Source organism: Somniosus microcephalus, chromosome 23 (genome assembly GCF_052327205.1).
Source record: "Somniosus microcephalus isolate GS21.2 chromosome 23, FLI_Smic_1.0, whole genome shotgun sequence".
In the NCBI taxonomy this organism is placed as follows: Eukaryota; Metazoa; Chordata; class Chondrichthyes; order Squaliformes; family Somniosidae; genus Somniosus; species Somniosus microcephalus.
Genome location: NC_141009.1, coordinates 65,481,077 through 65,552,401, shown reverse-complemented (window position 1 = coordinate 65,552,401; position 71,325 = coordinate 65,481,077). Strand labels below are relative to the sequence as shown.

The 71,325-nt window shown below is 53.0% G+C and overlaps 1 protein-coding gene across 1 annotated transcript; it reads right to left on the bottom strand.

Annotated features, from left to right (window-relative positions):
* Nucleotides 1-32,177: 32,177 nt before the first annotated feature.
* On the bottom strand, nucleotides 32,178-69,850 carry LOC147101925 (zona pellucida sperm-binding protein 4-like). The gene is made up of 16 exons (XM_085965154.1): nucleotides 69,628-69,850; nucleotides 68,914-69,092; nucleotides 68,635-68,732; nucleotides 68,426-68,559; nucleotides 68,131-68,341; nucleotides 66,955-67,102; nucleotides 66,733-66,805; nucleotides 65,983-66,096; nucleotides 36,192-36,370; nucleotides 35,912-36,009; nucleotides 35,703-35,836; nucleotides 35,431-35,620; nucleotides 35,043-35,190; nucleotides 34,811-34,883; nucleotides 34,114-34,191; nucleotides 32,178-32,248 (listed from the first exon to the last, which is right to left on the bottom strand). The coding sequence occupies exons 1-16, from the start codon at nucleotides 69,848-69,850 to the stop codon at nucleotides 32,178-32,180; spliced, it is 2,151 nt and encodes a 716-aa protein (XP_085821280.1).
* Between the last annotated feature and the right edge of the window lie 1,475 nt (nucleotides 69,851-71,325).

Below are 71,325 nucleotides of genomic sequence, written 5' to 3'. Positions count from 1 at the left end.
GCCCCGCTCTCCACTCACTGCCTCCCCAGCCCTGCTCTCCACTCACTGCCTCCCCAGCCCCGCTCTCCACTCACTGCCTCCCCAGTCCCGCTCTCCACTCACTGCCTCCCCAGCCGTGCTCTCCACTCATTGCCTCCCCAGCCCCGCTCTCCATTCACTGCCTCGCCAGCCCCGCTCTCCACTCACTGCCTCCCCAGCCCCGCTCTCCACTCACCGCCTCCCCAGCCCCGCTCTCCACTCACTGCCTCCCCAGCCCCGCTCTGCACTCACTGCCTCCCCAGCCCCGCTCCCCACTCACTGCCTCCCCAGCCCCGCTCTCCACTCACTGCCTCCCCAGCCCCGCTCTCCACTCACCGCCTCCCCAGCCCTGCTCTCCACTCACTGCCTCCCCAGCCCCGCTCTCCACTCACCGCCTCCCCAGCCCTGCTCTCCACTCACTGCCTCCCCAGCCCCGCTCTCCACTCACTGCCTCCCCAGCCCTGCTCTCCACTCACCGCCTCCCCAGCCCCGCTCTCCACTCACTGCCGCCCCAGCCCCGCTCTCCACTCACTGCCTCCCCAGCCCCGCTCTCCACTCACTGCCTCCCCAGCCCTGCTCTCCACTCACTGCCTCCCCAGCCCCGCTCTCCACTCACTGCCTCCCCAGCCCCGCTCTCCATTCACTGCCTCCCCAGCCCCGCTCTCCAATCATTGCCTCCCCAGCCTAGCTCTCCACTCACTGCCTCCCCAGCCCTGCTCTCCACTCACTGCCTCCCCAGCCCCGCTCTCCACTCACTGCCTCCCCAGCCCCGCTCTCCAATCACTGCCTCCCCAGCCCCGCTCCCCACTCACTGCCTCCCCAGCCCCGCTCCCCACTCACTGCCTCCCCAGCCCAGCTCTCCACTCACTGCCTCCCCAGCCCCGCTCTCCACTCACTGCCTCCCCAGGCCCGCTCTCCACTCACTGCCTCCCCAGCCCCGCTCTCCACTCACTGCCTCCCCAGCCCCGCTCTCCACTCACTGCCTCCCCAGCCCCGCTCTCCACTCACTGCCTCCCCAGCCCCGCTCCCCACTCACTGCCTCCCCAGCCCCGCTCTCCACTCACCGCCTCCCCAGCCCCGCTCCCCACTCACTGCCTCCCCAGCCCCGCTCTCCACTCACCGCCTCCCCAGCCCCACTCTCCACTCACTGCCTCCCCAGCCCCGCTCTCCACTCACCGCCTCCCCAGCCCCACTCTCCACTCACTGCCTCCCCAGCCCAGCTCTCCACTCACTGCCTCCCCAGCCCCGCTCTCCACTCACTGCCTCCCCAGCCCCGCTCTCCGCTCACTGCCTCCCCAGCCCCGCTCCCCACTCACTGCCTCCCCAGCCCTGGTCTCCACTCACTGCCTCCCCAGCCCCGCTCTCCGCTCACTGCCTCCCCAGCCCCGCTCCCCACTCACTGCGTCCCCAGCCCTGGTCTCCACTCACTGCCTCCCCAGCCCCGCTCTCCACTCACTGCCACCCCAGCCCCGCTCTCCACTCACCGCCTCCCCAGCCCCGCTCTCCACTCACCGCCTCCCCAGCCCCGCTCTCCACTCACTGCCTCCCCAGCCCCGCTCCCCACTCAATGCCTCCTCAGCCCCGCTCACCACTCACTGCCTCCCCAGCCCCGCTCTCCACTCACTGCCTCCCCAGCCCCGCTCTCCACTCACCGCCTCCCCAGCCCCGCTCTCCACTCACTGCCTCCCCAGCCCCGCTCTCCGCTCACTGCCTCCCCAGCCCCGCTCTCCACTCACTGCCTCCCCAGCCCCGCTCTCCACTCACTGCCTCCCCAGCACCGCTCTCCACTCACTGCCTCCCGAGCCCTGCTCTCCACTCACTGCCTCCCCAGCCCTGCTCTCCACTCACTGCCTCCCCAGCCCCGCTCTCCACTCACTGCCTCCCCAGCCCCGCTCTCCAATCACTGCCTCCCCAGCCCCGCTCTCCACTCACTGCCTCCCCAGCCCCGCTCCCCACTCACTGCCTCCCCAGCCCCGCTCTCCACTCACTGCCTCCCCAACCCCGCTCTCCACTCACTGCCTCCCCAGCCCCGCTCTCCACTCACTGCCTCCCCAGCCCCGCTCTCCACTCACTGCCTCCCCAACCCCGCTCTCCACTCACTGCCTCCCCAGCCCCGCTCTCCACTCACTGCCTCCCCAGCCCCGCTCTCCACTCACTGCCTCCCCAACCCCGCTCTCCACTCACTGCCTCCCCAGCCCCGCTCTCCACTCACTGCCTCCCCAGCCCTGCTCCCCACTCACTGCCTCCCCAGCCCCGCTATCCACTCACTGCCTCCCCAGCCCTGCTCTCCACTCACTGCCTCCCCAGCCCCGCTCTCCACTCACTGCCTCCCCAGCCCTGCTCTCCACTCACTGCCTCCCCAGCCCCGCTCTCCACTCACTGCCTCCCCAGCCCTGCTCTCCACTCACTGCCTCCCCAGCCCCGCTCTCCACTCACTGCCTCCCCAGCCCTGCTCTCCACTCACTGCCTCCCCAGCCCTGCTCTCCACTCAATGCCTCCCCAGCCCCGCTCTCCACTCACTGCCTCCCCAGCCCTGCTCTCCACTCACTGCCTCCCCAGCCCTGCTCTCCACTCACTGCCTCCCCAGCCCTGCTCTCCACTCACTGCCTCCCCAGCCCCGCTCTCCACTCACTGCCTCCCCAGCCCCGCTCTCCACTCACTGCCTCCCCAGCCCCGCTCTCCACTCACTGCCTCCCCAGCCCCGCTCTCCACTCACTGCCTCCCCAGCCCCGCTCTCCACTCACTGCCTCCCCAGCCACGCTCTCCACTCACTGCCTCCCCAGCCCCGCTCTCCACTCATTGCCTCCCCAGCCCCGCTCTCCACTCACTGCCTCCCCAGCCCCGCTCTCCACTCACTGCCTCCCCAGCCCCGCTCTCCACTCACTGCCTCCCCAGCCCCGCTCCCCACTCACCGCCTCCCCAGCCCCACTCTCCACTCACTGCCTCCCCAGCCCCGCTCTCCACTCACTGCCTCCCCAGCCCTGCTCCCCACTCATTGCCTCCCCAGCCCCGCTCTCCACTCACTGCCTCCCCAGCCCTGCTCCCCACTCACTGCCTCCCCAGCCCTGCTCTCCACTCAATGCCTCCCCAGCCCCGCTCTCCACTAACCGCCTCCCCAGCCCCGCTCTCCATTCACTGCCTCCCCAGCCCCGCTCCCCACTCACTGCCTCCCCAGCCCCGCTCCCCACTCACAGCCTCCCCAGCCCCGCTCTCCACTCACTGCCTCCCCAGCCCCGCTCTCCACTCACTGCCTCCCCAGCCCCGCTCTCCACTCACTGCCTCCCCAGCCCCGCTCTCCACTCACTGCCTCCCCAGCCCCGCTCTCCACTCACCGCCTCCCCAGCCCCGCTCTCCACTCACCGCCTCCCCAGCCCCGCTCTCCACTCACTGCCTCCCCAGCCCCGCTCCCCACTCACAGCCTCCCCAGCCCCGCTCTCCACTCACCGCCTCCCCAGCCCCGCTCTCCACTCACTGCCTCCCCAGCCCCGCTTGCCACTCACTGCCTCCCCAGCCCCGCTCTCCACTCACTGCCTCCCCAGCCCCGCTCTCCACTCACGGCCTCCCCAGCCCCGCTCTCCACTCACTGCCTCCCCAGCCCAGCTCTCCACTCACTGCCTCCCCAGCCCCGCTCTCCACTCACTGCCTCCCCAGCCCCGCTCTCCGCTCACTGCCTCCCCAGCCCCGCTCCCCACTCACTGCCTCCCCAGCCCTGGTCTCCACTCACTGCCTCCCCAGCCCCGCTCTCCGCTCACTGCCTCCCCAGCCCCGCTCCCCACTCACTGCCTCCCCAGCCCTGGTCTCCACTCACTGCCTCCCCAGCCCCGCTCTCCACTCACTGCCTCCCCAGCCCCGCTCTCCACTCACCGCCTCCCCAGCCCCGCTCTCCACTCACCGCCTCCCCAGCCCCGCTCTCCACTCACTGCCTCCCCAGCCCCGCTCCCCACTCAATGCCTCCCCAGCCCCGCTCTCCACTCACTGCCTCCCCAGCCCCGCTCTCCACTCACCGCCTCCCCAGCCCCGCTCTCCACTCACTGCCTCCCCAGCCCCGCTCTCCGCTCACTGCCTCCCCAGCCCCGCTCTCCACTCACTGCCTCCCCAGCCCCGCTCTCCACTCACTGCCTCCCCAGCACCGCTCTCCACTCACTGCCTCCCGAGCCCTGCTCTCCACTCACTGCCTCCCCAGCCCTGCTCTCCACTCACTGCCTCCCCAGCCCCGCTCTCCACTCACTGCCTCCCCAGCCCCGCTCTCCAATCACTGCCTCCCCAGCCCCGCTCTCCACTCACTGCCTCCCCAGCCCCGCTCGCCACTCACTGCCTCCCCAGCCCCGCTCTCCACTCACTGCCTCCCCAACCCCGCTCTCCACTCACTGCCTCCCCAGCCCCGCTCTCCACTCACTGCCTCCCCAGCCCCGCTCTCCACTCACTGCCTCCCCAACCCCGCTCTCCACTCACTGCCTCCCCAGCCCCGCTCTCCACTCACTGCCTCCCCAGCCCCGCTCTCCACTCACTGCCTCCCCAACCCCGCTCTCCACTCACTGCCTCCCCAGCCCCGCTCTCCACTCACTGCCTCCCCAGCCCTGCTCCCCACTCACTGCCTCCCCAGCCCCGCTATCCACTCACTGCCTCCCCAGCCCTGCTCTCCACTCACTGCCTCCCCAGCCCCGCTCTCCACTCACTGCCTCCCCAGCCCTGCTCTCCACTCACTGCCTCCCCAGCCCCGCTCTCCACTCACTGCCTCCCCAGCCCTGCTCTCCACTCACTGCCTCCCCAGCCCCGCTCTCCACTCACTGCCTCCCCAGCCCTGCTCTCCACTCACTGCCTCCCCAGCCCTGCTCTCCACTCACTGCCTCCCCAGCCCCGCTCTCCACTCACTGCCTCCCCAGCCCTGCTCTCCACTCACTGCCTCCCCAGCCCTGCTCTCCACTCACTGCCTCCCCAGCCCCGCTCTCCACTCACTGCCTCCCCAGCCCCGCTCTCCACTCACTGCCTCCCCAGCCCCGCTCTCCACTCACTGCCTCCCCAGCCCCGCTCTCCACTCACTGCCTCCCCAGCCCCGCTCTCCACTCACTGCCTCCCCAGCCCCGCTCTCCACTCACTGCCTCCCCAGCCACGCTCTCCACTCACTGCCTCCCCAGCCCCGCTCTCCACTCATTGCCTCCCCAGCCCCGCTCTCCACTCACTGCCTCCCCAGCCCCGCTCTCCACTCACTGCCTCCCCAGCCCCGCTCTCCACTCACCGCCTCCCCAGCCCCGCTCCCCACTCACCGCCTCCCCAGCCCCGCTCTCCACTCACTGCCTCCCCAGCCCCGCTCTCCACTCACTGCCTCCCCAACCCTGCTCCCCACTCATTGCCTCCCCAGCCCCGCTCTCCACTCACTGCCTCCCCGGCCCTGCTCCCCACTCACTGCCTCCCCAGCCCTGCTCTCCACTCACTGCCTCCCCAGCCCCGCTCTCCACTAACCGCCTCCCCAGCCCCGCTCTCCATTCACTGCCTCCCCAGCCCCGCTCCCCACTCACTGCCTCCCCAGCCCCGCTCCCCACTCACAGCCTCCCCAGCCCCGCTCTCCACTCACTGCCTCCCCAGCCCCGCTCTCCACTCACTGCCTCCCCAGCCCCGCTCTCCACTCACTGCCTCCCCAGCCCCGCTCTCCACTCACTGCCTCCCCAGCCCCGCTCTCCACCTACCGCCTCCCCAGCCCCGCTCTCCACTCACCGCCTCCCCAGCCCCGCTCTCCACTCACTGCCTCCCCAGCCCCGCTCCCCACTCACAGCCTCCCCAGCCCCGCTCTCCACTCACCGCCTCCCCAGCCCCGCTCTCCACTCACTGCCTCCCCAGCCCCGCTCCCCACTCACTGCCTCCCCAGCCCCGCTCTCCACTCACTGCCTCCCCAGCCCCGCTCTCCACTCACGGGCTCCCCAGCCCCGCTCTCCACTCACTGCCTCCCCAGCCCTGCTCCCCACTCACTGCCTCCCCAGCCCCGCTCCCCACTCACTGCCTCCCCAGCCCAGCTCTCCACTCACTGCCTCCCCAGCCCCGCTCTCCACTCACTGCCTCCCCAGGCCCGCTCTCCACTCACTGCCTCCCCAGCCCCGCTCTCCACTCACTGCCTCCCCAGCCCCGCTCTCCACTCACTGCCTCCCCAGCCCCGCTCTCCACTCACTGCCTCCCCAGCCCCGCTCCCCACTCACTGCCTCCCCAGCCCCGCTCTCCACTCACCACCTCCACAGCCCCGCTCCCCACTCACTGCCTCCCCAGCCCCGCTCTCCACTCACCGCCTCCCCAGCCCCACTCTCCACTCACTGCCTCCCCAGCCCCGCTCTCCACTCACCGCCTCCCCAGCCCCACTCTCCACTCACTGCCTCCCCAGCCCAGCTCTCCACTCACTGCCTCCCCAGCCCCGCTCTCCACTCACTGCCTCCCCAGCCCCGCTCTCCGCTCACTGCCTCCCCAGCCCCGCTCCCCACTCACTGCCTCCCCAGCCCTGGTCTCCACTCACTGCCTCCCCAGCCCCGCTCTCCGCTCACTGCCTCCCCAGCCCCGCTCCCCTCTCACTGCCTCCCCAGCCCTGGTCTCCACTCACTGCCTCCCCAGCCCCGCTCTCCACTCACTGCCTCCCCAGCCCCGCTCTCCACTCACCGCCTCCCCAGCCCCGCTCTCCACTCACCGCCTCCCCAGCCCCGCTCTCCACTCACTGCCTCCCCAGCCCCGCTCCCCACTCAATTACTCCTCAGCCCCGCTCACCACTCACTGCCTCCCCAGCCCCGCTCTCCACTCACTGCCTCCCCAGCCCCGCTCTCCACTCACCGCCTCCCCAGCCCCGCTCTCCACTCACTGCCTCCCCAGCCCCGCTCTCCGCTCACTGCCTCCCCAGCCCCGCTCTCCACTCACTGCCTCCCCAGCCCCGCTCTCCACTCACTGCCTCCCCAGCACCGCTCTCCACTCACTGCCTCCCGAGCCCTGCTCTCCACTCACTGCCTCCCCAGCCCTGCTCTCCACTCACTGCCTCCCCAGCCCCGCTCTCCACTCACTGCCTCCCCAGCCCCGCTCTCCAATCACTGCCTCCCCAGCCCCGCTCTCCACTCACTGCCTCCCCAGCCCCGCTCCCCACTCACTGCCTCCCCAGCCCCGCTCTCCACTCACTGCCTCCCCAACCCCGCTCTCCACTCACTGCCTCCCCAGCCCCGCTCTCCACTCACTTCCTCCCCAGCCCCGCTCTCCACTCACTGCCTCCCCAACCCCGCTCTCCACTCACTGCCTCCCCAGCCCCGCTCTCCACTCACTGCCTCCCCAGCCCCGCTCTCCACTCACTGCCTCCCCAACCCCGCTCTCCACTCACTGCCTCCCCAGCCCCGCTCTCCACTCACTGCCTCCCCAGCCCTGCTCCCCACTCACTGCCTCCCCAGCCCCGCTATCCACTCACTGCCTCCCCAGCCCTGCTCTCCACTCACTGCCTCCCCAGCCCCGCTCTCCACTCACTGCCTCCCCAGCCCTGCTCTCCACTCACTGCCTCCCCAGCCCCGCTCTCCACTCACTGCCTCCCCAGCCCTGCTCTCCACTCACTGCCTCCCCAGCCCCGCTCTCCACTCACTGCCTCCCCAGCCCTGCTCTCCACTCACTGCCTCCCCAGCCCTGCTCTCCACTCACTGCCTCCCCAGCCCCGCTCTCCACTCACTGCCTCCCCAGCCCTGCTCTCCACTCACTGCCTCCCCAGCCCTGCTCTCCACTCACTGCCTCCCCAGCCCTGCTCTCCACTCACTGCCTCCCCAGCCCCGCTCTCCACTCACTGCCTCCCCAGCCCCGCTCTCCACTCACTGCCTCCCCAGCCCCGCTCTCCACTCACTGCCTCCCCAGCCCCGCTCTCCACTCACTGCCTCCCCAGCCCCGCTCTCCACTCACTGCCTCCCCAGCCACGCTCTCCACTCACTGCCTCCCCAGCCCCGCTCTCCACTCATTGGCTCCCCAGCCCCGCTCTCCACTCACTGCCTCCCCAGCCCCGCTCTCCACTCACTGCCTCCCCAGCCCCGCTCTCCACTCACTGCCTCCCCAGCCCCGCTCCCCACTCACCGCCTCCCCAGCCCCACTCTCCACTCACTGCCTCCGCAGCCCCGCTCTCCACTCACTGCCTCCCCAGCCCTGCTCCCCACTCATTGCCTCCCCAGCCCCGCTCTCCACTCACTGCCTCCCCAGCCCTGCTCCCCACTCACTGCCTCCCCAGCCCTGCTCTCCACTCACTGCCTCCCCAGCCCCGCTCTCCACTAACCGCCTCCCCAGCCCCGCTCTCCATTCACTGCCTCCCCAGCCCCGCTCCCCACTCACTGCCTCCCCAGCCCCGCTCCCCACTCACAGCCTCCCCAGCCCCGCTCTCCACTCACTGCCTCCCCAGCCCCGCTCTCCACTCACTGCCTCCCCAGCCCCGCTCTCCACTCACTGCCTCCCCAGCCCCGCTCTCCACTCACTGCCTCCCCAGCCCCGCTCTCCACTCACCGCCTCCCCAGCCCCGCTCTCCACACACTGCCTCCCCAGCCCCGCTCTCCACTCACTGCCTCCCCAGCCCCGCTCCCCACTCACAGCCTCCCCAGCCCCGCTCTCCACTCACCGCCTCCCCAGCCCCGCTCTCCACTCACTGCCTCCCCAGCCCCGCTCCCCACTCACTGCCTCCCCAGCCCCGCTCTCCACTCACTGCCTCCCCAGCCCCGCTCTCCACTCACGGCCTCCCCAGCCCCGCTCTCCACTCACTGCCTCCCCAGCCCAGCTCTCCACTCACTGCCTCCCCAGCCCCGCTCTCCACTCACTGCCTCCCCAGCCCCGCTCTCCGCTCACTGCCTCCCCAGCCCCGCTCCCCACTCACTGCCTCCCCAGCCCTGGTCTCCACTCACTGCCTCCCTAGCCCCGCTCTCCGCTCACTGCCTCCCCAGCCCCGCTCCCCACTCACTGCCTCCCCAGCCCTGGTCTCCACTCACTGCCTCCCCAGCCCCGCTCTCCACTCACTGCCTCCCCAGCCCCGCTCTCCACTCACCGCCTCCCCAGCCCCGCTCTCCACTCACCGCCTCCCCAGCCCCGCTCTCCACTCACTGCCTCCCCAGCCCCGCTCCCCACTCAATGCCTCCTCAGCCCCGCTCACCACTCACTGCCTCCCCAGCCCCGCTCTCCACTCACTGCCTCCCCAGCCCCGCACTCCACTCACCGCCTCCCCAGCCCCGCTCTCCACTCACTGCCTCCCCAGCCCCGCTCTCCGCTCACTGCCTCCCCAGCCCCGCTCTCCACTCACTGCCTCCCCAGCCCCGCTCTCCACTCACTGCCTCCCCAGCACCGCTCTCCACTCACTGCCTCCCGAGCCCTGCTCTCCACTCACTGCCTCCCCAGCCCTGCTCTCCACTCACTGCCTCCCCAGCCCCGCTCTCCACTCACTGCCTCCCCAGCCCCGCTCTCCAATCACTGCCTCCCCAGCCCCGCTCTCCACTCACTGCCTCCCCAGCCCCGCTCCCCACTCACTGCCTCCCCAGCCCCGCTCTCCACTCACTGCCTCCCCAACCCCGCTCTCCACTCACTGCCTCCCCAGCCCCGCTCTCCACTCACTGCCTCCCCAGCCCCACTCTCCACTCACTGCCTCCCCAACCCCGCTCTCCACTCACTGCCTCCCCAGCCCCGCTCTCCACTCACTGCCTCCCCAGCCCCGCTCTCCACTCACTGCCTCCCCAACCCCGCTCTCCACTCACTGCCTCCCCAGCCCCGCTCTCCACTCACTGCCTCCCCAGCCCTGCTCCCCACTCACTGCCTCCCCAGCCCCGCTATCCACTCACTGCCTCCCCAGCCCTGCTCTCCACTCACTGCCTCCCCAGCCCCGCTCTCCACTCACTGCCTCCCCAGCCCTGCTCTCCACTCACTGCCTCCCCAGCCCCGCTCTCCACTCACTGCCTCCCCAGCCCTGCTCTCCACTCACTGCCTCCCCTGCCCCGCTCTCCACTCACTGCCTCCCCAGCCCTGCTCTCCACTCACTGCCTCCCCAGCCCTGCTCTCCACTCACTGCCTCCCCAGCCCCGCTCTCCACTCACTGCCTCCCCAGCCCTGCTCTCCACTCACTGCCTCCCCAGCGCTGCTCTCCACTCACTGCCTCCCCAGCCCTGCTCTCCACTCACTGCCTCCCCAGCCCCGCTCTCCACTCACTGCCTCCCCAGCCCCGCTCTCCACTCACTGCCTCCCCAGCCCCGCTCTCCACTCACTGCCTCCCCAGCCCCGCTCTCCACTCACTGCCTCCCCAGCCCCGCTCTCCACTCACTGCCTCCCCAGCCACGCTCTCCACTCACTGCCTCCCCAGCCCCGCTCTCCACTCATTGCCTCCCCAGCCCCGCTCTCCACTCACTGCCTCCCCAGCCCCGCTCTCCACTCACTGCCTCCCCAGCCCCGCTCTCCACTCACTGCCTCCCCAGCCCCGCTCCCCACTCACCGCCTCCCCAGCCCCACTCTCCACTCACTGCCTCCCCAGCCCCGCTCTCCACTCACTGCCTCCCCAGCCCTGCTCCCCACTCATTGCCTCCCCAGCCCCGCTCTCCACTCACTGCCTCCCCAGCCCTGCTCCCCACTCACTGCCTCCCCAGCCCTGCTCTCCACTCACTGCCTCCCCAGCCCCGCTCTCCACTAACCGCCTCCCCAGCCCCGCTCTCCATTCACTGCCTCCCCAGCCCCGCTCCCCACTCACTGCCTCCCCAGCCCCGCTCCCCACTCACAGCCTCCCCAGCCCCGCTCTCCACTCACTGCCTCCCCAGCCCCGCTCTCCACTCACTGCCTCCCCAGCCCCGCTCTCCACTCACTGCCTCCCCAGCCCCGCTCTCCACTCACTGCCTCCCCAGCCCCGCTCTCCACTCACCGCCTCCCCAGCCCCGCTCTCCACTCACCGCCTCCCCAGCCCCGCTCTCCACTCACTGCCTCCCCAGCCCCGCTCCCCACTCACAGCCTCCCCAGCCCCGCTCTCCACTCACCGCCTCCCCAGCCCCGCTCTCCACTCACTGCCTCCCCAGCCCCGCTCCCCACTCACTGCCTCCCCAGCCCCGCTCTCCACTCACTGCCTCCCCAGCCCCGCTCTCCACTCACGGCCTCCCCAGCCCCGCTCTCCACTCACTGCCTCCCCAGCCCTGCTCTCCACTCACCGCCTCCCCAGCCCCGCTCTCCACTCACTGCCTCCCCAGCCCCGCTCTCCACTCACCGCCTCCCCAGCCCCGCTCTCCACTCACCGCCTCCCCAGCCCCGCTCTCCACTCACTGCCTCCCCAGCCCCGCTCTCCACTCACAGCCTCCCCAGCCCCGCTCTCCACTCACTGCCTCCCCAGCCCCGCTCCCCACTCACCGCCTCCCCAGCCCCGCTCTCCACTCACTGCCTCCCCAGCCCCGCTCTCCACTCACTGCCTCCCCAGCCCCGCTCTCCACTCACTGCCTCCCCAGCCCCGCTCTCCACTCACTGCCTCCCCAGCCCCGCTCTCCACTCACTGCCTCCCCAGCCCCGCTCTCCACTCACTGCCTCCCCAGCCCCGCTCCCCACTCACTGCCTCCAAATCAAAGGTGTTGCCATGGGTACCAGCATGGGTCCTAGCTATGCCCGCCTTTTCATGGGATATGTGGAACACTCTTTGACAAACATTCACTATAAGCCCACTGACTCCCACAGCTACCTGGACTACACTTCCTCCCACCCCGCTTCCTTTAAGGACTCTATTCCATTCTCCCAGTTTCTCCGTCTCTGCCGCATCTGCTCTGACGATGCCACCTTCCATACCAGTGCTTCTGACATGTCTTCCTTTTACCTCTACTGAGGATTCCCCTCTACAGTGGTTGACACGGCCCTTCACCGTGACCGTTCTGTCTCCCGCACTTCTGCCTTCACCCCTGCCCCTCCCTCCCAGAACCACGATAGAGTTCCCCTTGTCCTCACCTTTCACCCCACCAGCCTCCACATTCAACGGATCATCCTCCACCATTTCCGCCACCTCCAGCATGATCCCACCGCCAAATGCATCTTCTGCTCACCTCCCCTTTCAGAATTCTGCAGGGACCGCTCCATCTGTGACTCCCTAGTCCACTCCTCTATCACCCCCCAACATCCCTTCACCCGGCACCTTCCCGTGCAAGCGCAGGAGATGCAACACATGCCCTTATACCTCCGCCCTTCCCACTGTCCAGGGCCCCAAACACCCCTTCCAGGTGAAGCAGCGATTTAGTTGTACTTCTTGCCATTTAGTGAACTGTATTCGCTGCTCACAATGTGGTCTCCTCTGCATTGGGGAGACCAAACGCAGATTGGGTGACCGCATTGGGGAACACCTCCGTTCAGTCCGTAAGGGTGACCCCGAGCTTCCGGTCGCCTGTCACTTTAATTCACTGCCCCACTCCCACTCAGACCTCACCGTCCTCGGCCTCTTGCATTGTTCCACGGAAGCTCAGCGTAAGCTCGAGGAACAGCACCTCATCTTCCGATTAGGCATTTTACAACCTTCCGGACTCAACATCGAGTTCAACAATTTCAGATCATAACCCCGGCCCCGATCATATATATATTTATTATCCACACTTTTTGTTTGTGCCTCCTGTTCTTCTCTCCCACATGGCCGCTGTCTTTCATTCTACCAGCGCAATTTATACTTCATCTCGAGCCATCCTTTGTTTCTTAACCTGCCCCATTACCATCTCCTCTTGCCTTGAATATCTCTGAATGTCTCTTAACCTCTCCGGCCTTCTAACAGGCCTTCCCTTTTGTTCTTTCATCCCCTCCCCCATTTCCCAGCTCCTCCCCTTGCTTAAAAATCTGTTCCATTTCCTGCTTTTTCCAGTTCTGACGAAAGGTCATCGACCTGAAACGTTAACTCTGTTTCTCTCTTCACAGATGCTGCCTGACCTGCTGAGTATCTCCAGCATTGTCTGTTTTTATTTCAGATTTCCAGCATCTGCAGTATTTTCTTTTTGTCTGGTTGACTCTTAACTGCCCTCTGAAGTAGCCCAGCGAGCCCTCAATTTGGATCAAACTGCACAGCAATGGTTCAAGAAGAAGGCCCACCGCCACCTTCTCAGGACAAGGGACGGCCAATAAACACCGGCCTTGCCAGTGACGCCTACAGCCCGAGAATGGATTTTCTTAAAAATCTGGAACGCCAGGTGCATTTGACTGCTGATAGTGCTTAACTTCATCTCTTTCAGATGTGGAACGATCGGCTCAAGTTTACATATAAAAACATTCTCTTTTTCCTGCAATGGAATGGAGGGTCAATATGTGTTTATCGTCATCCCACGAAATAGAAAAATTCTGACCCTTTGTGAGGTTGAGGTCTATGGGTCGAAGGTCCCAGTGAGCGGACATTGTTAAAGTGAATCATTTCTGGTACGTCCCATTTTTATTGTTCATCGTATTACATTTATCCTTTGTGTCCAATTCAACAACTTGCCTTGATATAGTGCCTTTAATGAAGATAATCATCCCATGGCTCATTGCAGAATCAAACCAATGTTCACTTAGCCAAAGTAGATCATATTAGGAGGGGGACTGAAAGCTTGGTCAAAGAGGTAAAGTATCAGATTGCCTCAGTCTTCAGCACCTCAGTCAGAAGGTCGTGGATTCAAGTCCCACTCCAGAGTCGAGAGCCCATAATACAAGCTAACACATCAGTACAGTACTGAGGGAGCACCGCACTGTCAGATGGTCAGTACAGAGGGAGTGCCGCACTGTCGGCGAGTCAGTACAGAGGGAGCGCCGCACTGTGGGAAGGGTCAGCATTGAGGGAATGCTGCATTGTCGGAAGGGGGAATACAGAGGGAGTGCCGCACTGTCGGCGAGTCAGTACTGAGGGAGTGCTGCACTGTTGGAGGGTCAGTACAGAGGGAGCGCCACACTGTCGGCGAGTCAGCACTGAGGGAGCGCTGCACTTCCGGAAGGGGCAATACTGAGGGAGTGCTGCATTGTCGGAGGGTCAGTACTGAGGGACTGCTGCATTGTCGGAGGTGCTATCTCTTTGATGAGACCGTAGCCGAAGGTTCCATTTATGGTTCAGGTAAAGGACACTATTGGAAGGATAGGGAACATTCTGCTCTCCACTACCGCAAAACAAATACAGACCAACTGGTTTTACATCCCGTTGTTAACTTTAGGATCTTGCTGTGCACCAATGACTGCCAGGTTTAACTGCACCAGTGTAAATACTTCAAAAGTGAGCCAGTGGTTGCGATGTTGGGCTATGATGGTGAAATCCTGCATCACGGCACGTCTGTTCTTTCTGCTGGAATTGAGGAAGCCAATTCTAACGCTCTTTATTTGTTCATTTCAGATCTCGGGGTGCGATTTCTCACAGGCAGCTGATTGGCTTGTGTTGGAAAGACCATTAACAGCAGCTGCATTTACTGATACATTGCAATAATTTAGTGTAACACTGACTGTAACTCTAAACTAATCCAAAATAAACTTCTTGAATGTGCTGTACCAGACCAATCGTGTCCTAATCAGTTTATCATTAAGTCTATAAAGGTTCAAATATCCACAAAGGAACACTTTCCCCTGGTATAATCCCATCGAGTCCCAAGTACCCCTATTGTCAGCCTTGGCTCAGTGAGTAGCTCTCTCACCCCTGAGTCAGAGTGTTGTGGGTTCAAGCCCCACTCCAGAGACTGAAGCCTATAATCCAGACTAACACTTCAGGGCAGTACTGAGGGGGTGCTGCACTGTGGGAGGGGCCATCTCTCTAATGGTGCCCTCTCAGGTGGGCATACAAGATCCCAGGGCACTGTTTCAACCAAAAGCAGGGGATTTCACCCAGGTGCGCTGGCCCCACATTTACCCCCTCGACCTACATTGTGAAAGCAGATTCTCTCATTGCTGTGTGTGGCAGCTTGCTGTGCACAAATTGGCAGCTGTGTTACCTACACTTCAACAGTGACAACACTTGTAAAATAAAAGTACTTCTCTTGGCTGTAAATCACTTGGGACATTGTGAAAGGTGCTACAGAAATGTAAGTCTGCCCCTTTCCTGCAAGGACCCTTATTGTTTGCCAGTCAGTGAGACCAGCATCAGTCCTTCACCCTGCAGCCTCCGGTAGCCCCAGTCTGGGGGCTCCAGCAGGAACTTGGATGGTCAGTAGCCTGGGGGGGGTGGTTAGGGAGCAGTGGGCAGGGTGGCAGTCAATGAGTTAGCACACCTAGCTTTCTCTTATGGGGCCCAGGACACTCAGCACCAGAGCTCTGAGGGAATTGTTCCTGAATTATACAGCAGTGAGGCTGAAGCCCCTTCACCTGGACAAACACTGAAGGTCAAATTCTCAGCTTGAACTTTTAAATTTCATACAAACATTGTGCTTTAACAGCATTCTCTCTGCGCTTCTCACAAGAGCTCCCCCCTTGCCCAGGGTGTAGCTTCTCTCCACTACTTACACTGGTCCCATGAGAAAGATCAGGGATTTTGAGCCTGTCCCAATGGGTGCAGCAAAAACCTGGTGGCACTACAATCCTCCCTTAGGGAGACTACTAGGAACGCTGGTGTGGGAAATGGAAAATAGGGTAGATGATGCTGATGAGGGAGCTTTAAAAGCAGATTCCCATCCACTGGACAGCAAGTCCAAGGTACAAAGCCCTGTGCCATACTCGACCTGGAAGTGACTGATGGGACAGTGTAAAGGTTATTGTGCTGAAACTGGTGTGCTGTGGCTGCAGTGTGTACCATCCACAAGATGCACTGCAGCAACTCGCCAAGGCTTCCTTGACAGCACCTCCCAAACCCGCGACCTCTTCCACATAGAAGGACAAGGGCAGCAGGCACAGTTTTGGGAGGCACAATTGTTGAGGCAGCTGTGAGAAGCGGCCCAATAGATTCTCAAAACAGACACCCAATTAACACAGGAAAGGACAGTGAAATCTACCCAGAATTTGGAACATAACGAGATCAGGTTTCATGTATAACAGGAGTTTATTTTCCAACAGACACATCTACAGTTCCATGGAGCTGCACTCGGAGCCCACCCTGCGGCGATGGTCCATTTTCCACATGGCAACAGTCCCGACCAACAGGGCCACGGAGAGCAGAGCTACCCCAACCGCGACTCCAGGAAGAACACGGGAGGGGGAATCAGCAGCAGCATCTGTGGGGAGAAGGGAGGGTTAGATAGGCACCAGTTACTCCATCACTAGACAGTAGCAGGGGCCTCCTTTACCTTTCTCTTCCTGGTGGATCCCAGCAGCCAATCTCTCATCTTCCAGGAAAGTGATGGCTCCATCAGCAGTCACCAAGGACCCAGCCCGGTCATCGGCACTTCTTCGCCTCTCTGGGGGAGACAGAGACAAGAGTTCAAGGTGGGCGATTCAATGTTCAGCTGTCTGAAGCCCCAAAATCAGATGGTCAATCCGATGGCCCAATGCAAAAACCCTCGGCCAGTGAGTACCAGAGAGAGATTGGACTGCAGTTAAATACGGTGCCCGCACTGTCAGACTAAGATTCACTCCCTATTCTCAGAAGGACCCGCTTCAACCCAGCAAAGTTTGCAGTCGTTGAGAGGTGCAAAGGTCAGTCTGGTCTGCTGGGGGTGGGGGGGGGGGTGGTAGAGACCCGTTTTAAGCACTAGTTTGACCAGTGGTTACTCTGGACATACACACATTGGTGGCGGGGGAGACCTGGGCAGATATCAGTTCGGTTCCACCATGGAACTCCCGGTGACAGCAGGATGCTGGATCAAAGTTCAAGGCCAGAGGTGGATTCCATTCAGAACCAGTGCAAGATGTGCTCAGAGCTGCTGAGCCAGATTACTATTCTGCTGTAGACTGTAACTGGGATAGAGTTGAGCGGGCAGATTGAGGACACTGCTCCTGTGCCCAGTGTTGGGCCCTTGCTGAGTGAGCCCAGTGTCCAGATGCCCCACACCCACCCCTCCCCATCAAGGTTCAGTTTCTAGTCAGATCCCAGCTACTTACTGGGGCTGCAGGGAGCCGTGCAGTTCTCTCGGGTGGAAGGGAAGCAAACCTCAGCACTGCAGTGGAAGTGAACCTGGAAAGAGACAGTGCGGTCTGGTCAGTGCCACAGCTCCCAGTCAGGAGATTCATGCTTCTACAGTCAAAGGGTCAACAGGGGCCTCCTCACTGTGAGCAAGACCCAGGGAACAAGTTCAACCAAGAGAGCCAGAGAGAAAGACTGAAGGAAACTCACCTCCCCGCTCAGAGCCCGGCCCGAAACTCGGTCCCAGAAAGCGAAAGTGCTGACTACAAACCGATTCTGGTGAGTTGGGAACGGCGAATGGGAAGCGGCGTCTACCGGTTTTGTCATTGTCACCAGGAAAGGGGCACCTGGAACAGAGAAAGAGCGGGTTTTATGGAGAGGACACCTGGAACTCCCAACTACAGAGTTACAGCGGCACATCAAAGCAAAGTCCCGAGATTAGACTAGATAAAGAAACCAGTCCATTCAAGTCACCAATCGTCAACCTGGAGCTCAGATTGGTTTGATTATCGGCCGTTCCTTCACCCAGTCCATGTCGCCCCCCCTCCCCAATCACCAGCCTGCCCCAAGGTCCCTCACTCGCTGCCTTACCTGCCCACCAGGAGGTCCCATCGGAGCCCCGAATGCGGCTCGGGGGTAGGGGTCGCCCAGCAGTCATTGAGCACCAGCACAAGGGACGGATCGTTCCGGTTCAGGACTCGAACCTCCACAAACACGGGGTCCCGGAGCACACTCAGGATCGGGTAGTCACTGGCCACGTACCAGCTCCGGTAGCCACCATCTGGAAAGAGAAAGATGAAGGACGGCCACTATTTGGAGAGAGAGCCTGAAGTTGGACACTAACCATCAGCAGCACTCGCTCCCTCTCGCTATTCTCAGCTCCAGAACCAGGATCCCGGCCTCAGTGGCAGGCAGTGGCGGAGAAAGGCTGTAAACTCGGGGCTTCACCTGCAGTTCAGACTCCTGGCTCCCCTTGTAACTGCACTGGACATGGAGCCTGCAAGAGAACGGACACGGCTGGAGAATTCAGCTCCTCACCTTCTCTACCCGCTCCATGTGCTCCCAGTCTCACCTGAAGGGGCTGTCCCGGGTCACCGATCCCAAAGCTCCATCCAAGATCTCAAACTGACCCAACACATCCGTTTCATAGACGGCGTTCACCCCATCCAGCTACAAGAGACAGAAGACCATCATTACAGAGGAACAGGAGTAGACTGATTGCAGAGAAATTGAGCAAGTCTGCCATTGCCTTATCACATGTAGTGTCTTTCAGGGCCCCCATTGCCCTTTAGACCCCCTCTTTCCCACCCGACTGACAGCCATTGATGGGGCTCCCAGCCCACAATACCTACCCGCTGAGTAGTGCCACACTCAGTGACGGCGAACTGAAAGAGCACAGTGTCTGCAGAGGCCACGGTCGGACTGCACTCCGCTCCGTGTCCATCCTTCAGATGGACCGTTGTCAGGTCTACAGGAGGCAGCGTCAAATCCTTGGAGATGGCGATCAGGACCCGCCCATCCTTGGTGCACACTGCAAGAGAGTCAATGAAAGGCGGTTAGTTGCTGCACGGGGAATGGCAAGGGAACCGTTACCGGGAGGGGGAGAAACTCCGCCCAGCTCAGCACCAGCTTCTAGTTTCCTTCTCTCCCCGTCCACTCCCCAATTCTCCATCTAATGGAGACGGTTCACCAACTCCATCCCTACTGGACTGGTTACACAAGACCTGCATCAAATCCACCCCCTGTCCGGTCAGTGCCAGCCAGGGACTGATCTTCACTCTGCCCTCCTATCCTGGGGCGCAATTCAACCATCAGAATTCCCAAGTCGCATAGAGAAGGAAGGAGAGATCATGGGTCAGGATCTCAATGATCAGACTTTCAAAACTGTAGAACTGAACACAGTTCTTAAACCCGCCAGCTCCCGGACTGGAGAGGTTGGAGACTCCAGCTGATGTTTCAGGACAGGAGGAGAGAGGATACTGTCCAGGGAATCCCCAGTGCAGTTGGATTGCGGCTGGTTCTGGGAAGCCCTGGCCCAGAATATAGGCGAGCCTAGAATACACCCACCTGGCAGATTGTGGAGTGAATAGAAACACAGCGGCACATCCCGGCTCCCGGCATCAAAGCAGCAGCCTCTCCGCACACACTCATAGAATCATAGAGTCATAGAGTAATACAGCACGGATAGAGGCCCTTCGGCCCATCGTGTCCGCGCCGGCCATCAAGCCCTGTCTAATCTAATCCCATATTCCAGCATTTGGCCCGTAGCCTTGTATGCTATGGCATTTCAAGTGCTCATCCAAATGCTTCTTAAATGTTGTGAGGGTTTCTGCCTCCACAACCCTCTCAGGCAGTGAGTTCCAGACTCCAACCACCCTCTGGGTGAAAAAGTTCTTTCTCAAATCCCCTCTAAACCTCCCGCCCTTTACCTTGAATCTATGCCCCCTAGTTATCGACCCCTCTACTAAGGGAAAAAGCTCCTCAGCATCCATCCTATCTATGCCCCTCATAATTTTGAACACCTCAATCATGTCCCCCCTCAGCCTCCTCTGCTCCAAGGAAAACAAACCCAATCTGCCCAGTCTCTCTTCATAGCTGAAGCGCTCCAGCCCTGGTAACATCCTGGTGAACCTCCTCTGTACCCTTTCTAACGCGATTACATCCTTCCTGTAGTGTGGCGACCAGAACTGCACACAGTATTCCAGCTGTGGCCTAACCAGTGTTTTATACAGCTCCATCATAACCTCCTTGCTCTTATATTCAATGCCTCGGCTAATGAAGGCAAGTATCCCATATGCCTTTTTTACCACCTTATCCACCTGTTCCGCCGCCTTCAGGGATCTATGTACTTGCACACCCAGATCCCTCTGACCCTCCGTCTTGCCTAGGGTCTTTCCATTCATTGTGTATTCCCTTGCCCTGTTCGTCCCCCCAAAGTGCATCACCTCGCACTTTCCTGGGTTAAATTCCATTTGCCACTGTTCTGCCCATCTGACCAACCCATCTATATCGTCCTGCAGACTGAGGCTACCCTCCTCGCTATTTACCACCCTACCAATTTTTGTATCATCCGCGAACTTACTGATCATACCCTTTACATTCATATCCAAGTCATTAATGTAGACCACAAACAGCAAGGGACCCAGCACCGATCCCTGTGGTACCCCACTGGCCACAGGCTTCCAGTCACAAAAACAACCATCGACCATCACCCTCTGCCTTCTGCCACTAAGCCAGTTTTGTATCCAATGTGCCAAGGCACCCTCGATTCCATGGGCTCTTACCTTCTTGACCAGTCTCCTGTGCGGGACTTTATCGAAGGCCTTACTGAAATCCATGTATACCACATCCACTGCGTTACCCTCATCCACACACCTAGTCACCCCCTCAAAAAATTCAATCAAATTAGTCAGACATGATCTTCCCTTGACAAAGCCATGTTGACTATCCCTGATTAATCCTTGCCTCTCCAAGTGGAGACAAATTTTGTCCCTCAGGATTTTTTCCAATAATTTTCCTACCACTGATGTTAGGCTTACTGGCCTGTAGTTCCCCGGTTTTTCCCTACTACCCTTCTTGAATAATGGTACTACATTCGCGGTTCTCCAGTCCTCTGGCACATCCCCTGTGGCCAGAGAGGTCCTGAATATATGTGTTAGAGCCCCCGCAATCTCCTCCTTTGCCTCACACAGCAGCCTGGGATACATTTCATCCGGGCCTGGGGATTTATCCATTTTCAGGCCAGATAAAACCGCCAATACCTCCTCCCTCTTGATATTAATATGTTCGAGCATATCACAGTCCCCCCGCCCTATTTCTATGTCTACATCGTCCTTCTCCATAGTGAAAACAGATGCAAAAAATTCATTTAGAACCCCTCCTACATCTTCCGGCTCCACACACAGATTGCCACTTTTGTCCCTAATGGGCCCTATTTTTTCCCTAGTTATCCTCTTAACTTAATATACTTATAAAACATCTTAGGATTTTCCTTTATTTTGCTCGCCAGTGTTATTTCATGGCCCCTCTTTGATCTCCTAATTTCTTTTTTAAGTATCCCCCTGCACTTTTTGTACTCCTCTAGGGCTTCCTCCGTCTTTAGCCTTTTGTATCTGCCAAAAGCCATCCTTTTTTTCCTAATCCATTCTCGTATATCCCCTGACATCCACGGTTCCCTGTGGTTTTTGGAACCACTCTTGACCTTTACGGGAACATGTTGCCATTGTATGATCTCAATCTCCCTTCTGAAAGCCTCCCATTGCTCCGATGCGGACTTTCCTACGAGTAGCTGATCCCAGTCCATTTTGGCCAGATCCTGCCTTATCTTATTAAAATCGGCCTTCCCCCAATTTAGAACCTCACTGCCTTCAATTCCCCCAAACCCGCAGTCTTGGCGGAATTTGGGAGACAGCCAACATTGATCGGCGGGGAGAAGGAGAGAGGGCGGCTGAGATGAACAGATTGTAAGAAAGAACAAGCCCAGAACCCGCAGCCCCTCCATTCTAACAAGCGAGGCTCCCAGGTAAGTGAGGCTGTAGAGCCGACTCCCCCTTTTTATCCCCTGTTTAACCCGCAGTAAATGAATGGTCTGATTGGCCCACGGGCTCCCCATGTGAACCCGCATTCCCACGGGGCACACGGAGATATTGGGGCCTTGTGTTTTCTGCTCCTTGCGTGGAGGGAACTGTGTTTTAACAAAATATAGATGTGTATTTATTTGAAGTTGTAAAGTATGATTAAATTTACATCGGTTGAACACAATGTCTGTTCTTTAAGAGTCTGTACATGTTTCTTTCCTTATATTCTGTTTCAGTTCATCAATAAAGAAACGCTGAACTTGTCTCGTTCCCATAGACCCAGATTGTCCATGTTTATACCGAGTGTGAGAGGTTGCAGCCTCTCTTCCATTATTTGAAGGGGCTGATCCTCGATTTTTGGCTGCACTTCAGTCCCACTCTCCTGATCTACGGCCACCCGGTGCGGAGGGGAGCGGGCAGGTCGGGGACCTCCTTGTGGGACAGCTCCTGGGCCTGGCCAAAGTGCCCATTAACTGTTCCAGGCAGCGGGCGGTCCAGGGGGTCATTCGGCCCACCTCTCTTCCGCGGCCACGTTCACCCATGGGTGGCCCTGGAGATGGAGCACGCGGTGACTGCCGGCACGCTCGAGGCCTTCCGCGACCGGTGGGCACCGCAGGGACTGGAGTGCTGCATCACCATAAGGAACAGTACTTTAATTTAATTTGTTCAATTTCCTTTTAACCTTTTTTAAAGTTACAGCACATGGTCATAGAATCATCGAATCATAGAATGGTTACAGCAGGGAAGGAGGCCATTCGGCCCGTCGAGCCCGTGCCGGCTCTCTGCAAGAGCACTTCAGCCAGTCCCACTCCCCCGCCCTTTCCCCATAGCCCTGCACATTTCTTCCCTTCAGATACTTATCCAACTCCCTTTTCAAAGCTGTGATTGAATCTGCCTCCACCACCCTTTCAGGGAGAACATTCCAAATCTTAACCACTCGCTGCGTAAAAAAGTCTTTCTTTCGTGGCCTTTGGTTCTTTTGCCAATCACCTTAAATCTCTGTCCTCCGGTTCTCCACCCTTCTGCCAATGGGAACAGCTTCTCTCTATCTACTCTGTCCACACCCCTCATGGATTTGAACACCTCTATCAAATCTCCTCTCAATTTTCACTGCTCCAAGGAGAACAACGCCAGCTTCTTCAGTCTTTCAACGTAACTGTACTCCAGACTGGGGAATGAGGTTGGTCAGGTGGAGCAAGTTTCAATAGGTGAACATTTAGGGAACAGTAATCATAGTATCATAATGTTTTGGTTAGCTATGAAAAAGGACAGGGAGCAATCTAGAGTAAAAATGTTTAACGGGGGAAAATGCAATTTCAGTGGGATGAGAACGGATCTGGCCCAGCTAAACTGGAATCAAAGATTGGCAGGAAAAACTGTAATGAACAATAGGCTGCCTTTAAAGAGGAAATAGTTCAGGTGCAGTCGAGGTACTTTCCAACGAGGGGGAAAGGCAGGGCAACTAAAGTCAGGGCTCGCTGGATGATGAAAGAGATAGAGAATATGATGAAGCAGAAAAAGAGCGAGTATGACTGATGTCAAGTTGCAAATGCATCTGAGAATCAGGCTATATATAGAAAGGTCAGAGGAGAAGTGAAAAATAAAATAAGACGGGCAAAGAGAGGGTATGAGAATAGAATTGCAGCCAACATAAAAGGTAATCCAAAAGTCTTCTATAGGCATATAAGTAGTAAAAGGGTAGTAAGAGGAGGGTTGGGGCCGATTAGTGGCCAAAAAGGAGACCTATTCATGGAGGCAGACGGTATGGCTGAGGTACTAAATGAGTACTTTGCATCAGTCTTCACCAAGGAAGAGGATGCTGCCATAGACATAGTCAAGGAGGAGGTAGTGGAGATACTTGATAGAATAAAAGTTGATAAAAAGAGGTATTAGAAAGGCTGGCTGTATTTAAAGTAGATAAATCACCAGGAGCGGATGGGATGCATCCTAGGATGCTGCGGGAATTTAGGGAGGAAATCGCGGTGGTACTGGCCATAATCTTCCAATCCTCCTTAGATACGAGGGTGGTGCCAGAGGACGGGAGAACTGCAAATATTATTCCCTTGTTCAAAAAAGTGTGTAAAGATAAACCCAGCAACTACAGGCCATTCAGTTTGACCTCGGTAGTGGGGAAGCTTTGAGAAACAGTAATCAGGGACAAAATTAACAGTCGCTTGGAAAGTGTGGTTTAATTAAGGAAAGCCAGCACGGATTTGTTAAAGGCAAATCGTGTTTAACTAACTTGTTTGAGTTTTTTGATGAGGTAACAGGGAGGATTGATGAGGATAATGCAGTTGACGTAGTGAACATAGATTTCAAAAAGTAATTGGACAAAGTGCCACACAATATGCTTGCCAGCAAAGTTGAAGCCCATGGAATAAAAGGGACAGTGGACATGGATACGGAATTGGCTGAGTGACAGGAAACAGAGAGTAGTGGTGAACGGTTGTTTTTTGGACTGGAGGAAGGTATACAGTGGTGTTCCTAAGGGGTCGGTTCTAGGACCACTGCTTTTCTTGATACATATTAATGACTTGGACATGGGTGTACAGGGCACAATTTCAAAATTTGCAGATGAGACAAAACTTGGAAGTATAGTAAACAGTGAGGAGGAGAGTGACAGAAGTCAGGAAGACATAGACTGGCAGGTGAAATGGGCGGACACGTGGCAGATGAAATTTAGCACGGAAAATTGTGAAGTGATAGATTTTGGTAGAAAGAATGAGGAGAGGACACATAAACTAAATGGTCCAATCCTGAAGGGGGTGCAGGAACAGAGAGACCTGGGGGTATGTGTGCACAAATCGTTGAAGGTGGAAGGACAGGTTGAGAAAGCAGTTAAAAAGGCTTACGGGATTCTGGGCTTCATAAATAGAGGTATAGAGTACAAAAGTGTGGAAGTTGTAGTTGACTTTAAATTGGCAATTGCCGGTAATGAGAAGAGTCAGCTCCACAAGTGTCCCTCTTAAGGAGGCAGCACTAATAGAATTTAGACACCGAGTCTCATTAACTCGAGAAACCGATAATTCTAAATGATAATCGTGTTGTTTGTGTCAATGAAAGACTCGGTACCTTGCGGTGCAGAGAGGCAGCTTCCATCCCGTGGACATTGGGGAACATTGATTCAGCACCACACCTAACCCCTCTCAGAGACCCCATCTCCTGGAATCAGAGTGATACAGCACCGAAGGAGGCTGTTCGGCCCATCGTGTTTGTGTCGGCCTTTGAAAGAGCAATCCAATAAATCCCAGTCCCTGCTCTTTCCCCGTGGCCCTGCTAATTGCTCCTCTTCAAGCACATATCCAATTACCTTGGGAGTGGTATTTCTGAATCTGCTTCCATCATCCTTTCAGGCAGCGCATTCCAGATCACAACAACTCGCTGTGTAAACAAATTCTCCTCATCTCCCCCCTGGTCTTTGGCAATTGTTTGAAATCAGCGTCCTCTTGTTGCTGACCCTACTGCCAGTGGGAACAGTCTCTTCATATAATCTCTGTGAAAACCCCTCATAATTTTGAACATCTCTATTAAATCTTCCATTAACCTTCTCTGCTCTAAGGAGAAAAACCCTCAGTTTCTGCAGTCTCTCCACATAACGGAAGACTTTCATCCCTGGAACCATTCCAGTAAATCTCCTCTGCACCCTCTCGAAGGCCTGGACATCCTTCCTAAAGTGCGGTGCCCATTACTGGATGCAATACTACAGCTAAGGCCTAACCAGTGATTGTTGAAGCTTTACCATTACTTCCTTTACTTTGTCCCTTTATTTATAAAGCAAAGGATTTTTAAGAGCCATATGAACTTCAAAGATTCGTGTACGTACACCCCCAGATCTCTCTGTTCCTGCATTCGTTTAAAACGATACCATTTAGTCCATATTGCCTCTGCTCATTTTTCCTCCTAAAATGAAACACTTCACACTTCTCTGCATTAAATGTCATCTGCCATGTGTCTGCCCATTTCACCAATCTCTCTCTGTGCTCCTGAAATCTGTTACTATCCTCCTCACTGTTTACTACATTTCTGAGTTTGGTGTCATCTGCAAACTCTGAAATGATGCCTCCTTTACCCAAGTCCAGGTCAGTAACAGATCTCAAGAAGAGCAGTGGTCCCAATACCGCCCCCTGGGGGACACCACTGTAAACCTCCCTCCAGTCTGATAAATATCCCTTCACCACTACTCTCTGCTTTCTGTCTCATAGCCAATTTAGTTTCCAAGCTGTCACTGCCCCTTTAATCCTGCTGTCTCCTTATAACTCCAGTGTAGTGGAAGGATATCTTTTCAAACTCCCCCAGAGATCCCATCTCCTGGAATGGTCTCGGTGTGATCCCTGTAGTGGACAGATCCCTGTCCAAACTCCTCCTGTTAAAGGCTCTGAGAATCAGAGGGTGCATCACTAGTCCAAATGGAAATGACAATGTCAGCAACACCTGCCATGGTACAAGCCCTGGCCCGTGGCTGAATGGAATTCCAGCCGTGGCCAGAATCTGGTTGATGCAATGTTCATTCTGAAATGTAGGACTGAAACTTGTAGACCCCGGAAAATGTAACAGAGCACGGCGGGGCCCCTGGGTTTACTGCCACCTCCCAATAACCTATTATACGGTTTACAGTCATTTGTGTCTGTAGATTGTGAGTGATGTCCACTGTACAAGGGACATGGTTCGGAGAAATTTACAGAACACAATATCCACTTTACAACAACAACTTGCATTTATATAGCGCCTTAACGCAGCAACACGTCCCAAGGCCCTTCCCAAAGTTATCACACAGCAGGCCTTTGACCGTGTGTGGCGATAAGGTCTCTGGCATGTCTTGTGGATGTTCGGTGTTCCTGAGAATCTTGTCAGACTGTGAGAGAACATCTCCCAGAAGTCCCTGTGTGCGCTGGAGTGGACAGGGAACTAGCGGAATGGTTTGGATCAACAGTTGGGGTGAGATAAGGGTGCACATTGTCACCTGATAGATTTAGGGGTAGAATTCGGTGTCGCCCCGTTTGGGGCTCAATTATCGGCCGGGCCCAAAGTTTAGCACCTGGCGCTAATTATCGCCTCCGACTGGAAACTTGGTGTTTATCACCCCTGGAGGTGATTGGAGCGCTAAATCAGGCGCAACACACCTGTCTTAAGGTGCAAAGGCCGAGGAGCGAGGCGCTAACTCAGAGCGCGGGTGAAGCGCAGGTGATGTCAGCTAGCAATGGAACACAGACGCACTGGCACCGACCAGTTCTTAAAGGGGAGGATGGATCTTGCTCTCCAGCCACACCCTGCTCATTGCAGGCTTGAATCTCGGCCTGGACAGACCTGTGCCTAAATTTTCCAGCCAAGGACTATGGAGAGGGTAAGAGAATGAGCTCAGCGCTTCAGTGACCGGGCCTTGGAGGCTCTGGTTGGTGCGGTGGAGTGCAGAAGAGCTATACTGCAGCCTGCGAGTGGGAGGAGGCTATTGCCGCGTGACTACAGAAGAGTCTGGAGGGAGGAGCCTCATCACGTCTCCTCCAGGAGCATGGTGCCCAGGACCCACATCCAATGTCGCAAAAAGTTCAACGACTTCACTCGGGTGTTCAGGGTGAGTGGCTGTTGTTCAATACCTCACCATCCCTCCATCTCAACCTCACTCTATGGCCACAGGGTCTGAAAACCCCAATGCCCAACACTTATCCAACATGAAGATTCACCAGACTGATACCTGGGATGGCAGGAATGACGTATGAAGAGCGATTGGGCTTATACTCGCTGGAGTTTAGAAGAATGAGAGGGGATCTCATTGAAACTTATAAAATTCTAACAGGTCTAGACAGACTAGCTGCAGGAAGGATGTTCTCGATGGCCGGGGAGTCCAGAACCAGGGGTCACAGTCTAAGATAAGGGGTAAGCCATTTAAGACTGAGATGAGGAGGAATTTCTTCACCCAGAGAGTGGTGAACCTGTGGAATTCTCTACCACACAAGGCAGTTGAGGCCAATTCATTAAATATAATCAAGAAGGAGTTAGATATATTTCTTAAGGCTAAAGGGATCAAGGGATATGGGGAGAAAGCAGGGACAGGGTACTGAATTTGGATGAACAGCCATGATCGCATTGAATGGTGGAACAGGCTCGAGGGGCCGAATGGCCTACTCCTGCTCCTATCTTCTATGTTTCTGTCTCTGACCTTCCCTTTTGTTCTTTCCTTCCCTCATCCCTTTCCCTGCCCCGACACTTGCTTAAGCATCTCTTACATCTCTAACTTATTCCAGTTCTGACGACGGGTCATTGACCTGGAACGTTAACTCTGTTTCTCTCTCTACAGATCAAAAAAGTTCAACAACCTCACTCGGGTGTTCAGGGTGAGTGGCTGTTGTTCAATACCTCTCCATCCCTCCATCTCAACCTCACTCTATGGCCAGAGGGTCTGAAAACCCCAATGTCCAACACTCAACCAAGACCTAGGGCCATTTCATAAAGCACACACGCACATTCCACACCTTGCACACATTGAGGGCTATTCAACTATGGGAGGCACAACAGGCAAGATCTTGGCGGCACATTTACTCAGACACCGTCATTTTTCTTGCAGGCTAAGCTATGTCCTAACAGGCCACAGCAGCAACAGACAGGTGGAGGGCCACCTCAGCTGCAACCACTCAGCGATCTTGAGGTGTGCCTCCACAGGATTGTGGCAATCCAGGTGATCAGTCCCGTCACCCCTGGAGAATTTGACCCCGTTCGGGACAGCAATGGTAAGTTCATCAGCTTTCTCTCCTCTCTCATTCCACTTGTCCCTCACAACACCAGCCTTTGACACTTTCAATCCAACTTAGTAAATCGCTGCACTCCTTCCTCCCTTACTGCCCCCCTGTCCTGACGCTAAAGCCACTCTTGTACCTCCCTGTTTTCAGATGGTGATTCACCAGCTGAGGAGACGGGCCCTCAAGCTGCTAGTGGGAGTGAAGCCATAGGCGAGGAGGAAGAGGAAGCCGGAGCCTCAGCGCCACCCTCTCCCAAGGAAGCCCATGTCCACACTGGGACCACAGCTTCCCTGGAGGGGAGCAGGGGTGAAGTGTCTGATGAAGGTGATGCTCTGGGACCCAGCAGGCTGCAGCAATGCAATGGGGGTAGGGAAGCTCGGTGTCCTTCTCCCCAGAGGGAGTGTAGGCCAGCGAGTCCTGCTGCACTGGACGCAGAGGAGGAGCGGCTCATCGCTGAAATGAACCCCCAGGCGGTGGACAGGCACACTCAGCTCATGGGTGCAGTGGGAAGGGTGCCCCAAAGCATTGATGCACTGGCGAGGAGTGTGGAGCACTCCGCTACAGCACAGGCAGACACAAGTTCTGCTTAGTGCTGCAATTCAGTCACTGGCTGCCGTGATCCAATCTCGGACTGCTCTCCTGCAGTCTCAGATTGAGGCCACGCAAGCACTGACTGCTGCCATCATCGCTGGTTCGGACACATTGACCCGGGGCTCTCACGGTACCGCAGCAGGCCAGCATTCTGTGCTCCAGCAGATTGCTCCGGATGCTGAAGTGCTGCCCCATGGGAGTGCCAGTGTGTTGGTCAAGCAGGGAGGTGCTGTCCTCTCTCAGGATGACAGCATGCCTGCTCCCACCACTGGCACTTCCCCATTGCACTTGCCACCAGCTGTAGCCCAGACTGCTGCTGCCTATGCAGATTTGGTGCAGTCTGCAGCCGAGCCCCCCAGGCCCAGAGCTGGTCGAGGCCGTCCTTCAAGGGCATCTGAAGTCTCAGGATCTGACAAGCAGCAGCCTTCCACCAGCGTGCTGCAGCCACTGGGGCCCCATTCTGGAGGAGCAGTAGGGTGGGAAGGGGGCAAGTGGCCAAGGGAAGGAGATCACCCTCGAAGGGCAAACAGTAGGAGGTCTGACAAAATGTTAGTAATGTTTTTATTAAAGGCCGAGGTTCATGTAATTACTTTTGTTTAGTGTTTTGGCCATTACCTCCAGGTTGTGAGAACCAGTTATGTTAACTAATGATGTGTTGTGTTTGTTTCTATTAGTTTGTTATGAATAAATGACACACAGTTTGTAAAACAAAAAGTTGTTGTATTCAAAATGTACATGTTTGGCCTTTGGAATCATTGCTGCCTTGGCCAGCTATAGGGATTGCGGGTTGCTTTTGATCATGTTGTTCTCTATGCCAGAAACCATTTCCTGAGTAGGGGCCTAGCGGCGTCTTGTTATCAGCCGTTGATGGACGGCCCTTGCAGTTTCAACATTGTTGCTGATCATCCTCCTCCTCCGGTGGTGCACCAATCCCTGGTGGCATTGGCTGGGTCCTGAGGATTGCCAGGTTATGAAGAATGCAGCAAACAACTATGAAGAGGGAGACTCGCTCAGGCGAGTACTGCAGGGCTCCTCCCGAGTTGTCCAGACAGCAGAACCGTTGCTCGAGGACGCCGATCGTCTGCTCAATGATGTTCCTGGTGGCGAGATGGCTCTCATTGTACCACAGCTCAGTAGGTGTGTTGGGGTAATGGAGCGATGTCATGAGCCAGGTGCAGAGTGGATAATCCTGGTCTCCGCAGAGCCAACCACCTGGCTGTTGCACTGCCTGGAAAAGCTCTGGCACACCACTCTGGCGCAGGATAGAAGCATCGTGGCTGCTGCCAGGATAGCAGTCATTGACAGCAAGTATCAGCTGTCTGTAGTCACACACCAACTGGACATTAAGCAGTAGAACCCCTTGCGGTTTCAGAAAACCTCTGCATTCTTCTGCGGTGCCCGCAGTGCCACATGCGTGCAGTCAATGGCGCCCTGCACTGCCCACTATCCTTGCAAAGCACGTTCATGGTGTGGCACCCTACTAGTTAGTTTGCCAATTGGCAAATGACCCATTTATCCTGACCCTTTTCTGTTAGCCAATCCTCTATCCATGCTAAAGTATTACCCTCAACACTGAGCTCTTATCTTGTGCAGTAACCTTTTATGTGGCACCTTATTGAATGACTTTTGGAAATCCAAATACACTACATCTACTGGATCCCCTTGATCCAGCCTGCTCGTTACATACTCAGAATTCTTATACATTTGTCAAACACGATTTTCCTTTCTTAAAACAGAACATAATAGTAGCAGGAGCAGGCCATTTGGCCCATCGAGCCTGCTCTGCCATTCAATAAGGTCATGGCTGATCTACCTCATCTCCACTTTCCAGCACTATCCCCATATCCCTTAGTCAAAAATCCAGCGATCTCGGTCTTGAATACACTCACCGACTGAGCCTCCACAGCCCACTGCGGTGGAGAATGCCAAAGATTCACCGCCCTCTGAGTGAAGACATTTCTCCTCCTCCGTCCTAAATAGCCAACCCCTTATTCTGAGACCGTGACCACTGGTTCTAGACTCCCCAGCCAGGGGAAACCTCCTGCCTGCATCTAGCCTGTCAATCTAAGAATTTCATATGTTTCAATGAGATCACCTCATTCTTCTAAACTCTAGGGAATATAGTCCCAGTCTACTCAATCTCCTCATATGACCAACCCCCAGCCCAGGAACCAGTCCGGTGAACCTTCGTTGCACTCCCTCTATAGCAAGTATATCCTTCCTTAGGAAAGGAGACCAAAACTGTCCACAATACTCTAGCTGTGGTCTCACCAGGGACCTATATAATTGCAGTAAGCCATCTTTACTCTTATATTCAAATCCTCTTGTAATAAAGGCCAACATACCATTTGCTTTCCTAATTGCTTGCTGTTCCTGCATGTTAACTTTCGGTGATTTGTTTAAAAAGGACACCCAGGTCCCTCTGAACACCACCAACATTTCCCCAATCTCTCACCATTTAAAAAATGCTCTGCTTTTCTATTTTTCCCCTACCAAAGTGGTTAACTTCACATTTCTCTACATTATATTCCATTTGCCATGTTCTCACCCATTCACTTAGCCTGTCTATATCCCCTCAACTTCAATTCCCACCGAGCTTTAGATCTGCTAACTTGGATATATTATATTTGGTCGCCTCATCCAAATCATTGATGCAGATTGTTAATGGCTGAGGCCCACTAGTTATAGCCTGCCAGCCCAAGAATGACACATTTAGTCCTACTGTTGTGTTAACCAATCCTCAATCCATGCTAGTATACTACCCCCAATCCCAAGGACCCTAATTATGTTTAATAACCTTGTGTGGCACTTTATCAAATGTCTGCTGAAAAACCAAATGCACCACATCCACAGATTCCCCCTTAACTGTGCTGCTAGTTACAAACTCACAAATCTCCAACAGATTTGTCTAACACGATTTCCCTTTCGCTAATCTGTTGACTCTGCACAATCCTGTTATTTTCGAAGTGGCATGTTGAGTTCAATGAAGAGGGACCAAGGACCAAGGCAGCTGAATTACATTCTAACTTTGTATTTGACACCAACATGATTCTTGCTCGACCACATTTACTGACCCATGGAGCTGCTCTCCACTCCTTCCATGTATTGAAGATGCAAGACCTCACCTTTCCCTACATTGAACCCAATGTGCCACTGAACACACTACCCACACAGTCCCAGTTTGGGGGGCTTGGATTGAAATTTTTCAATCTGCATCATTGCCGTGCGTCTTGCAGAAGCCCCACAGTCCCCACTATGGATCTACCAGCACCTGTCAGTGGGTGAAACGTGGGCCCTGCCCCATTACAACTAACCATGGGCCACAGTGGCTTTGGTTCCATAACCATCATCTTTCCCATAATTCAGGTCACATCTTGAAACTAGACCAATGAAAAGCAGAGCATTTCTTTCATCAATACTCCTGTCAGAGTTCTGTGCAGCAGTTCAAGCACCACCTGGCTTTGGGAAATCTCTGCTGACTGATCATTGTTCACTCCACATTCTCCAAAGTCAAACTCAAAGTATCCTGTATTGTCTAAACTAGTTTCTCAGCAACTGAAACTAGACTAGCCAATTGATAATGACCTACCTTATCCTATTTATTCCCTCAATCCCAGACTTCCTGTGGAGGTTGTCCCCACAATAAAGGCTCCTTCAGGCACCAGTGATTCTGGGGAAAGCCTCTTGTGCAGGAGTTCCACTCCACACTGTGGCCATGACACCCCACATTGAGTGGGGTGACTGGATTAACGCTTCCTACAGTTCCAGATCAGTAAGGATAAGAAAGGCCACGACGTCTCCACCCTCAATTGATGTGCTAATACTCCCCCTACTGCTTTATTGAATTGACTGGAATTTTGATCGATACTGGAACTGGATTCCAAACCGATGCTGGAAGGTTGTTCACAGCAGCTGTTGAACACCAGGAGTGAGCTTTCCACTACTGGTCTAGCGAGGCCCAAAACAACCCAACTAGTGGTTTAATAAAAGCAGGAAATACTCAGGTCAGGCAGCCTCTGTGGAGAGAAACAGAGTTAATGTTTCAGGTCGATGACCCTTCATGGGAATGGGTAAGAGTTAGTGATGTAACAAAGTTTAAGTACAGGGGCAGGGAAAGGTGTGTGATCGATCAAGACAGCCAGGCTGGTGCAATGGGCAGACAGATGAAATTTAACAAACGTGCAAAGTGAAACATTTAGTGGGAAGAACGAGGACAGGCAATATAAACTAAAGGGTACAATCCTAAAGTGAACAGAGAGATATGGGAGTATGTGTGCACAAATCATTGAAGGCAGCAGGGCAGGTTGACAAAGCAATTAAAAAAGCATATGGGATACTGGGCTTTACAAGCAGTGGCATGGAGTACAAAATCAAGGAAGTTATGATGAACCTTTATAAAACATCAGTTGGCCTCAACTGGAGTATTGTCTCAATTCTGGGCACCACTTTAGGAATGATGTGACGGCCCTAGGAGAGGGTGCATGGAAGAATGATTCCAGGGATGAGGGGTGTCAGTTACATGGATGACTAGATAAGCTGGGGTTCTTAGTGCAGAGAAGTTTCAGAGAGCAGATTTGAGAGGTTTTCAAAAGCATGAGGTGTCTAGACAGTAGATAGAGGGGAACTGTGGCCATTGGCAGAACGGGCCAGAACCAGAGGACACAGATTGAAGGTTAGTTGTAAAAGAACCAAAGGGGACATGAAGAAAAACCCATTGTGTTTTTTTACTCGGAGTGGTTAATAACTGGAATGCACTGCCCGAAAGGTTGGTGGAGGCGGATTAAATCGTGGCTTTCAAAAGGGAATTGGATAAGCAACAAATAAAAAAAATGCAGGGCTACAGGGAAAGGGCCGAGGAGTGGGACTAGCTGAAGTGCTCTTGCAAACAGCAGGCACGGGCTCAAGGGTGACAGCACAGAAGGAGGCCATTCTCTGAATACAAGACCAGGGGTCATGTATAACAGGAGTTTATTGTCCAACAGACACATCTACATTTCCATGGAGCTGCACTCGGAGCCCACCCTGCGGCGATGGTCCATTTTCCACATGGCAACAGTCACGACCAACAGGGCCACGGAGAGCAGAGCTACCCCAACCGCGACTCCAGGAAGAACACGGGAGGGGGAATCAGCAGCAGCATCTGTGGGGAGAAGGGAGGGTTAGATAGGCACCAGTTACTCCATCACTAGACAGTAGCAGGGGCCTCCTTTACCTTTCTCTTCCTGGTGGATCCCAGCACCCACACTCTCATCTTCCAGGAAAATGATGGCTCCATCAGAGGTCACCAAGGACCCAGCCCGGTCATCGGCACTCCTTCGCCTCTCTGGGGGAGACAAGAGACAAGAGTTCAAGGTGGGCAATTCAATGTGCAGCTGTCTGAAGCCCTGAATCAGGTGTACAATCCGATGGCCCAATGCAAAAACCCTCGGGCAGTGAGTACCGGAGAGAGATTGGACTGTAGTTAAACACTGTTCCCTCACTGTCAGACTAAGATTCACTCCTGATTCTCAGAAGCACCCGCATCAACCCAGCAAAGTTTGCAGTCGTTGACGGGTCCAATGGCCAGGCTGGTCTCCTGGGGGAAAGAGACCCGTTTTAAGCACTAGTTTGACGAGCGGATACACTGGACATACACACATTGCCCAGGACTCCCCGCCCCCAGATATCGGTTCAGATCCACCCTGGAACTCCTGGTGACAGCAGGATCAATGTTCAAGGCCAGAGATGGATTCCATTCAGAACCAGTGCAAGATGTGCTCAGAGCCCCTGAGCCAGATTGCTATTCTGCTGTAGACTAACTGGGATAGAGTTGAGCGGGCAGATTGAGGACACTGCTCCTGTGCCCAGTGTTGGGCCCTTGCTGAGTGAGCCCAGTGTCCAGATGCCCCACACCCACCCCTCCCCATCAGGGTTTAGTTTCTAGTCAGATCCCAGCTACTTACTGGGGCTGCAGGGAGCCGTGCAGTTCTCTCGGGTGGAAGGGAAGCAAACCTCAGCACTGCAGTGGAAGTGAACCTGGAAAGAGACAGTGCGGTCTGGTCAGTGCCACAGCTCCCAGTCAGGAGATTCATGCTTCTACAGTCAAAGGGTCAACAGGGGCCTCCTCACTGTGAGCAAGACCCAGGGAACAAGTTCAACCAAGAGAGCCAGAGAGAAAGACTGAAGGAAACTCACCTCCCCGCTCAGAGCCCGGCCCGAAACTCGGTCCCAGAAAGCGAAAGTGCTGACTACAAACCGATTCTGGTGAGTTGGGAACGGCAAATGGGAAGCGGCGTCTACCGGGAAGAGGCGGGTTTTGTAATTGTCTCCAGTAAACGGGCACCTGGAACAGAGAAAGAGCGGGTTATATGGAGAGGGCACCTGGAACTCCCACTAGAGTTACAGCGGCACATCAAAGCAAAGTCCCGAGATTAGACTAGATAAAGAAACCAGTCCATTCAAGTCACCAATCGTCAACCTGGAGCTCAGATTGGTTTGATTATTGGCCGTTCCTTCACGCAGTCCATGTCGCCCCCCTCCCCAATCACCAGCCTGCCCCAAGGTCCCTCACTCGCTGCCTTACCTGCCCACCAGGAGGTCCCATCGGAGCCCCGAATGCGGCTCGGGGGTGGGGGTCGCCCAGCAGTCATTGAGCACCAGCACAAGGGACGGATCGTTCCGGTTCAGGACTCGAATTTCCACAAACACGGGGTCCCGGAGCACACTCAGGATCGGATAGTCACTGGCCACGTACCAGCTCCGGTAGTCACCATCTGCAAAGAGAAAGATGAAGGACGGCCACTATTTGGAGAGAGAGCCTGAAGTTGGACACTAACCATCAGCAGCACTCGCTACCTCTCGCTATTCTCAGCTCCAGAACCAGGATCCCGGCCTTAGTGGCAGGCAGTGGCGGAGAAAGGCTGTAAACTCGGGGCTTCACCTGCAGTTCAGACTCCTGGCTCCCCTTGTAACTGCACTGGACATGGAGCCTGCAAGAGAACGGACACGGCTGGAGAATTCAGCTCCTCACCTTCTCTACCCGCTCCATGTGCTCCCAGTCTCACCTGAAGGGGCTGTCCCGGGTCACCGATCCCAAAGCTCCATCCAAGATTTCAAATTGACCCAACACATCCGTTTCATAGACGGCGTTCACCCCGTCCAGCTACAAGAGACAGAAGACCATCATTACAGAGGACCAGGAGTAGACCGATTGCAGAGAAATTGAGCAAGTATGCCATTGCCTGATCACATGTAGCGTCTTTAAGGGCTCCCATTGCCCTTTAGACCCCCTCTTTCCCACCCGACTGACAGCCATTGATGGGGCTCGCAGCCCACAATACCTACCCGCTGAGTAGTGCCACACTCAGTGACTGCGAACTGAAAGAGCACAGTGTCTGCAGAGGCCACGGTCGGACTGCACTCCGCTCCGTGTCCATCCTTCAGATGGACCGTTGTCAGGTCTACAGGAGGCAGCGTCAAATCCTTGGAGATGGCGATCAGGACCCGCCCATCCTTGGTGCACACTGCAAGAGAGTCAATGAAAGGCGGTTAGTTGCTGCACGGGGAATGGCAAGGGAACCGTTACCGGGAGGGGGAGAAACTCCGCCCAGCTCAGCACCAGCTTCTAGTTTCCTTCTCTCCCCGTCCACTCCCCAATTCTCCATCTAATGGAGACGGTTCACCAACTCCATCCCTACTGGACTGGTTATATTCAAGACCTGCATCAAATCCACACCCTGTCCGGTCAGTGCCAGCCAGGGACTGATCTTCACTCTGCCCTCCTATCCTGGGGCGCAATTCAACCATCAGAAGTCCCAAGTCGCATAGAGAAGGAAGGAGAGATCCTGGGTCAGGATCTCAATGATCAGACTTTCAAACTGTAGAAATGAACACAGTTCGTAAACCCGCCAGCTCCCGGACTGGAGACTCCAGCTAATGTTTCAGGACAGGAGGAGAGAGGATACTGTCCAGGGAATCCCCAGTGCAGTTGGATTGCGGCTGGTCCTGGGAAGCCCTGGCCCAGAATATAGGCGAGCCGAGAATACACCCACCTGGCAGATTGTGGAGTGAATAGAAACACGGCGGCACATCCCGGCTCCCGGCATCAAAGCAGCAGCCTCTCTGCACACACTCACTGCCTTCAATTCCCCCAAACCCGCAGTCTTGGCGGAATTTGGGAGACAGCCAACATTGATCGGCGGGGAGAAGGAGAGAGGGCGGCTGAGATGAACAAATTGTAAGAAAGAACAAGCCCAGAACCCGCAGCCCCTCCATTCTAACAAGCGAGGCTCCCAGGTAAGTGAGGCTGTAGAGCCGACTCCCCCTTTTTATCCCCTGTTTAACCCGTAGTAAATGAATGGTCTGATTGGCCCACGGGCTCCCCATGTGAACCCGCATTCCCACGGGGCACACGGAGATATTGGGGCCTTGTTTAAACTTATTTTTTTCTTTTTTTGTGTCACTCTTTTATTTAAATCTAGTAATACTTGTTACAATACATCAACTTCATAATAAATCCATTACATTCATTGACCACAATAAAACAAAGCCTTAAAAACAGCTTTAGGACTAACAGTACAAATGCAGTGGTAAATTTTACAGACAAATCAACAATATTAACAGTACAGGTCCCCATAGTGAAAAACAATTTTACACCAGTCCTATTGGCAATCTAGTAACTCTTCATTTTTGCTTGGTATTACCTGCTGTCCTTTATTTAAATTTTAATATTCATGTACAACATTACTTATACAACTCATCAGTTACATAGTAAATCCATTACATTCATTGACCACAATAAAAAGGATAAAGCCTCGAAAACAGCTTAACGGTGAACAATATAAACACAATAATACATTTTTACAGGTAAATCAATAATGTTTACAGTACAAACTGCCACTGTTAATAAACCAAGAAAAGAAAGAACCCGTATTCGCCAGTCCTACTGGCATCGTTGAATCATTCAGTCATTCATTCCTCTGTTCGTTCGCTCAAGTGTAAATTCCATTGTGAATGTCTGCGTGCGTGCGTGTCATTTGTCTCCCTGCGTGCGTTCGTTCATCCGTCCAGACAGGCCTCACACTCACCCAACAGGATGCCGACCTTCATCCTGGGGAGCGAATTTGAAGGGGCTGCTCCTCGATTTTTGGCTGCACTTCAGTCCCACGCTCCTGATCTTCGGTCACCCGGTGCGGAAGGGAGCGGGCAGGTCGGGGGACCTCCTCATGGGACTGCTCCTGGGCCTGGCCAAAGTGGCCATTAACTGGTCCAGGCAGCGGGCGGTCCAGGGGGTTGTTCGGCCCGACTGCCTGCCTCTCTTCCGCGGCCACGTTCACCCCTGGCTGGCCCTGGAGATGGAGCACGCGGTGTCCGCCGACACGCTCGAGGCCTTCCGAGACCGATGGGCACCGTAGGGACTGGAGTGCTGCATCACCATAAGGAACAGTACTTTAATTTAATTTGTTCAATTTCCTTTTAACCTTTTTTAAAGTTACAGCACATGATCATAGAATCATCGAATCATAGAATGGTTACAGTGGGGAAGGAGGCCATTCGGCCCGTCGAGCCCGTGCCGGCTCTCTGCAAGAGCACTTCAGCCACTCCCACTCCCCTGCCCTTTCCCCGTAGCCCTGCACATTTCTTCCCTTCAGATACTTATCCAACTCCCTTTTGAAAGCTGTGATTGCATCTGCCTCCACCGCCCTTTCAGGGAGAACATTCCAAATCCTAACCACTCGCTGCGTAAAAAAGTCTTTCTTACGTGGCCTTTGGTTCTTTTGCCAATCACCTTAAATCTGTGTCCTCCGGTTCTCCACCCTTCTGCCAATGGGAACAGTTTCTCTCTATCTACTCTGTCCACACCCCTCATGGATTTGAACACCTCTATCAAATCTCCTCTCAATTTTCTCTGCTCCAAGGAGAACAACGCCAGCTTCTTCAGTCTTTCAACGTAACTGTACTCCAGACTGGGGAATGAGGTTGGTCAGGTGGAGCAAGTTTCAGTAGGTGAACATTTAGGGAACAGTGATCATAGTATCATAATGTTTTGGTTAGCTATGAAAAAGAACAGAGAGCAATTGAGAGTAAAAATGTTTAACAGGGGAAAATGCAACTTCAGTGGGATGAGAACGGATCTGGCCCGGCTAAACTGGAATCAAAGATTGGCAGGAAAAACTGAAATGAACAATAGGCTGCCTTTAAAGAGGAAATAGTTCAGGTGCAGTTGAGGTACTTTCCAACGAGGGGGGAAGGCAGGACAACTAAAGTCAGGGCTCGCTGGATGATGAAAGAGATAGAGAATATGATGAAGCAGAAAAAGAGCGAGTTTGACAGTTGTCAAGTTGCAAATGCATCTGAGAATCAGGCTATTGAAAGAAAGGTCAGAGGAGAAGTGAAAAATCAAATGAGGGGCAAAGAGAGGGTATGAGAATAGAATTGCAGCCAACATGAAAGGTAATCCAAAAGTCTTCTATGGCCATATAAATAGTAAAAGGTAGTAAGAGGAGGGATGGGGCTGATTAAGGACCAAAAAGGAGACCTATTCATGGAGGCAGAGGGTATGGCTGAGGTACTAAATGAATACTTTGCATCTGTCTTCACCAAGGAAGAGGATGCTGCCATAGGCATCGTAAATGAGGAGGTAGTGGAGATAGTTGATAGGATAAAAATTAATAAAAAAGAGGTATTAGAAAGGCTGGCTGTATTTAAAGTAGATAAATCACCAGGAGTGGATGGGATGCATTCTAGGATGCTGCGCGAATTTAGGGAGGAAATCGTGGTGGTACTTGTAGTGTCCGTGTGTAGATAAAGACACTGAAGACAGGAGTTGGTTCATAGGTATTTACTAAGCAAGTCTGGGGGGGGTTCTAAAGGATATTACACAATACACAGGCTTATATAGCCCAAGTGGCAATTACCGGCATTACCCACACCTGGGGCTCTTAAAGGCACATACACCACAATTGCTCTTAAAGGCACATACACCACAATTCCTCCCCTTCTAGCTAACTAGTACATCATATTTTAACTAATTATTAATTACATGTTATATGTAAAATAATATACATTGCTGTATTAATTAATTATAAGTTAGTCTCTCAGGAGGCTTCCAGACTCGGTCCGGATAACGCCTCGGGGGTGTAGTAGTTTCTGGTGGTGTAGTAGGTTCTTCTGGCACGGCTGATTCAGCTTGAAGGCCAGTGTCGGGTTCATCGGGTTCCAGTATCACCGGATCGGAGGTAGATATGGGTAGCTCTACTTCATCGTTAGATGTATAGAGTGGTGGTGTAGGTTGTCCCTTTTCGGATGATTTGATGATTTGGTCAGCATGGCGCCTTATTATGCTTTCTCCGATGTCCACGGTATACATTAGTGGTCTTAGTCGTGTGCAGATAGTTCCAGGCTGCCATTTCTCGGTACGGTAGTCCCGGGCCAAAACCGGTTGGCCTATCTGGAAGGCCCTAGTTGGCCTTTCATTCATGCCCTGAAACTGCCGGTTCTCCACATCCCTTCGGATGTTGGGCTTGACCAAATCCAGCCGGCATCTTAGGTTTCTATTGTAGAACATCATGGCGGGAGTTTGGTTGGTAACCATATGTGTTGCATTCCTATATGCAAATAAGAAGTTATCCACCTTGTGCTGAAGTTTTATGTCTTCATTACCCATGGCCTTTATGGCCTTCTTGAAGGTCTCGACAAACCTTTCAGCCAATCCATTGGTGGCGGGATGGTATGGGGCGAACGTGTAGTGCTTTACCCCATTGTTCTTTAAGAACTTTCTGAATTCTTCGGACACAAATTGCGGTCCATTATCAGAACATATCTGTTCCGGCAGCCCATTCCTGGCAAATATGGTCCTTAATACTGTGATGGTTTTTTCCGTGGTGGTGGAGGACATCTTGGTTACCTCCGGCCACTTGGAGTGTGCATCAACTGCGATTAAGAACATTGAGTCCATAAATGGACCAGCAAAGTCGATGTGCACCCTTTGCCAGGGAGATGAGGGCCACTCCCATGGATGTAGAGGGGCCTGTGGCGGAGCATTTTGGACCTTCTGGCATCCTAGGCAGCTCTTGGTCATGTCTTCGATGTCTCCATCGATACCTGGCCACCATACAAACGCCCTAGCTAGGTTCTTCATTTTCACTCCACCCAGATGCCCCTCGTGAAGCTCCTTTAGCACTTTATCCTGGAGTTTTTGTGGAATCACCACTCTGGATCCACACATCAAGGTTCCTCGGCACACTGACAGCTGTTCTCTTCTTTGCGAGAATGCTGGCAACAGTGGTTCGCCATGTGCTGGCCATCCCTTCACTGTTAAATCATAGACCCGTGAGAGAGTAGGGTCATTTCTTGTCTCCCTTTCAATGGCAGAATTTGTCACTGGTAGACATTCCACTATGGTAGAGTGGAATATCTCTACTGGGTCTACTGTAGGTGCCTCTTCTATCGTTGGCAACGGTAGGCGCGATAAACCGTCAGCATTCCCATGCTGTTTTGACCCTTTGTATTCAATGTTGTATTGGTGTGCCCCTAGAAAAAGGGACCACCTCTGTAGTCTTTGTGCCGTCATAATGGGGACACCTTTTTTAGGGTTGAATATGGAGATGAGGGGTTGATGGTCAGTCAGCAAGGTAAATTTTTGTCCGTGTAGGTAATGGTTGAATTTCTTCACTCCCCATACCAGGCTGAGTGCTTCCCTGTCTATCTGGGCATAGTTACGCTCAGCTGAGTTCAATGAGCGTGACGCAAAAGCTATCGGCCGTTCCGAGCCATCAGGGAATCTATGGGACAATACCGCTCCTATGCCGTAAGGGGATGCATCGCATGCCAGTCTGATTGGTAGTGATGGGTTGTAATGAGCCAAAACTTTCTCGGATGTGATTAAGTCTTTACATTTATGGAAGGCACGTTTACAGTCTTCGTTCCATTTCCAAATCACTCCTGTCTGTAGAAGATCATTAAGAGGGTGTAGAATAGTTGATAAGTTCGGTAAAAATTTATGATAGTAATTTATTAATCCCAGGAATGACCTTAATTGTGAAACATTTTCAGGTGCTGGGGCTTTTATAACTGCTTCAATTTTTTCAGGTGACTTATGCAACCCTTCCTTATTAATTATGTGGCCAAAATATGATATCTGATTTTGGAAAAATTCGCACTTGGGGCGATTTGCTCGTAGGCCCCGTTCTTTCAGCCTAGTGAGCACCTGCTCCAAATTGGCAAGGTGCTCGTTTTCGTTTTCTCCTGTTATAAGGATGTCGTCCAGGTAGCATTGAGTCCCCGGAATCCGTTGCAGGACTTGCTCCATAGCTCTTTGCCAGATAGCTGGAGCTGATGCTACTCCAAAAACCAGTCGATTGTACTGGTACAGGCCTTTGTGTGTGTTTATTGTGAGATACTTTTTAGAGGTCTCCTCAACCTCCATCTGTAGATATGCCTGTGCCAAGTCAATTTTGGTGAAACGTTTCCCTCCGGATAGTGAGGCGAAAATATCTTCTATCCTCGGAAGAGGATACTGTACCGTGTGAAGGACCGGGTTTACAGTCACCTTGAAGTCCCCACAGATGCGAATTTTTCTCTGTTCCTCAGAGTTATTTTTCAATGCTTTTTTCATGACTGGGACGATGGGTGTTGCCCATTCACTCCAATCTATTTTGGATAATACGCCTGACTTTTCCAAATTCTCCAGCTCTGCCTCGACTGCCGGACGTATTGCGTATGGCACCGGTCTTGCCTTAAAAAATTTGGGAATTGCTGCATCTTCCACTTTTATTGAGGCGGTGATGCCTTTCAAGGTTCCTAGTTTCTCTTGAAACACTTCTTTGGCGTTGGCCAAGATGTCTTTTAATTGTTCAGGTATGATGTCATCATTGTTTTTTTCCTTACTGGTCACCGTTAGTGCCTGAATGGAATGCCAGTCTAAACGTATTTTCCTTATCCATTCACGTCCCAACAACGGTGGACCACCATCTTGTAGAATGTATAAATACAACTTTTGTATTTCTTTGCCGTTGTATACCACAGGCACCTTTATTTTTCCTTTGGGGTATACTTTCTGCCCCGTATATGTTTTTAAGATAATGGATGTGTCTTTTAGAGGTATATGCGGAAATAGCCTCTCGTAATCTCGTCGATTTATTACGGTTAGAGCTGATCCTGTATCTAGCTCCATTTTAACTGGGGACCCTGCTATTATGAGGGTAACCCAAATGGTCTGGTAATCTTCATTGGCAATTACATTGTGTAATTTGAGAGAGCTTAGTCTCTTGTTCCCGGAGTCGCTATCGCTCTTCTGGTCTTTGGAGCTACTGTCCGTCATCATTTGTACCTTTCTATGCTTTTCCTTATTGATTCTTTTCCCGTTAGTGGATTTTTTATTTTCAGATCGGCATACACGTGGAATGTGTCCCATCTTTCCGCATCGCTTGCATGCTTTTTCTTTGAACCAGCAATCCCTCTGGTCATGGTTGGATCTGCCGCATCGATAACATTTCTTGAAACCCCGTGTCATTTCATGGGTGCTGAAGTCCTGTGGCCTTTGCTTTATCTTTGCCATTCCTATTGCACTGAAAACCTTGTCCAGTGTTAAATCTTTTCCAGAAGATACCTTCTTTTGTGTTTCTACACTTAGGGGATCGCAGATGAATTTGTCTTGCAGAGAATCTGCCAGTCCTGCCTCGAATTGGCAGTGTAGGGTATCAACAATCTCCTCAAAATTCTTGTCCACCGGTTCGGCTGGAGTGATTAAGTTGCGTAACAGCTTGTATGTTTCTGCGCCCATTAGATCCAGAAGAACTGAAGCTTTTTTTTCATCTTCTATTCCATTTGCGGTGCAATTTTTACATATGTGGTCCAATCCTCTATCTTGTTATCAAAAACATCAATATTGCCAAAGTTAGGCTCTGTTTCGTTATCAAAAGCATCAATATTGTCAGACTTAGGCATTTCAAAAAAGATATGGCGCTTCCCGCGCTTTTTTTTTTCTCTCTGTAGCAACGATATGGCGCTTCCCGCGCTTCCCTGCCGCTGCTACCGAACTGTGGTTTCCGTTTATTCACTGTTGGAGACTCGTTCCCGACGGAGGTCTAAATGCTGACCTGCTTGCCGCGCCGGCTGTCTCCCGAGTGCACCCTCCCAGTCCGTTATTGCTTGCCTCCGATTTCGCTGCCTGTCTCAGCTGTAGAGCCCGCCACTGGAGCCCCAGCCTGACGCCCCGGAAGGATTAGCGCAGTACCTGCCACCAGCTTGGCCAGCTGGTGAAACCACAGTTTCTCTTACTTCCTTGAGTCTTCTGGAAGCTGGAGGAATCGATGTCCTTGAGGTGCTGCCGAATTGCAGGTAAATCCGTTTCCACTTCGTCGCCACTGTAGTGTCCGTGTGTAGATAAAGACACTGAAGACAGGAGTTGGTTCATAGGTATTTACTAAGCAAGTCTGGGGGGGGGTTCTAAAGGATATTACACAATACACAGGCTTATACAGCCCAAGTGGCAATTACCGGCATTACCCACACCTGGGGCTCTTAAAGGCACATACACCACAATTGCTCTTAAAGGCACATACACCACAGTACTGGCCATAATCTTCCAATCCTCCTTAGATACGGGGGTGGTGCCAGAGGACTGGAGAACTGCAAATTTTATTCCCTTGTTCAAAAAAGTGTGTAAAGATAAACCCAGCAACTACAGGCCATTCAGTTTGACCTCGGTAGTGGGGAAGCTTTTAGAAACAGTAATCAGGGACAAAATTAACAGTCACTTGGACAAGTGTGGTTTAATTAAGGAAAGCCAGCACGGATTTGTTAAAGGCAAATCGTGTTTAACTAACTTCACGAGTTCTTTGATGAGGCAACAGGGAGGATTGATGAGGGTAATACAGTTGACGTAGTGAACATGGATTTCAAAAAGGCGTTCGACAAAGTGCCACATAATAGGCTTGCCAGCAAAGTTGAAGCCCATGGTATAAAAGGGACAGTGGACATGGATACAGAATTGGCTGAGTGACAGGAAACAGAGAGTAGTGGTGAACGGTTATTTTTTGGACTGGAGGAAGGTATACAGTGGTGATCCTAAGGGGTCGGTTCTAGGACCACTGCTTTTCTTGATACATATTAATGACTTGGACATGGGTGTACAGAGCACAATTTCAAAATATGCAGATGAGACTAAACTTGGAAGTATAGTAAACAGTGAGGAGGAGAGTGATAGAAGTCAGGAAGACATAGACAGGCAGGTGAAATGGGCGGACACGTGGCAGATGAAATTTAACGCAGAAAAGTGTGAAGTGATACATTTTGTTAGAAAGAATGAGGAGAGGACATATAAACTAACTGGTACAATCCTGAAGGGGGTGCAGGAACAGAGAGACCTGGGGGTATGTGTGCACAAATCATTGAAGGTGGAAGGACAGGTTGAGAAAGCAGTTAAAAAGGCTTACGGGATTCTGGGCTTCATAAATAGAAGTATAGAGTACAAAAGTGTGGAAATTGTAGTTGACTTTAAATTGACAATTGCCAGTAATAAGAAGAGTCAGCTCCACAAGTGTCCCTCTTAAGGAGGCAGCACCAATAGAATTTAGACACCAAGACCTAGAAATTCAGTATAGCCACATTTGGGGCGCTACAGCATGGCGTTCGCTAACTTTTGCGCCCGGCGCAACTTAGCACCACCTTCGCCGATATTCAGTTGCATCGCCCCAAGAGGTTGCTGCTGCGCTAAAGCAGGCGATGCACGACTATCATTAGGCGCTAAGCCGGCGATCCAGGGCGCAAACACTGAGGGCGGGCACAGCGCAGGTGCGGCGAGTTGCTCATTGAGGGCAGACAGTCAGGCGCCAGTCAGCACTTAAAGGGGGAGGGTGGAATTGCTTGGCTGCCACGCCCTGCACGCTGCAGCCCTAAGGCAAGGCCTGAACACTGCTTCTGGAACAGCTCCATGCCCAGGAGAATGGAGAAGGCCAGGGAGAGAGTGCAGCGCTTCGGCGAGGGTGACCTGAGGCTGCTGGTTGGTGCAGTGGACCGCAGGCGCCATATCCTCTTCCCTGAGGGTGGCAGGAGGCCGCTGCCCGCCGAATATCGGAAAGCATGTAGGGATGTGGCAAACAAGGTCATGTCCAACAGCGTGGTTGGCAGGACACCAACCCAGTGCCGGAAAAAATTCAACGTCCTCACTCGGGTTGTCAGGGCAAGTACCCTTTCCAGTATCCTCCTCATCCCTGCATGTGCACCTCACTTTATGGCCAAACGAGTCTGAAAGCTCTAATGGCCAGCCCTCATCCAGCAGCTATGGGACTGTCATGAAAAGCACTTGCACATTCAGGACTTTAGACACTGTCAGGGCTATTCGACCATGGGAGGCAGTGCGGGCAATATCAGGGCTTGACACTGTACTTAGAGGCGGTCCTTTCTCTTGCAGTCCAAGCTGGCGCATAACAGAAGACAGCAGCGACAGGCCGTCCTGACCTGAAACAGCTGAGCGACCTCGAGCAGAGAGTGGAGCAGATCATGGCAGGCCGGCTGAGTGGCCCCGTCGCCACTGGAGATGCTGACCCTGTTCTGGGCACCAATGGTAAGGTCATCACCTTTTTGACCTCTCCCTTTCCACTTGCGCCTCACACCAGCATCCTTTGCCACTATCGAACCAATGCAGTGCACAGCAGCACTCATGCCTCCCTCGCTGCCGCCCTGTCCTCACAATAAAGCAACTCTTGTGCCTCCCTGCTTTCAGATGGTGACTCACCAGGTGAGGAGGCGGCCCCTCAAGCTGACACTGTGTCTGATTCAGACATAGAGGAGGAGGAAGAGGTGATTGGGCAAAAGCATGGCAGATGCAGTATAATGTGGATAAATGCGAGGTTATCCACTTTGGTGGCAAAAACAGGAAGGCAGATTATTATCTGAACGGCAATAGATTGGGAGAAGGGGAAGTGCAATGAGACCTGGGTGTCCTTGTGCACCAGTTGCTGAAGGTAAGCATGCAGGTGCAGCAGGCGGTTAAGAAGGCAAATGGTATGTTGGCCTTCATAGTGAGAGGGTTCGAGTACAGGAACAAGGATGTCTTGCTGCAGTTGTACAGGGCCTTGGTGAGACCACACCTTGAGTATTGTGTGCAGTTTTGGTCGCCTTATCTGAGGGAGGATGTTCTTGTCATGGAGGGAGTGCAGTGAATATTCACCAGACTGATACCTGGGATGGCAGGAATGACATATGAGGAGAGATTGGGTCGATTGGGCTTATACTCGCTGGAGTTTAGAAGAATGAGAGGGGATCTCATTGAAACTTATAAAATGATGACAGGACTAGACAGACTAGATGCAGGAAGGATGTTCCCGATGGCCGGGGAGTCCAGAACCAGGGGTCTCAGTCTAAGGATAAGGGGTAAGCCATTTAGGACAGAGATGAGGAGGAATTTCGTCACCCAGAGAGTGGTGAACCTGTGGAATTCTCTACCAGAGAAGGCAGTGGAGGCCAATTCATTAAATATATTCAAGAAGGATTTAGATATATTTCTTAAGGCTAAAGGGATCAAGGGATATGGGGAGAAGGAAGGGACAGGGTACTGAATTTGGATGATTAGCCATGATCTCATTGAATGGCGGAGAAGGCTCGAGGGGCCGAATGGCCTACTCCTGCTCCTATCTTCTATGTTTCGGCGACTGTCTGCGAGGGGCGCTGCTGCAGATGAGGCTGCGGTACCGGCGACTGTCTGCGAGGGGCGCTGCTGTAGATGAGGCTGCGGTACCGGCGACTGTCTGCGAGGGGCGCTGCTGTAGATGAGGCTGCGGTACCGGCGACTGTCTGCGAGGGGCGCTGCTGTAGATGAGGCTGCAGTACCAGTGACTGTCTGCGAGGGGCGCTGCTGTAGATGAGGCTGCAGTACCAGTGACTGCCTGCGAGGGGCGCTGCTGTAGATGAGGCTGCGGTACCGGCGACTGTCTGCGAGGGGCGCTGCTGTAGATGAGGCTGCAGTGCATTTCACAATTCACAATTCAAGTCGCTTTATTGGCATGATAAGGTACATCTTATGTTGCCAAAGCATCAAAATACATTTATGGTTGAACACATAAACGCAGTTCTATTCATACAGTATATAAACAGGTGAATACCTGAGTTTTTAAGTATACATTCGCCTTGTTTATATATACTCTTGTCTTAGTTTACTGCTTGTCCCTCTGTTCATGGCAAGCTGTAACATAGTGTGCCGCCAGTGTTACACAGCTTCTCTCCTCTCCCAGTAGGAATGGGAGTTTTTGGTTGTCCTTCAGATTTCTGAATTCAGGGCATATTTGTGAGAATTTTTGGTAGAAATTCTCCCTGATGCCCTGATATTTTTCACAGGCTGTGAGGAAGTGAATCTCTGTCTCAACTACTCCCTGACTGCAGTGAGAGCATATCCTGTCTTCTCTTGTCAGCCTGGTCTGCCTGTGTCTGCCTTTTTCGATCGCTAGGCTATGTTCGCTAAGTCTGTACCTTGTCAAGGTTCTTCTCAGTTTGTTATCCTTTACCATGGTCAGGTAATCAGCTATGTTGTATTGTCTGTTTAAGGCTAAGTAGCAATTGAGTTTGCTTTGGGTTTTTGTTGTTTCTGCCCAATATGTCAGATATTTTTCCTTTTGCTTAGTGACGATTATGTTGGGTCGAATTCTTTGTGTTACCCTGTCACTGTCCTGGGACTGGTTATTGTTAGTATTGTTAGTAGTTACTTCACTGAGTCCCAGGATTAGTTGACTGAGGGTATTCTTCTTTATCGTCAGCTCTTGGCATTTCAGGGCGTTGTAGTGATAGCATAGGGGGTTGCTCATTTGTAGGTGATTCCAAAATTTGGTGGCTCTTTTTTGGATAGTGATTATTAATGGATATTGGCCTAGTTCCGCCCTGCATGCATTGTTTATTGTTTTCCTTTGAGTCCGGAGGATACTTTTACAGAATTCTGCATGTAGGATCTCAATTGGGTGTTTGTCCCATTTTGCAAATTCTTGTTGTGTTAGCGGTCCCCATACCTCACTGCCATAGAGTGCAATTGGTTCAATTACTGATTTGAAAATTTTGAGCCAAATGCTAATTGGGATTTCTATTTGGATTGATTTTTTGATGGCATAGAAAGCCCTTCTTGCTTTCTCTTTCAGTTCATTCACAGCCAGTTTGAAGTTTCCCGTAGAACTGATTATTAAGCCCAAGTATGTGTAGTGAGTGGTTTGTTCAATTTTGGTTGTTCCTACTGTGAAATTTATTTTGGGTCCATGATGTTTGTATCTTTGCTGGAACACAAGGACTTTGTGACTGTCTGCGAGGGGCGCTGCTGTAGATGAGCCTGCAGTACCAGTGACTGTCTGCGAGGGGCGCTGCTGTAGATGAGGCTGCAGTACCAGTGACTGTCTGCGAGGGGCGCTGCTGTAGATGAGGCTGCAGTACCGGTGACTGTCTGCGAGGGGCGCTGCTGTAGATGAGGCTGCAGTACCGGTGACTGTCTGCGAGGGGCGCTGCTGTAGAAGAGGCTGCGGTACTGGTTTATTTCTGAGAGCAAAATACTGCGGATGCTGGAAATCCGAAATAACAACAGAAAATGGTGGAAAAACTCAGCAGGCCAGGCAGCATCCATAGCGAGAGAAACAGAGTCAACGTTTCAGATCAAAACCCTTCGACAGGACTCAGAAAAAACACAGGAAATGAAACAAATTAAAAGGCCAGTTTGGAGGCTGGGAAATGGGGATAAAGAACAAAAGAGAAGTGAAGAGACATTAAGAGATATTCAAAACCAGACGAGATGGTGTTGGGACCAGTAAAGAGACAAAAGACGGCTCTAGATTAAGACATGTCGGAAGCACTGGTGTGGAAGGTGGCATCGTCGGAGCAGATGCTGCGGAGACGGAGATACTGGGGGAATGGAATAGAGTCCTTACAGGAGGCGGGGTGGGTGGAAGTGTAGTCCAGGTAGCTGTGGGAGTCAATGGGCTTATAGTGAATGTTGGTCAATAACCTATCCCCAGAGATGGAGACGGAGAAGTCGAGGGAGGGAAGGGAAGAGTCAGAGATGAACCATGTGAAGATGAGGGAAGGGTGGAAATTGGGGACAAAGTGAATGAAATTGTCTAGTTCAGGGCGAGAGCAGGAAACGGCACCAATACAGTCATCAATGTACCGGAAAAAGAGGTGAGGGAGGGGACCCGAGTCGGACTGGAACAAAGAGTGTTCCAGATATCCCACGAAAAGGCAGGCATAGCTAGGACCCATGCTGGTACCCATGGCAACACCTTTGATTTGGAGGAAATGAGTGGAGTCAAAGGAGAAGTTGTTCAATGTGAGAACAAGTTCAGCCAGGCAGAGGAGGGTAGTGGTGGATGGGGACTGGTTGGGCCTCTGTTCAAGGAAGAAGCGGAGCGCCCTCAGGCCATCCTGGTGGGGGATGGAGGTGTAGAGGGATTGTACGTCCATGGTGAAAAGGAAGCGGTTGGGGCCAGGAAAGTGGAAACTGTTAAAGTGGTGGAGGGTGTCAGAAGAGTCGCGGATGTAGGTGGGAAGAGACTGGACAAGGGGAGAAAAGATAGAGTCGAGATAAGAAGAGATAAGTTCCGTGGGGCAAAAACAGGCTGAAACGATGGGTCTACCGGGGCAGTCCTGTTTGTGGATCTTGGGAAGGAGGTAGAAGCGGGTTGTGTGGGGTTGGGGAACTATGAGGTTGTTGGCCACGGGGGGAAGATCTGAGGGAGTGCCGCACTGTCGGAGGATCAGTACTGAGGGAGTGCTGCACTGTCGGCAGGTCAGTACTGAGGGAGCGCTGCACTGTCGACGGGTCAGTACTGAGGGAGCGCTGCACTGTCGGAGGGGCAGTACTGAGGGAGCGCCACACTGTCGGCGGGTCAGTACTGAGGGAGCACTGCACTGTCGGCGGGGCAGTACTGAGGGAGCGCCGCACTGTCGGAGGGACAGTACTGAGGGAGCGCCACACTGTCGGCGGGTCTGTACTGAGGGAGCACTGCACTGTCGGCGGGTCAGTACTGAGGGAGCACTGCACTTTCAGAGGGGCAGTACTGAGGGAGCGCCGCACTGTCGGAGGGGCAGTACTGAGGGAGCGCTGCATTGTCGGAGGGTCATTACTGAGGGAGCGCTGCACTGTCGACGGGTCAGTACTGAGGGAGTGCTGCATTGTCAGAGGTGCTATCTCTTTGATGAGACCGTAGCCGAAGGTTCCATTTATGGGTCAGGTAAAGGACACCATTGGAAGGATAGGGAACATTCTGCTCTCCACTACCACCAAACAAATACAGACCAACTGGTTTTACATCCCATTGTTGTCTGTGGGATCTTGCTGTACACCAATGACTGCCATGTTTAACTGCACCAGTGTCAATACTTCAAAAGTGAGCCAGTGGTTGCAATGTTGGGCTATGCTGGTGAAATCCTGGATCACTGCACATCTGTTCTTTCTTCTGGAATTGAGGAAGCCAATTCTAACGCTCTTTATTTGTTCATTTCAGATCTCGGGGTGCGATTTCTGAAAGGCAGCTGATTGGCTTGTGTTGGAAAGACCATTAACAGCAGCTGCATTTACTGATGCATCGCAATGATTTAGTGTAACACTGACTAACTCTAAACTAAACCAAAATAAACTTCTTGAATGTGCTGTACGCAGACCAATCGTGTCCTAATAGTTTTATCATTAAGTCTATAATGGTTCAAAACCGCAAACAAAGGAACACTTTTCCCTGGTATAAGCCCATCGAGTCCCAAGTACCCCTATTGTCAGCCTTGGTTCAGTGAGTAGCTCTCTCACCCCTGAGTCAGAGTGTTGTGGGTTCAAGCCCCACTCCAGAGACTGAAGCCTATAATCCTGACTAACACTTCAGGGCAGTACTGAGGGGGTGCTGCACTGTGGGAGGGGCCATCTCTCTAATGGTGCCCTCTCAGGTGGGCATACAAGATCCCAGGGCACTGTCAACCAAAAGCAGGGGAGTTCACCCAGGTGTGCTGGCCACACATTTACCCCCTCGACCTACATTGTGAAAGCAGATTCTCTCATTGCTGTGTGTGGCAGCTTGCTGTGCACAAATTGGCAGCTGTGTTACCTACACTTCAACAGTGACAACACTTGAAAAATAAAAGTACTTCTCTTGGCTGTAAATCACTTGGGACATTGTGAAAGGTGCTACAGAAATGTAAGTCTGCCCCTTTCCTGCAAGGACCCTTATTGTTTGCCAGTCAGTGAGACCAGCATCAGTCCTTCACCCTGCAGCCTCAGGTAGCCCCAGTCTGGGGGCTCCAGCTGTAACTTGGATGGTCAGCAGACTTTGTGGGGGGGGTGGTTAGGGAGCAGCGGGCAGGGCGGGGGTCAATGAGTTTGCGCACCTAGCTTTCTCTTATGGGGCCCAGGACACTCAGCACCAGAGCTCTGAGGGAATTGGTTCCAGAATTATACAGCAGTGAGGCTGAAGCCCCTTCACATGGGCAAACACTGAAGGTCAAATTCTCAGCTTGAACTTTTAAATTTCATACAGGCATTCTGTGCATTAACAGCATTCTCTCTGTGCTTCTCACAAGAGCTCCCCCTTGCCCACGTGTAGGGGCGTGTAGCTTCTCTCCACTACTTACACAGGTCCCATGAGAAAGATCAGGGATTTTGAGCCTGTCCCAATGGGTGCAGCAAAAACCTGGTGGCACTACAATCCTCCCTTAGGGAGACCACTAGGAACGCTGGTGTGGGAAATGAAAAGGAGGGTAGATGATGCTGAAAAGGGAGCATTAAATCAGATTTCCCATCCAGTGGACACGAAATGGACAGCAAGTCCAAGGTACAAAGCCTTGTGCCATACTTGACCTGGAAGAGACTGATGGGACAGTGTAGAGAGGTTATTGGGCTGAAAGTGGCGTACTGTGGCTGCAGTGTGTACCATCTACAAGATGCACTGCAGCAACTCGCCAAGGCTTCTTTGACAGCACCTCCCAAACCCACGACCTCTTCCACCTAGAAGGACAAGGGCAGCAGGCGCATGGGAACACCACCACCTCCAAATTCCCCTCCAAGTTACACTATCCTGACTTGGAAATATATTGTCGATCCTTCATCGTCACTGGGTCAAAGTCCTGGAACTCCCTAATAGCACTGTGGGAGCACTTTCACCACACGGACTGCAGTGGTTCAAGACGGCAGCTCACCACCTCCTCAAGGGCAATTAGGGATGGGCAATAAATGCCAGCCTTGCCAGTGACACCCACATCTCAAACACATTTTTAAAAACTGACCCGAGAATGCTGGCCATCAGTGTCATTTGCCATCGTCTCTCCGGCCCGTGTTCCAGTGCACCATCAGGAACCAATTAGAAATTAGTTTGCATTCCCTTCCTGGGTCCCTCTCAAGTTAGATATTTCATCAGTTTTGCACCAAAAGAGCAAATTGTATCAGTGAGTGAACACTGAAATGAGCCCATTCGATTTATATCCCTCGTTACCAGAGTTAAACCTGAAGCTCAACCTTGGCCATTCCAATTGTCCTAACATTCGCAGCCCTGGGGCCATTGGAGGAAAGAAAGTTCAATGGCCTAGAAATTCAGTATCGCCACGTTTGGGGCGCTACAGCCGGGCGTTCGCTAAATTTAGCGTCCGGCGCAACTTAGTGCCACCTTCGCCGAAATTGAGTTGCATCGCCCCAAGAGGTTGCTGCTGCGCTAAAGCAGGCGATGCACGACTATCATAAGGCGCTAAGCCGGCGAGCCGAGGCGCTAACACCGAGGGCGGGCGCAGCGCAGGTGCGGCAAGTTGCTGATTGAAGCAGCACGGTGGCATAGTGGTTAGCACTGTTGCCTCACAGCGCCAGGGACCGGGTTCGAATCTGGCCTCGGGCGACTGTCTGTGTGGAGTTTGCACATTCTCCCCGTGTTTGCGTGGGTTTCCTCCGGGTGCTCCGGTTTCCTCCCACAGTCCAAAGATGTGCAGGTTAGGTTGATTGGCTATGATAAATTGACCCTTAGTGTTAGGGGGATTAAATACGTGAGGTTACGGGGATAGGGTGGGATATGCGTTGGTGTAGGGGTTACGGGGATCGGGTGGGATATGTGTCGGTGCAGGCTCAATGGGCCGAAATGGCCTCTATCTGCACTGTGGGGTTTCTGTGATTCTGTGATTCTGTGAAGGCAGACACGCTGGCGCCGGTCAGCTCTTAAAGGGGGAGGGTCGATTTGTTTGGCTGCCACGCCCTGCACACTGCAGCCCTGAAGCAAGGCCTGACCATTGCTGGTTCAACAGTTCAATGCCCAGGACAATGGAGATGGCTAGGAAGCGAGCGGAGCGCTTCAGCGAGGGTGCCAAGGCTACTGGTTGGCGCAGTGGAGCGCAGGCGACCTGTCCTCTTCCCTGACAGTGGGAGGAGGCTGCTTCCCAGCAAGTACCGAAAAGCCTGGAGGAAGGTGGCAAACAGGGTGACCACCAACAGCATGGTTGCCAGGACTCCAGTTCAAAGCAGAAAAAATTTCAACGACCTCACTCGGGTTGTCAGGGTGAGTACCCTTTCCACTATCCTCTTCATCCCGGCATGTGCACCTAAGTTTCTGGCCAAAGGGACCTGAAAACCCCAATGCCCAGCCCTCATCCAAGAGCTATGGGACTCTCATGAAAACCACTTGCACATTCAGCACTTTACACACTGTCAGAGCTATTCCACCATGGGAGGCAGTGCAGGCAAGATGAGGGCTTGACACTGTCAGGGCTATTCCACCATGGGAGGCAGTGCAGGCAAGATCAGGGCTTGACACTGTCAGGGCTATTCCACCATGGGAGGCAGGGCAGGCAAGATGAGGGCCTGACACTGTCAGGGCTATTCCACCATGGGAAGCAGTGCAGGCAAGATCAGGGCTTGACATTGTACTCAGAGGCCGTCCTTTCTCCTGAAGGGCAAGCTGGCCCACAATCCCAGGCAGCAGCTACGGACTGGGGGAGGCCATCCTGACCTCAAACAACTCAGCGACCTGGAGCAGCGTGTGGAGCGCATTATGGCAGGCCGGCTGATTGGCAGCACAGGCTAGGAGTCAGCAGGACTTCGCTGCATCACAGGCGGCTTCCAGCCAAGTGCTCAGTCATGCCGTGCATTCACTGGCTGGTCTGATGCAGACACAGATCAGGGCCACACGGGCACTAACTGCTGACACCCTCGCTGGATCGGCCAGGCATCGCCAGGGCCCTCGCCATGCCGCAGAAGCCCAGCAGTCTGTGCTTCAGCAGATTTCTGCGCATGCTACAGTGCTGGCCCGTGCGAATGCCAGTGTATCAGCCGACCAGGGAGTGCCTGTGCTCTGTCAGGTTGGCAGCATTCCTCCTCCACTGCAGCTGCCATCACCCGTAGGACAGACTGCTGCCGCCCAAGCAGAGTTGGAGCAGACAGCAGCCGGGCTCTCCAAGCCCAGAGCTGGTCCAGGCCATCCCCCAAGGGCATCTGCCGTCTCACCATCTGACCCTCAGCAGCCTTCCCCCAGCCTTGCTGCAGCCACTGGGGTCCCATTGAGGAGGAGCTGCAGGGCGGAAAGGGGCCACTCGCGGAAGTGAGGCAGATCACCCTCGCAGAGAAAAAAGTAGGTGTGGCCAAATGTTGTGTTTACATATGAAGGCCGCGAATGTTTTTTTTATATATGAAGGCTGAGACTGTTGGGTTTGTTTTTTATATGAGGGCCAGGAATGTTGTGTTTGTTTTTTATATGCGGGGCAGGAATGTTTGTTTTTTATATGAAGGCCAAGGATCATGGTCATTTTTGTTTAACTGTTTTTTTGATTTTCTGAAGGTTGTGAGAGCCAGTTATGTCTCTGACTGTTTTTTGGGGGTTTTATCTGAATTAGATTGTCATGCAGGAAGGGCACAGAGTTTACACAATAAAAAATTCCCTTTATTCACATTGTCCATGTTTGCACTTTGAACTAGTTGTTGCCTTAACCGGCTGAGGGCTTGCGGAGCGGCTCCATTCATGTTCTTTCATTGGCACAAGCCATTCCCGGAAAGGGGGCCTAGAACCGAGTTGCAATAAGCCACCGACGGACGGCCCTTGCACTTTGTGCCTCCCTGCCGCCTTGGTTCTCCTCCTCTGGTGGTCCTCCAATGTCTGCTGGCAGTGGCTGAGACCTGAGGATAGCCAGGTTGTGCAGCATGCATCACACTACAATAAAATGGGAGACTCACTCAGGCGAGTATTCGGCCCTTTGAGCCTGCTCCACCATTCAATGAGATCATGGCTGATCATCCAAATTCAGTACCCTGTCCCGGCCTTCTCCCCATATCCCTTTAGCCTGAATATATACAACTACTTCTTGAATATATTTAATGAACTGGCCTCCACCGCCCTCTATGGCAGAGAATTCCACAGGTTCACCACTCTCTGGGTGAAGAAATTCCTCCTCATTTCAGTCCTAAATGGCTTACCCCTTATCCTTAGACTATGACCCCTGGTTCTGGACTCCCCAGCCATCGGGAACATCCTTCCTGCATCTAGTCTATCCAGGCCTGACAGAATTTATAGGTATCAATGAGATCCCCTCTCAATCTTCTAAGCTCCAGTGAGTATAAGCCCAATCGACACAATCTCTCCTCATAAGTCATTCCTGCCACCCCAGGTATCATCCTGGTGAATCTTCGCTGCACTCCTTCCATGGCAGGAACAGTCTAGACAGTGGAACCGTTACTTGAGCATAGCGATTGTGTGCTCAATGATGTTCCTGGTAGCTTGATGGCTGTCATTGTATCGCTCTTCAGCAGGGGTGCTAGGCGCAGGAAGCGGGGTCATCAGGCAGGTGCACAAAGGATAGCCCTGTCCCCGAGAAGCCATCCTCATGGGTGAGCCTGGGCTTCGAAAATGTATGCCACAGAAGTCTGGCGCAGGATGAAGGCATCGTGGCTTCTGCCTGGAAAGCAGGCATTGACAGCTAGTATGAGCTGCCTGTGGTCACACACCAACTGGACGTTGAGCGAATGGCAGCCCTTGCGGTTGCGTTAATCCTCGGCATGCTGTAGAGGTGCCCGTCAAGCCACATGCGTGCAGTCAATGGCGCCCTGCACCACGGGGAAACCCGCTATTCTCCCAAATCCCATTGCACGCTCTTGCTGCTTGTCCAGGGTCATGGGGAAGGACATAAGAAGTAGGAGCAGGAGTAGGGCATACGGCCCTTCGGGCCTGCTCCGCCATTCAATAGGATCATGGCTGATCCGAATCTAGATTCACATCCACTTCCCTGCCCTCTCCCCGGAACCCCTAATTCCCTTATCTGCTAGGAAATTGTCTATCTCCATTTTTAATTTATTTAATGTTGCAGCTTCCACAGCTCTCTGGGGTAGCAAATTCCATAGATTTACTACCCTGAGTGAAGAAGTTTCTCCTCATCTCAGTTTTGAAAGCGCAGCCCCTTATTCTTAGATTATGCCCCCTAGTTCAATCTCACCCATCAGTGGAAACATCCTCCCTGCATCCACCCGATCAAGTCCCCTCACAATCTTATATGTTTCGATAAGATCGCCTCTCATTCTTCTGAACTCCAATGAGTAGAGTCCCAACCTACTCAACCTTTCCTCATACGTCAACCCCCTCATCTCCGGAATCAACCGAATGAACCTTCTCTGAACCGCCTCGAGAGCAAGTATATCTTTTCTTAAATATGGAAACCAAAACTGCACGCAGTATTCCAGGTGTGGCCTCAACAATACCCTGTATAACTGCAGCAAGACTTCCCTGTTTTTATACTCCATCCCCGTTGCAATAAAAGCCAAGATTCCATTGGCCTTCCTGATCACCTGCATACTAACTTTTTGTGTTTCATGCACCAGGACCCCCAGATCCCTTTGTACTGTAGCACTTTGCAGTTTCTCTCCATTTAGATAATAACTTGCTCTTTGATTTTTTCTGCCAAAGTGCATAACCTCACACTTTCCAACATTATATTGCATCTGCCAAATCTCTGCCCACTCACTTAGCCTGTCTATGTCCTTTTGCAGGTTTTTTATGTCCTCCTCACTCATTGCTTTCCCTCACATCTTTGTATCGTCGGCAAACTTGGATATGTTGCACTCGGTCCCTTCCTCCAAATCGTTAATATAGATTGTAAAGAGTTGGGGTCCCAGCACTGACCCCTGCGGAACACCACTAGTTACCGATTGCCAGCCCGAGAATGAACCATTTATCCCAACTCTTTGTTTTCTGTTAGATAGCCAATCTTCCACCTATGCCAGTATATTACCCCCAATCCCATGATTTCTTATCTTGATCAGTAATCTTGTGTGGAACCTTGTCAAATGCCTTTTGGAAGTCCAAATGAACTACATCCACTGGTTCTCCTTGATCCACCCTGTATGTTACATCCTCAAAGAATACGAGCAAATTTGTCAAACATGACTTCTGTAATGAAATGTGTTTGTCTTGCCTGTATTCGTTTTGCACTCATGTATATTACCCTCCCCCACACGGTGTATAGTTTCACTTCCTCTTTCCTGACTAACCTGGAATGTTCCAGGTCTTGGCTCTTGGCTCCGCCCCTGACTTCTCTTACATAAAGATCCCAGGATCTGTATTACTCATTCCTGCGAGCCAGTCAGTGTGTTGAGATGTTAGCTCTGATCTTAGTGATTAAAAGCCAACTTGTTAAAGTCTGAAACTTCTAGTTTTGTGGTTATTGAAGGCACATCAATTTTAATCACGAAAGAATACTAGGCCCGGACGAGATGTATCCCAGGCTGTTGTGTGAGGCAAAGGAGGAGATTGCAGGGGCTCTGACACAAATTTTCAGAACCTCTCTGGCCACAGGGGATGTACCAGAGGACTGGAGAACAGCTAACGTAGTACCATTATTCAAGAAGGGTAGCAGGGATAAACCAGGGAATTACAGGCCAGTGAGCCTAACATCTGTGGTAGGGAAATTATTGGAAAAAATTCTGAGGGACAAAATTAGTCTCCACTTGGAGAGGCAAGGATTAATCGGGGATAGTCAGCATGGCTTTGTCAAAGGTAAATCATGTCTGACCAATCTGATTGAATTTTTCGAGGGGGAGACTAGGTGTGTGGATGAGGGAAATGCTGTGGATGTGGTTTACATGGACTTCAGTAAAGCTTTTGACAAAGTCCCGCATAGGAGACTGGTCAAGCAGGTAAGAGCCCATGGGATCCAGGGGGCCTTGGCGCGTTGGATCCTAAACTGGCTGAGTGGCAGGAGGCAGAGGGTGATGGTCGAAGGTTGTTTTTGTGATTGGAAGCCTGTGTCCAGTGGGGTACCTCAGGGATCGGTGCTGGGTCCCTTGCTGTTTGTGATCTACATTAACGATTTGGATGAGAATGCAAAGGGTATGATCAGTAAGTTTGCGGATGACACGAAAATTGGTGGGGTGGTAAATTGCGAGGAGGAAAGCCTCAGGCTACAGGACGATATTAATGGGTTGGTCAGATGGGCGGAAAAGTGGCAAATGGAATTTAACCCGGAAAAGTGCGAGGTGATGCATTTTGGACGGACAAATAAGGATAGGGAATACACAATGAGTGGTAGGACCCTAGGAAGTACAGAGGGGCAGAGGGACCTTGGTGTCCATGTACATAGATCCCTGAAGGCAGCGGAACAGGTAGATAAGGTGGTTAAAAAGGCATATGGGATACTTGCCTTCATTAGCAGAGGCATGGAATATAAGAGCAGGGAGCTTATGATGGAGCTGTACAAAACGCTGGTGAGGCCACAGCTGGAGTACTGTGTGCAGTTCTGGTCGCCTCACTATAGGAAGGATGTGATTGCTCTGGAGAGGGTGCAGAGAAGATTCAACAGGATGTTACCTGGGATGGAGCGCCTCACCTATGAAGAAAGACTCAACAGGCTGGGGTTGTTTTCCTTGGAGCAAAGGAGGCTGAGGGGGGACCTGATTGAGGTTTACAAAATGATGAGGGGCATAGATAGGGTAGATAAAGAGGAACTTTTCCCCTTAGTAGAGGGGTCAATAACAAGGGGGCACAGATTCAGGGTAAGGGGCAGGAGATTTAGGGGGGATTTGAGGAGGAACTTTTTCACCCAGAGGGTGGTTGGAAGCTGGAACTCACTGCCTGAAAGGGTGGTAGAGGCAGGAACCCTCACAACATTCAAGAAGCATTTGGATGAGCACTTGAAATGCCATTGCATACAAGGCTATGGACCAAATGCTGGAAAATGGGATTAGACTGGACAGGGATGGATGGGCGGCGCAGACACGATGGGCCGAAGGGCCTCTTTCTGTGCTGTAAAACTCTATGACTCTATGGATCGACTCCTAAAACCAGAGCGTCTGGACTTGGATCCACATTCTGCTGAAGCATCAAATCAATTTGGACACTGGCTCAAATGCTTCGAACTCTTTGCGAGGGCCTCATCCACTAGCGAGGTAGATAAACCGAGTCAACTGACTACTCGCGTTAATCATCGGATTTATTCGTTCATCCGGGATGCCATCTCTTACACGGAGGCCATCACTATCCTGAAGGCCCAATACCAGAGGCCAGTAAACGAAGTATACGCCAGACATCTGCTGGCTACATGCAGGCAGCGACCTGAGGAATCAATGGACGATTTCTTACAGGGCCTAAAGGACTTGGTCCGGGACTGTAACTGCAAGGCCGTGATGGCCAACGCGTACTCTGACGAATTGGTCCGCGATTCCACACCCGTTGACAAAATCCATGATGGACATACAGGTAAACGGGAATTTAACGAAATGTTTAATTGACTGTGGGAGTACCGAGAGTTTTATCCACCCTAGCCTGGTACGGCAGCACTCATTAACGGTAACCCCTACACGGAGCAGAATTGCTATGGCTGCTAAGCCCCACACTTCGGACATTTTGAGCTACTGTGTGGTAACACTGACTGTAAAAGGCACGGACTACAAGGATTTTAAACTCCTCGTGATGCCAGAACTCTGTGTTAATGTAATCTTGGGCCTGGACTTCCAGTGCCACCACGAAAGTGTCACGCTAGCATATGGCGGGTCCCAGCCACCACACAGTCTGTGGCCTATCAACCTTAAAAATCAGCCCGCCCTCTTTATTCGCTAATCTCGCTCCGAACTGTAGGCCCATAGTGACCAAAAGTAGATGGTACAGTCTGGAAGACAGACACTTTATCAAGGCGGAAGTGGACAGACTCCTGCGGGAAGGCATTATTGAATGCAGTACCAGTCCGTGGCGTGCCCAAGTAGTCATAGTTAAAAATAGCAAAAAGAAACGGATGGTAATTGTCTACAGCCAGACTGTTAATATTTATACCCAGCTGGATGCCTAACCTTTACCCCGCATATCAGAAATGGTCAACCAGATCGCAAAATACCGAGTCTTCTCGACTATCGACCTCAAATTCGCATATCACCAGCTCCCCATTAGAACGGAGGACCGCCCATACACCGCCTTTGAGGCGAACGGACGCCTCTACCATTTTCTCAGAGTGCCCTTCGGGGTAACAAATGCGGTCTCGGTCTTCCAACGCGAGATGGACCGCATGGTTGACGAGAATAAACTACAAGCTACCTACCCCTATCTGGACAATGTCACTATCTGCGGGCACAACCAGCAAGACCACGATCTAAATCTTGCGAGATTTTTAAAAACTGCCCTAAAGCTGAATCTAACCTACAACGAAGACAAATGCGTCTTCAACACAACCCGTCTCTGTATCCTCGGCTGTGTGGTGGAAGATGGGGTAATTGCACCGGACCCTGACCGATTACGCCCCTCAAAGGAACTGCCCCTGCCACACAATCCCAAAGCTTTAAAAATGTGCCTGGGATTTTTTTCGTATTATGCCCAATGGGTGCCCAATTACTCCAATAAGGCCCGACCCCTCATTAAATCGACGTCCTTCCCACTATCAGCTGAAGCTCAGGAGGCTTTCACCAGTATCAAACAGGACATTGAAAGGGCTGCACTGTGTGCAGTGGACGAAAGCATTCCCTTTCAAGTCGAAAGCGATGCGTCAGACTTTGCTTTAGCTGCGACCCTCAATCAGGCTGGGAGACCTGTGGCCTTCTTCTCCCGAACCCTTCAGGGACCTGAAATCAGGCACTCTTCTGTCGAGAAGGAGGCACAGGCTATAGTGGAGGTAGTGCGGCACTGGAGACACTACCTAGCCGGCAAACGTTTCACCCTGCTCACCGACCAGCGGTCGGTGGCTTTCATGTTTAATAACAAACAAAGGGGCAAAATCAAGAATGACAAAATACTCAGGTGGAGGATCGAACTATCCACGTTCGACTATGATATTATGTACAGGCCGGGAGCCCTTAATGAACCCCCAGACGCCCTATCGCGGGGAATGTGTGCCAGCATTCATACGGACAAATTACAGGGTCTCCACAACGACCTCTGTCACCCAGGGGTCACCCGACTATACCATTTTATAAAGTCCCGCAATCTGCCCCACTCCATCGAGGAGGTCAGGGCAATGACCAGAGCCTGCCGCATCTGTGCGGAATGCAAGCCTCGTTTCTACAGGCCTGACCGTGCACACCTTATCAAAGCCACACGGCCATTCGAGCGCCTAAGTCTGGACTTCAAGGGACCCCTTCCCTCTGCCAACCGTAACGTATACTTCCTCAATATCATCGATGAATATTCCCGCTTCCCCTTCGCCATTCCCTACCCAGACACGACCAGTGCCACGGTCATCAAGTGTCTCGGTAATCTATTCTGCATTTTTGGCATGCCGAACTACATACACAGCGATAGGGGGACGTCATTTATGAGTGACGAACTGCGCCAGTTCTTGCTCTCAAAGGGGATAGCCATTAGCAGAACCATTAGCTACAACCCCCTGTGAACCCCCGGGGTAATGGGCAAGTGGAAAGGGAGAATGCTACTGTTTGGAAGGCTGCCACGTTAGCCTTAGTCAAAAGGCCTTCCGACCTCCCGCTGGCAGGAAGTCCTCCCAGACGTGCTCCACTCCATAAGGTCTCGGTTATGTACAGCCACTAACGCTACCCCTCACGCAAAGATGTTAGTTTTCCCCCGGAATCTACCTCGGGCATATCTCTACCCACGTGGCTGATGTCTCCGGGGACAGTAATATTGTGGAAGCACGAGAGAGAGGCCATAAAACGGACCCCCTTGTGGAAAAGGTACAGCTCCTCCATGCAAACCCTCAGTACGCCTATATCGAATACTCTGACGGGCGAGAGGACACTGTTTCCATAAAAGACCTCACTCCCTCGGGGAGCGGAGAGAACGATGAGAGACTACCCGAGGAAGACCTACACCAAAAAGAGACAGGACGCCCAGAGGTATCAATATCCAACTTTAACATGGAGGATACTGCGGAGGGCCGGACAGCGGAGGAACCAGAATCCACTCCCCTAGAGGCACGCCAACCGGCTTTGCGCCGATCACCGAGAACCGCAAAACCTCCTGACAGACTCACTTATACCAACTTTTAAGAAACATCACCCCGATGGACTAAATCTAAAGAAGGGGTGAATGTAATGAAATGTGTTTGGCTTGCCTGTATTCGTTTTGCACTCATGTATATTACCCTCCCCCACACGGTGTATCGTTCCACTTCCTCTTTCCTTACTAACCTGGAATGTTCCAGGTCTTGGCTCTTGGCTCCGCCCCTGACTTCTCTTACATAAAGATCCCAGGATCTGTATGACTCATTCCTGCGAGCCAGTCAGTGTGTTGAGATGTTAGCTCTGATCTTAGTGATTAAAAGCCAACTTGTTAAAGTCTAAAACTTCTAGTTTTGTGGTTATTGAAGGCACATCAACTTCCCCTTCATAAAACCATGCTGACTCTGTCCTATTAAATTATGTTTATCCAAATGCTCTGTTACAGTTTCCTTAATAATGGACTCCAACATTTTGCCAACCACAGATGTTAGGCTAACTGGTCTATAGTTTCCAGCTTTTTGGTCTACTTCCCTTCTTAAATAAGGGTGTTACATTAGCAGTTTTCCAATCTGCCAGGACCTTTCCTGAGTCCAGGGAGTTCTGGAAAATAATCACCAATGCATCCACAATCCCTACCGCCACTTCTCTCAAAACCCTAGGATGTACGCCATCAGGTCCGGGGGATTTTTCCGCCTTAAGTCCCATTATTTTACTGAGTATCATCTCCTTAGTGATTTTAATCGTGTTTAGCTCCTCTCTCCCCCCCTCATGGCCCCCTGTTTGTCCAGTGTTGGGATATTTTTAGTGTCCTCCACCATAAAGACTGATACAAAATATTTGTTCAGCATCTTTGCCATCTCCATGTTCCCCACCAGTAGTGTCCCGGTCCCATCCTCTAAGGGACCAACGTTCACTTTAGCCACCCTTTTCCTTTTTTAAAAAAAAGCCGTAGAATCTCTTGCTATCTGTTTTTATATTTGTTGCTAGTTTACTTTCATAATCTATCTTCCCTTTCGTAATTAATCTTTTAGTTATTGTTTGCTGGCTTTTAAATGCTTCCCAATCTTCTATCCTCCCACTAGATATGCCCTTGTTTTCAGTTGGATACTATCCTTTATTACTTTACTAAGCCACAGATGGCTGTATTTTCTTTTACTCCCTTTTTCCTCAGTGGAATATATTTAGCTTGAAAGATGTGAAATATCTCCTTGAATGTAGACCACTGCTCTTGTACCGTCTTACACTTGAATCTGTTTTCCCAGTCCACTTTAGTCAATTCTACTCTCATACCTTCATAGTCTCCTTTATTTAAGCTCAGTATGCTGGTTTGAGATCCAACTCACCCTCAAACAGAATTTGGAATTCAACCATATTATGGTCACTCATTCCTTTACGAGGACATTTTTATTAATCCGGTCTCATTACACAGGACCAGATCTAAGATTGCCTACCCCCTGGTTGGTTCAGTTACATACAGCTCAAGGAACCCATCCCAAATACCAGGCGCACAGAGGGGGTGCCACTGAAGTTCCAGATCAGGGCGCACCAAGGGCGTTGCACCATGAAATGACTTCAGGATCTGTGCGCGTTTCTGAGTGGGCACTGCAGTTTTGCGCTGCCGCTAAATCTTGACTGAAGTTCACGAGAGGCGCAGATCACGCCATGCCTGGGTGCTAGCTGCTTCGCGCCCCACTTCTTCGGCGCTAACAACTGAATTTCTAGCCCAATGTTTCCACTGCCGCTTTAGTGAGGCCCAACCCAACCATTTATTGTAGTTTATCTGTAGAGAATGCCAGTCACATGTACCCACATCACCCCTGACCAGTGAAACAATGGGAGCCTGGAGACCTGTATCTCTGCCAGGCTCCAGTCACAGATCCAGTAATCTCCAAGCATCTGGACTTCAAGGCTAAGTGTGATGGAATACTCTCCACTTGCCTGGATGAGTACAGATCCAACACCACTTGAAGCACTACTCCATCCAGGACAAAGCAGCCTGCTTGATTGGCACCCCATCCACCGTCTTACACATTCACTGCCCCACCGGTGCACTGTGGACCATCTACAAGATGCATTGCAGCAACTCGCCAAGGCTGCTCCAGCAGCACCTCCCAAACTAGTGACCTCTTCCACCTAGAATGACAAGGGCAGCAAGTGCATGGGCACACCACCACCTACAAATCACACAACATCCTGACTTGGTAATATCGCCATTCCTTCATCACTGGGTCAAAATCCTGAAACTCCCTCCCTAACAGCACTGGGAGTGTATCTTCACCACAGACTGCAGCAGTTCAAGAAGGCACCTCACCACCACCACCACAAGGGCAATAAACGCTGCCGTTGCAGTGACACTCACATCCCAGGAACGAATAGAAAACTGCTCTGGAACTCAAATTTGGCTGATTTTTTTTGGGCAGGCGCAATTGTTAAGGCAGCTGAGAGAAGCGGCCCAATAGATTCTCAAAACAGGCTACCAATTAACACAAGGACAGTAAAATCCAGCCAGAATTTGGAATATAACGAGATCAGGTTTCATGTATAACAGGGGTTTATTATCCAACAGACACATCTACAGTTCCATGGAGCTGCACTCGGAGCCCACCCTGCGGCGATGGTCCATTTTCCACATGGCAACAGTCCCAACCAACAGGGCCACGGAGAGCAGAGCTACCCCAACCGCGACTCCAGGAACAACACGGAAGGGGGAATCAGCAGCAGCATCTGTGGGGAGAAGGGAGGGTTAGATGGGCACCAGTTACTCCATCACTAGACAGCGGCAGGGGCCTCCTTTACCTTTCTCTTCCTGGTGGATCCCAGCAGCCAATCGCTCCTCATCTTCCAGGAAAATGATGGCTCCATCAGCAGTCACCAGGGACCCAGCCCGAACATCGGCGCTTCTTCGCCTCTCTGGGGGAGACAAGAGACAGAGACAAGAGTTCAAGGTGGGCGATTCAATGTGCAGCTGTCTGAAGCCCCAAATCAGGTGGTCAATCCGATGGCCCAATACAAAAACCCTCGGGCAGTGAGCACCGGAGTGAGATTGGACTAGTTAAATACGGTTCCCTCACTGTCAGACTAAGATTCACTCCCTATTCTCAGAAAGACCCGCTTCAACCCAGCAAAGTTTGCAGTCGTTGACAGGTCCAATGGCCAGTCTGGTCTCCTGGGTGCGGGGGAGGGAAAGAGACCCGTTTTGAAGCACTAGTTTGACCAGCGGCTACACTGGACATACACACATTGCCCAGGTCTCCCCCAGATATCGGTTCGGTGCCACTCTGGAACTCCCGGTGACAGCAGGATGCTAGATCAATGTTCAAGGCCAGAGGTGGGTTCCATTCAGAACCAGTGCAAGATGTGCTCAGAGCCGCTGAGCCAGATTGCTATTCTGCAATAGACTAACTGGGATAGAGTTGAGCGGGCAGATTGAGGACACTGCTCCTGTGCCCAGTGTTGGGCCCTTGCTGAGTGAGGCCAGTGTCCAGATGCCCCACACCCACCCCTCCCCATCAGGGTTCAGTTTCTAGTCAGATCCCAGCTACTTACTGGGGCTGCAGGGAGCCGTGCAGTTCTCTCGGGTGGAAGGGAAGCAAACCTCAGCACTGCAGTGGAAGTGAACCTGAAAAGAGACAGTGCGGTCTGGTCAGTGCCACAGATCCCAGTCAGGAGATTCATGCTTCTACAGTCAAAGGGTCAACAGGGGCCTCCTCACTGTGAGCAAGACCCAGGGAACAAGTTCAACCAAGAGAAAGACTGAAGGAAACTCACCTCCCCGCTCAGAGCCCGGCCCGAAACTCGGTCCCAGAAAGCGAAAGTGCTGACTACAAACCGATTATGGTGAGTTGGGAACGGCAAATGGGAAGCGGCGTCTACCGGGAGGAGGCGGGTTTTGTAATTGTCTCCAGTAAAGGGGCACCTGGAACAGAGAAAGAGCGGGTTATATGGAGGGGGCACCTGGAACTCCCAACTGCAGAGTTACAGCGGCACATCAAAGCAAAGTCCCGAGATTAGACTAGATAAAGGAACCAGTCCATTCAAGTCACCAATCGTCAACCTGGAGCTCAGATTGGTTTGATTATTGGCCGTTCCTTAAGAACATAAGAAATAGGAGCAGGAGTAGGCCAATCGGCCCCTCGAGCCTGCTCCACCATTCAATAAGATCATGGCTGATCTGATCCTAACCTCAAATCTTCTATCACTCTGCATCCACCCGAACCCATGTGATCTCCCGGGAGAGGCGAAAAACCAGATAAAGACCCAATGGCCAATTTGGGAGAAAAAAATCTGGGAAATTCCTCTCCGACCCATCTAGGCGATCGAAATTCTTCCAGGAGATCACTGTCCCTATATTTTCTACAGTACTTACCTTCTGTAAAGGCGATCTCCACCCCAGCCAGGAACAGGAATAAAACCATCTCCTGAAATCTAACACAGAATTAGAACACAGTAGGAGCAGAACAAGGCTACACGGCCCCTGGGCACACTCCGCTACCCACAGGGCCATGACCATTCCGAACCTAGACTCATGTCCAATTTCCTGCCCGCTCCCCGTAACCCTTAATTCCCTTTACTTCTAGGAAACTAAATACATTTAAAACAGAAATAGATAATGATGCAGCTTCCACAGCTTTCTGGGGCAGCAAATTCCACAAACCTACCACCCTCTGAGTGAAGAAGTTTCTCCTCATCTCAGTTTTGAATCAGCAGCCCCTTATTTTAAGATTATGCCCCCTAGTTCTAGTTTCACCCATCATTGGGAACATCCTCACCGCATCCACCCGATCAAGCCCCTTCACAATCTTATATGTTTCAATAAGATCGCCTCTCATTCTTCTGAACTCCAATGAGTAGAGTCCCAATCTACTCAACCTCTCCTCATATGTCCATCCCCTCATCCCCGGGATTAACCGAGTGAACCGAGTCCATGTCGCCCCCCTCCCCAACCTGCCCCAAGGTCCCTCACTCGCAGCCACCAGGAGGTCCCATCGGAGCCCCGAATGCGGCTCGGGGGTGGGGGTCGCCCAGCAGTCATTGAGCACCAGCACAAGGGACGGATCGTTCCGGTTCAGGACTCGAACCTCCACAAACACGGGGTCCCGGAGCACACTCAGGATCGGGTAGTCACTGGCCACGTACCAGCTCCGGTAGCCACCATCTGCAAAGAGAAAGATGAAGGACGGCCACTATTTGGAGAGAGAGCGCCTGAAGTTGGACACTAACCATCAGCAGCACTCGCTACCTCTCGCTATTCTCAGCTCCAGAACCAGGATGCCGGCCTCAGTGGCAGGCGGTGGCGGAGAAAGGCTGTAAACTCGGGGCTTCACCTGCAGTTCAGACTCCTGGCTCCCCTTGTAACTGCACTGGACATGGAGCCTGCAAGAGAACGGACACGGCTGGAGAATTCAGCTCCTCACCTTCTCTACCCGCTCCATGTGCTCCCAGTCTCACCTGAAGGGGCTGTCCCGGGTCACCGATCCCAAAGCTCCATCCAAGATCTCAAACTGACCCAACACATCCGTTTCATAGACGGCGTTCACCCCGTCCAGCTACAAGAGACAGAAGACCATCATTACAGAGGACCAGGAGTAGACCGATTGCAGAGAAATTGAGCAAGTCTGCCATTGCCTGATCACATGTAGCGTCTTTAAGGGCCCCCATTGCCCTTTAGACCCCCTCTTTCCCACCCGACTGACAGCCATTGATGGGCTCCCAGCCCACAATACCTACCCGCTGAGTAGTGCCACACTCAGTGACTGCGAACTGAAAGAGCACAGTGTCTGCAGAGGCCACGGTCGGACTGCACTCCGCTCCGTGTCCATCCTTCAGATGGACCGTTGTCAGGTCTACAGGAGGCAGCGTCAAATCCTTGGAGATGGCGATCAGGACCCGCCCATCCTTGGTGCACACTGCAAGAGAGTCAATGAAAGGCGGTTAGTTGCTGCACGGGGAATGGCAAGGGAACCGTTACCGGGAGGGGGAGAAACTCCGCCCAGCTCAGCACCAGCTTCTAGTTTCCTTCTCTCCCCGTCCACTCCCCAATTCTCCATCTAATGGAGACGGTTCACCAACTCCATCCCTACTGGACTGGTTACACAAGACCTGCATCAAATCCACCCCCTGTCCGGTCAGTGCCAGCCAGGGACTGATCTTCACTCTGCCCTCCTATCCTGGGGCGCAATTCAACCATCAGAAGTCCCAAGTCGCATAGAGAAGGAAGGAGAGATCCTGGGTCAGGATCTCAATGATCAGACTTTCAAACTGTAGAATTGAACACAGTTCGTAAACCCGCCAGCTCCCGGACTGGAGAGGTTGGAGACTCCAGCTGATGTTTCAGGACAGGAGGAGAGAGGATACTGTCCAGGGAATCCCTAGTGCAGTTAGATTGCGGCTGGTCCTGGGAAGCCCTGGCCCAGAATAGAGGCAAGCCGAGAATACACCCACCTGGCAGATTGTGGAGTGAATAGAAACACGGCGGCACATCCCGGCTCCCGGCATCAAAGCAGCAGCCTCTCCGCACACACTCACTGCCTTCAATTCCCCCAAAGCCGCAGTCTTGGCGGAATTTGGGAGACAGCCAACATTGATCGGCGGGGAGAAGGAGAGAGGGCGGCTGAGATGAACAGATTGTAAGAAAGAACAAGCCCAGAACCCGCAGCCCCTCCATTCTAACAAGCGAGGCTCCCAGGTAAGTGAGGCTGTAGAGCCGACTCCCCCTTTTTATCCCCTTGTTTAACCCGCAGTAAATGAATGGTCTGATTGGCCCACGGGCTCCCCATGTGAACCCGCATTCCCACGGGGCACACGGAGATATTGGGGCCTTGTGTTTTCTGCTCCTTGAGTGGAGGGAACTGTGTTTTAACAAAATATAGATGTGTATTTATTTGAAGTTGTAAAGTATGATTAAATTTACATCGGTTGAACACAATGTCTGTTCTTTAAGAGTCTGTACATGTTTCTTTCCTTATATTCTGTTTCAGTTCATCAATAAAGAAACGCTGAACGTGTCTCGTTCCCATAGACCCAGATTGTCCATGTTTATACCGAGTGTGAGAGGTTGCAGCCTCTCTTCCATTATTTGAAGGGGCTGATCCTCGATTTTTGGCTGCACTTCAGTCCCACTCTCCTGATCTACGGCCACCCGGTGCGGAGGGGAGCAGGCAGGTCGGGGACCTCCTTGTGGGACTGCTCCTGGGCCTGGCCAAAGTGCCCATTAAATGTTCCAGGCAGCGGGCGGTCCAGGGGGTCATTCGGCCCACCTCTCTTCCGCAGCCACGTTCACCCCTGGGTTGCCCTGGAGATGGAGCACGCGGTGTCTGCCGGCAAGCTCGAGGCCTTCCAAGACCGGTGGGCACCGCAGGGACTGGAGTGCTGCATCACCATAAGGAACAGTACTTTAATTTAATTTGTTCAATTTCCTTTTAACCTTTTTTAAAGTTACAGCACATGGTCATAGAACCATCGAATCATAGAATGGTTACAGCAAGGAAGGAGGCCATTCGGCCCGTCGAGCCCGTGCCGGCTCTCTGCAAGAGCACTTCAGCCACTCCCACTCCCCCGCCCTTTCCCCGTAGCCCTGCACATTTCTTCCCTTCAGGTACTTATCCAACTCCCTTTTCAAAGCTGTGATTGAATCTGCCTCCACCGCCCTTTCAGGGAGAACATTCCAAATCTTAACCACTCGCTGCGTAAAAAAGTCTTTCTTTCGTGGCCTTTGGTTCTTTTGCCAATCACCTTAAATCTCTGTCCTCCGGTTCTCCACCCTTCTGCCAATGGGAACAGTTTCTCTCTATCTACTCTGTCCACACCCCTCATGGATTTGAACACATCTATCAAATCTCCTCTCATTTTTCTCTGCTCCAAGGAGAACAACACCAGCTTCTTCAGTCTTTCAACGTAACTGTACTCCAGACTGGGGAATGAGGTTGGTCAGGTGGAGCAAGTTTCAATAGGTGAACATTTAGGGAACAGTAATCATAGTATCATAATGTTTTGGTTAGCTATGAAAAAGGACAGGGAGCAATCTAGAGTAAAAATGTTTAACAGGGGGAAATGCAATTTCAGTGTGATGGCCCGGGTAAACTGGAATCAAAGATTGGCAGGCAAAACTGTAATGAACAATAGGCTGCCTTTAAAGAGGAA

Coding starts and splice junctions, on each gene's coding strand:
- LOC147101925 (XM_085965154.1), bottom strand. CDS start 69,850: ATGGAGGGGCTGCGGGTTCTGGGCTTGTTCTTTCTTACAATCTGTTCA. Junction 69,093..69,627: donor TTCACTCCACAATCTGCCAG/GTGGGTGTATTC, acceptor ACTCTCTTGCAG/TGTGCACCAAGGATGGGCGG. Junction 66,806..66,954: donor GCCGGGCTCTGAGCGGGGAG/GTGAGTTTCCTT, acceptor GTCTCTTTTCAG/GTTCACTTCCACTGCAGTGC.